General features: G+C 35.9%; 1 protein-coding gene, 2 long non-coding RNA genes and 1 other non-coding gene across 8 annotated transcripts in view; 1 reads left to right on the top strand and 3 right to left on the bottom strand.

Annotated features, from left to right (window-relative positions):
- The window catches only part of LOC140991017 (uncharacterized), a 12934-nt gene extending 9656 nt beyond the window's left edge, over nt 1-3278 (bottom strand). Inside the window, exon 1 of the long non-coding RNA XR_012177762.1 lies at nt 2903-3278. This is a non-coding gene — a long non-coding RNA (uncharacterized lncRNA). The remainder of the gene's footprint in view (nt 1-2902) is intronic.
- LOC140991018 (uncharacterized) lies at nt 262-2505 on the bottom strand. The gene is made up of 2 exons (XR_012177763.1): nt 979-2505; nt 262-436 (listed from the first exon to the last, which is right to left on the bottom strand). It is a non-coding gene; the product is annotated as an uncharacterized lncRNA (long non-coding RNA).
- Nucleotides 3279-17942: 14664 nt separating the features above from the next.
- Nucleotides 17943-38895, bottom strand: LOC140991590 (uncharacterized). 5 transcript variants are annotated; one of them, XM_073461632.1, is made up of 8 exons: nt 38727-38895; nt 38200-38610; nt 38046-38121; nt 37816-37946; nt 37643-37713; nt 37462-37543; nt 26596-26643; nt 17943-18558 (listed from the first exon to the last, which is right to left on the bottom strand). In XM_073461632.1, exons 2-7 carry the CDS (start codon nt 38608-38610, stop codon nt 26623-26625), a joined length of 792 nt encoding a protein of 263 aa, XP_073317733.1. In that variant the 5' UTR covers nt 38727-38895; the 3' UTR covers nt 17943-18558; nt 26596-26622. The 5 variants fall into 5 exon arrangements, with proteins under 5 accessions (XP_073317733.1, XP_073317735.1, XP_073317734.1 ...); XM_073461634.1 differs by having other exon boundaries at nt 17943-18196; XM_073461633.1 differs by having other exon boundaries at nt 17943-18467; nt 26597-26643.
- A 22370-nt stretch (nt 38896-61265) lies between these two features.
- On the top strand, nt 61266-61376 carry LOC140956426 (small nucleolar RNA R71). Its single transcript, XR_012171465.1, has one exon. It is a non-coding gene; the product is annotated as a small nucleolar RNA R71 (small nucleolar RNA).
- Nucleotides 61377-72089: the final 10713 nt, after the last annotated feature.

Raw genomic sequence — 72089 nt, 5'->3', positions numbered from 1 at the left:
ATTAAAATAAAGATTGCTTATACATAGAGTTTCATTGTGAACACTCGGCCAACACTTGGCTCGACGTGCACCTACTCTAACAACAGTAATGATATATGTTCCTAACAGTGAAGGTTCAAAGACATGGGAAAAGGATATGTGTAACGTACCGTACTTTTTACTAATTTGCAGAAAAATTAAAAATTTTCTTAAATAAGTCGTGAACCTTCAAAATTCGATAAAATAAATTGTACGTCCCAAAAGTAGTTGCAACAACAGATCTAAAAATAATGTTTGCCAAAAATATTTGTTTAAAATCTCACAACCAGTAACATAAATCAGAGTAATTAGAACATTCATAAAAACTTAAAACATGGCGGTCCTCGGGTTTAGCCTCCCGTTCAGTCCAAGCCAGCTCACTGACCCCCACCTCTCGTCTCCTCCAATTCATCCTCACCTACAACGATCAAGTCTAGTGAGTCTAAAGACTCAAAATGTATAAACTAAAAGTAACAAGTAATACGTAATAAAATCACATGCAACTTTAAAATAGAGGGTACATACTTTAAACTTTAACATGCGTATAAAAACTTGAACTTACATACATAACATAGACGTGCCATCAACATAAAACTTTTCTTAAACATGCTTGCATACTAGTACATACATAAACTTCATCATTTTGCGTAGAGGCATGTTTCAAAGCAAGTGACTCATACATAAATGCGCCTGATCAGACTAAACCGCAGTACTGGGCTGACAGGGAAGATCCATTGCCACATACATGAGATCTCCGTTCATAATTTAACGTGTGGATTAGTCTCTGGTCATACTTTACCGCTTTCAAATCCTGATCTAAACCCGTTCACAATTTAACGAGATGGATTGGTCCCTGGTCATACTTTACCGCTTTCCAATCCCATACATAATTTGGTCACAAGACATTTAGCATATCTCAAAAACTTAAAAGTACTTTCTTTGCACGTCGAACATACTTACTTGGTGATGAGGGATACGTCGGATCTCTCTTGGGGCCACTGCTGCACATATTAACATGATTCATGCACTTAATATTTCATAGACTAGACGTATTTGTTGTGCTCACCACCCGATTGACAATTTCTTATGACAATCTAAAATCACTCGGGACTTGACCTCGTTTAATCAATGTTCTAAACTATGACATCGACCCCCTGAACAAATCCTAATATGATGTTTGAACGTTTCCCAAACAATAAAGGACATGGACTCACTATTAAAACCTACAACTAAATGAAAACCCAACATTCCTCCAGTTGACCCCGCGCTCGAGCGGTAATATCTTACCGCTCGAGCGCCAGGTCTTCTGGAACTCTACCCTCGAACAGAAAGAGTGGCGCTCGGACGGTAAGAAATTACCGCACGGGCGCCGAGCGTACTGGCCTACGCGGCTTAATACTCCTATCTAAATAATATGAATCGTGAACAAATCCATCTAGACTCATCCTAGGACGCTATGACACTGACTCGATTCCATGAAATGCCACAAACATTTCCAAAGAAACGACGCACCACACGCAATGCAATAAAACCCATAAACTCAAATTTTGACACCAAATGCTTCCTACGATTTCCAATGCAACCAGCGACTAACGACACAAAGCGAAGCATCAAAAATCCTCCCAACATCATTCTTGACATACTTAAACGCATCAGTGAACACCCGTCGATTCCCAACGAAGCCTGCAACAATAAAATTTCAAGAATACATCAATAACATAATTTTCATAAAACGCAATTTGAGCAGTCCCACAAAAAACACCATAACTCACTCAATTTTTATCCAAATATTTTGAATTTTATATCAAATCGAAGGTATCAAAAAGTTCTACGATTTATATGTTAAAAGTTATCCCAAAAACACGACCTAAAAATCGCAGTACTCAAATATACAGCAAAAACGAAATTTCAGATCTAAAAATTGTTTCAAAACTGATCCAACGAATTTTTCGCTCAAACTTGCACATCATATATGGATTTTTACGCACAATAAACAACACAACGCATAATATGACGAGATCGATGCATAAATGAAAGAATATACATGCCTTTAAATCTTTAACGTTACCGAACGACGACACCGAACCGGTGAAAGATGAAAGGTTGATCCGGGATGAATGTGGCACTATTTTCTTGAAATAAAATCAACAAAATTTTGCTTGAAAGATTCAGAGGAAAGGGCGGCTGCTCTATGGTAGAAGAACCCTAGGTTTTTTTCTTTTAAAAATGAAATTTTGAATTGTAATTTGTGTGTGTGTATATACGTAAATGTGGGTGTGTGTGCGTGTGTTTAGTGTAGATAATTAGGGTAATTAGAGCTAATTAGGTTATTTAAATAAATAATAACAAATCACAAAATAATTAAAATGCTAATACCCCAAAAGTGAAATAATGCACACAAGTGTTAAACTATAAAAGTTTTAAAATTCTAAAATCACTTAAATAAATAATTTAAACTTTTAAAATACTAAAACTTAATAAATCATTTAAAATATCTCATCCTCAACTGAAAATACAATACCACGTTTTAAAATTGCCAAACTCGTCGCTTCCTCGATCTTGCATCGAATAATCTCCTGAAACATGAAACTCAAGAAAATATTTTAACGTACATCATGTGAACATAAATAATTTAAAATAGTGCAAATTTATAAAACATGCTTCGCTAAAAATCATTTTAAAAATTAAATAAATGATTTAACAATTAAATAAATGTATGGGATTTACGTGTACTGATTTTAAGCTCTACAATATGAGATTCTGCAATATAGTTAGCCGCGATCTCCTGAAATATACAGAGGTTTAATACAATGAAAAACCCAAAAAATCGAAGCACAACATCAACTAAACACAAAACACCCAAGAAATCGAAGCACAAACTCACCTAAAATATGTTGGAATCGCACGCACTGCAACAACCGAGCGAAGAGGGCTCGCGCTTGCTAGATCCGGGCTTGTTTTCCTTCTGTTAAAGTTGCTTCAGGTTGGTGACGTCTTCTTCTAGCTGAGGCGGTGGTCGGGGCTACGATTACAGGAGGCGCCGCAATGAGATGGCGAGCGAGATGAACGACGAGGGAATGAAGAAATTAGGTTTTTCTTTTTCTTCGTTGAACACATCAGCTGTAGGTTTATATTAACACTAATAATTGAGTTTAATTAAGTCTCTCTTTTAATCCAATCTTGATAATTTAAAAACATAATATTATTTAAATTTCAAATGTATTTGATACCATTTTAATATTTGATATTATAAAAAACACATTTTAATATATTTTTAAATTTTTTAGATATAAATAATTATTTTAATCTACCATATCAATAATAATTTTAAAATCACAAAATTAACAGATAATTAATTACAATTACATGTAGAGCTATCAGACGGGCCAATCCAAGACGAGGTGGGTCAGCCCGCAAAAAACCAATCATTCAGCGAGGTAGGGTGGGTCGGCCCACAATCCCGACCGGATGAAAATCTTCAACCCAACCCAACTCAAGGTGAATTGTGGGTCAGATGAGACAACTAGCAGATCAGACTAAAAAAAATAAAACAAAAAAATAAAATAATAAATCATTATAATATATCTAAATTTTCATTTCATAAATAAACATTTATGGAAAACAATATCAATAAAATTTTTAATTATTGATTTCATACTCGTATATTTTATACAAAGTAATTAATACAAAAATATTCAAAATTTCATTAAAAATTACTTATATTATCATATATAAAAAAAAATTAATTTTTCCAGGTCAACGGAATGTTTGGGTCGGCCCGCCTAGTCCCTTGCGGTTGACCGGCCTAGGCCCGCCATTTTTTGGATTGAAAAAATTTTAACCCAACTTACTTAAATTATGTGGCGTTGATTTCATACTTGTATATTTTATACAAAGTAATTAATAAAAAAATATTCAAAATTTCATTAAAAAATACTTATATTATCATATATAAAAAAATATAAAAAAAATTTATTTTTTCCAGGTCAACGGACTACTTGGGTCGGCCCGCCTAGTCCCTCGCGGTTGACCAGCCTAGGCCCGCCTTTTTTTGGGTTGAAAAATTTTTAACCCAACTTACTTAAATTATGTGGCGGAGTGGGCTGACTCCACGAGCACAATCAAAATTGACGGTTCTAACTAAATATGTATTTAATAATATATATTTTAACAAAATTCTAAATCGCTAATCAACAACAGTTATATAACATTGTTGTCTTTTTCCAAAAAAACATGCTAATTAACAACGGTTCGCTAAAAACGTTGTTGTTTCTCCAAAAAAACACACTAATCAACAATAGTTAGCTAAAAATGTTGTTGTTTTCCACTAATCAACAACGGTTTGCTAACATCGTTGTTGTTTTCCAAAAAACAAACAACACGCTAATCAACAACGGTTAGCTAAAACCGTTGTTGTTTGTCCAAAAAACATGCTAATCTACAACGATTTTCTAAAACATTTGTCGTTCGTCCAAAAAAAACACGTTAATAGAAAACGGTTTATAAAACCGTTGTTTTTTAAAAAATAAGACAACGGTTTCTGAAAACCCGTTGTTGTAACTACGAAAAAACACGCAAAACTACAACAATTTCTCACATAAAGTTGTCGTAGCTTTGAAAAAACCGCTAATATACAACGGTTTTTGTTAAAACCGTTGTTAAAATATAAATTACAACGGTTTTCCAATAAACCTGTTGTTGTTTGACAGTTGTTGAATGACAAACTTGTTGTAGTGAAATTATGCACTTACTAAAAAAAATGAGAAAAAAAAGGGGATGTAAGGTGTGGGGTAGCAAAAAAGGAATGAAATTCTTTCCCTGGGCTAAAAAGATGGAGACGTAAGGCGTTGAAGAATGTCGGATGAAAATTCTGACAAGTGCATAATGAAAATGATCAGTGTACTCCCAATCTTTTTGGACCACTTGAGCACATGTTGACATTACCCCCCCTCCCCCCCCCCCTAAATTTCGTTGTGCATTTATGAAATTCTACTACATTGTGTTTACTGGTTGGTCACGAATAGAAACGGAACTCAGGAGAGTGAAAGTTTCGTTGAATTGTTGATTTGGTGACTCACATGATTTGCGAACAAAGCTATATGAAGTACAAGCTAGTAGAACCCACAGCACACAGACGAACACATTTTCTGTCCAAATAAAAATGTTATGTGGTGCTTTAAAAGGGGTGTCAATGGGTATTGTGATTTGACTGATGAGATGTAGTTCAAAAACGCACGGAGGCATGAGACGCCAGTTTCTGTTTTGCCATCGATTTGGTTGTTTCAGTACTCTTATTTTGTGTCTTAGTTGAGGTCTATGAATTATTTTGCTTGTGGGCAAGCAAAAGGTCAGTATGAGGGGGTTGATAGATGGGAGGCTGCAAAATGAAATTCTTGACCGCCCCAGTGCGAGAGGCTGAAAAAATTACAGATGACCTCGCGCTAGGGAGGGAATTCTTGACCGCCCCAGCGCAAGTAAACAAGGAAATTTTTCTTATTGTCTTGTTTCTAATTTGGAAGGTGGGAGGCTGCAAAATGAACCCTAAAGGACGTACATCAAACACTTTTCAGCAGCCACCAAGTTTCGTCACGTCTAGTATTTTTAGTTTATTTTCTCTTGTTTAAATATTGTTTTGCTTAGTTTGATCATTAATTCTAGTAGCTAATTTTCATTTTTTGTTGAGATTTAAGAGGATCCTACTCTGAAACTGAGTTTAGTTAATTCATCTATCGACTTTTAATTTATTCTTGATTGTGTTAATATTTTCATTGCGTTGTTGAAGCGTAACTAACTTTAATAACGATTTCATATTGCGAGTGAGTTCGAGAGAATAGCCCGTGATAAGAACGAGTGGCATAATCCGTGGATTTACAATTTACATAGAAATATGAAGTTGGATACACGTCGATAGTCATAGTCCAGTAGGTCGAAATCTAGAAGATTTCATAGAACAACATGCAATTCACCTTTGATAAAAAAAAAATTTTAAGGAATTAATTAATTCACTAGTTTGAATTAGTTTGGCATAGCTCAAGAGAGCGTGTTCAATTGGATAGGAAATCTCGTCGAAAGCATAGATCATTGTCGAACGAATTAAGTAAATTAGCGAGGGGTAGGTGAACCAAGATTTCCAACAAATTCATTTCTCATTGAATCTTTAATCAATTATTTTAGCGTATTTATCTCATCATTTAATTTGTGAATCATTTTGTTGAGTTTTTATTAAATCATTATAGTAGTAAACAATCATTCCAATTATCGTTGCTAAAGGTTGAATAACTGAGAATAACAATTGCGAAATACAGTCTCTACAGGAACGATGCTCGTACTCTTGTACACTATATTTGTAATGTCCGAAAAACCTACCTACGTAAATCACATGCATGCAAATTATTTGAATTGCTTAATTATTTTATTTAATTGATTGTAAATGCTTGCATGATACATATTAAACGATTAAAGGTATGATTGCATGAATAAATGATTATATGACATGATTTCATGAAATTGAAGGATTTTACCCGAATATTCGATAATAGGCTGGAGAAAAGAGACCGTAGACGAAAGACAAGAATAAATATTTTTCACTAAATATTTTCAAGGCTTCGTAATCTGATTAAAAATGATTATTTTTTTCTAAAAATGGTAGGATTCGAATTATTTTACGAGACGAGCTTGATTTTACCTGGGAAGCCAGTTTTGGACAAACGATGAGTTTTTAAAATATCAAAAATATTATTTTTGGAAACTAATTTTTATAAACTTTTATTTATCAATTAAACAAGAGTTATTGAGCCCAATTTAAATAAATTGAGTAGGCCCAATTGCTCCTGTACTTGAAGACTCAAAACCAAAACCCATTATCATGCAAATTAAAATTTATAAAAATGATTCCTAGGTGTTTTGGAGTACCTATCAGCAGAGATTTACACACACTTGCACACACAAAAATTAGAAATTTGCAAGGGAATAAAAGCTAGGGTTCAAACCATAATATGCATGTTTCAACTATTTTTTCATGAAAAATATTTACATTCGATGGTTTAACGGTATGACGATTATTTTCAAAAGTTTTGAACGTTTTTACGTACATATGAACATATTATGATTCCCAACAAATACGCTGCCAACATAGGATGAATTACGGATAGAACATGAACAAATTTAAGATGAAACGAGGACTGGACAGTGAGCTAAGGGCTGTACGTGAGTTGCTAGAAGAATCCTAGGGTTTTGGAATGGTTCACACATGATTCAAGGGGTGGCTCGGTGCATGGCTGCGCATAGCTCGGCTAGGTGGCTGAGCTGGATGTGATTAGGTCTAGGGAAGAGTCCTAGCCATGGTCGCAGCCTAGGAGGAGTCCCTTGGGGTGAGGACTCTTTGCGCGCGCAAGCTGTGTGCTGCGCACAGCTGCAGGGGCTCGTGGCTGGGGCTGGGCGGTTCAGGGTTGGTCCATTAGGGTCTAGGGAGGATGGTCAGGGGTCGGGTCAGGGGCTGGTGTATGGTGGCTCGACGGTGGCTCGAGCAAAACATGAGAGAACTCGCGCAGCTCTTGTGTCTTGTACGCAGGGCTCGTGTGGCGTGTAGGGGCTGGTTCAAGGGGTCAGGGCTGGTCGGTAGGGTCCTTAGGAGGTCTGGTCAGGTGATGGCTACAGGTGGCTCGACCATGGTCCAAGAAAAATGAGAGTTGGCTCGATTGTACATGAGGGGACTCGCGCGCAAGTGTGCATATGCGCAGGGGCTGGTCTTGTGGCTAGGGGCTGGTTCGCTGGGTTAGGCTAGGTCAGTATGGGTCTAGGAGGCTAGAGTGATTTTCTGGTCCATAATGATCCGGGGCTGGCTCGATGAAATCAAGTCGTGGCTCAATGGGATTAGGATAGGGTTTGAATTGGCTAGGAAAAAAGGAAAAAGGGTTTGAACCATGGTACACGGGGGTCGATTCATGGTTCACAAGGGTAGTTTAGGCAATCAAAGGCTATGTTTAAATTTTGGGAAGAAAATATTAAAGTTTGAATTAATTCGAGAATTTAACGCTCCACGAATTAGTAATGAAGGAATTAAATCAAAAACCTCGAATTTAAGCTAAATAAAAATATCTGAAACTTGATTTAAGCTTAAATAATTATTTGGGATAAGCCCATATCAATAAAAGTAAGAAAAAGTCAAAATCGAGAAATATTACATCTAGGGGCAAAACAGTCATTTTACACTTGGGTAATACGTAAAAAAATTGGCAGCGTCCCGAAGGATCATAATGCATGTTAAATGATTTAATATGATGATTTTGATGAAATATGATATTTTATGATTTATGGTAAAGCTATGCAATTTTTAGTGTTAAAATGTTATTTTTGAAAGTCATGATATTTTATGCTTTAAAAAGAAAAGAAAAAATATTTTGAGGGATGTGAATTGACTGTGACAAAGGATAGATGATATGTGAGGGATCCGTTTTAAGAAGGAACGGTGAACTTACAATTTTATGGGAATGTCGTGAGGGAGAAGACCTAGAGGGAGCCCATTTATGGGAAAAGACCCCAGAGGGAGCCCACGATCGTATTTCCATGATGGTGTCTAGTGCTCGTCCCCATGCTTATGTGGAGCTGGAAACTAACCAGTCTATTAGAGGAAAAAATGCTAGTCACTTTCGAGGGTCAAACTTCACCCAAAATGATAAATGATTGAAAGCTTTACGATTTTATGATTTTACGATTTACGATTTATCTATGCATAAAAGCTATTTTAAATAAAAGTATAATTTTTAAGGCTTGTGATTGCATATGTATTATTTGCTACTCATGTTTAGAACGTGCTGAGTCATTAAACTCACTAGGTTTGAATGTTGCAGGAGTTAATGATTTTGAGGGAGGCGCTGACACTTGAGTGGATCGAGTGCGGCAATGCGCTCACGAGGGACATTTATTTTTCGTATTAGCTTGATAGATAAAGATTTAAAAGATTATTGTTAACGATTTTATTAGAGATTTTTATGTATTATTTTTATTTTAGTTGATCTTTTTAAAGGTCGACGTAAGATTTTTGGTTAAATGACGATTTAGAGATTTTTATGCATTTGATATTCGAATTGTTAAATTAGTTTGATTAATGGAAAGGTTAAGTGGTTTTATTTGTTAATTTTTGAGTTATGATTTATTAAAAAAAAATTTAGTAGTAAACGTTTCAATATTATTACTTGACATCGTGCATTTGCGATTATTTCGAGCTTGAATATTATAAATTTTTGCTGAAGATTTTGCAGTGCAAGTTTTGTTAGATCAATGAGTCGACGTATAAAAATATCCTAAAACACCTTATTTTTGAAAATTACATATTAATTACATCATATATTAAATAATTTAAAATAATTATTTAATAAAAAATTTTCCTTAACAAGTCATCGGTCTTCGTTTCTTGTCTAAACATCAAAAAATGCTAAAAGCCCTATTTAAGCAATCAGATCAAACTTTCTACTTAAACATGTAAACATGCATTTGGACATACATTTAATGCAATAAAAATAATTTAATTAGGTATTTTATTCATTTCCCTATATTTTCATGCAGTTGGATTACGTTATCGCATTTTGGACGTTACATAAACCCTAATTATCTACACAAAATCATGCCTCACACCCAAAACACATACTAACTACACACACTAGCAGCCGTGGGTTTATAATCTTAGAGATTAGGGTTTTGGCCTTCTCTCCTAGCAGTCACCATTACCAAACCTTCACCTTATTTTCCTTGGAAATTTATGTCCCTTTTGAAGTAAGAAAAACACAAAAATCGTTCTCTGAACGACCACCCTCTTCTCCCACGTCAGTACTTGATAATTTGTGCGTTTAAAACGTAAAGGCATGTTTTAAACCCTTCCTTGACGCATCGATTACGTTATATACAGCATTGCGATATGAAATATGCATGAAAATTTTTTGGTTTAATCATATGAATGGTATATCTTTGCTTATATTGTTTTCTATACGAAATATGCATGAACTCCATGTTTTCTTGAGGTTATTGATCGCAGGCTTCGATGGACCTATCCGAAGGCATGTTGCTGTGTGTGGTTCTGTTATGGGGTTATTTTATGTAAAGGCCTAGAAATCCGTATTTGAAAATTTGCGGAAAAATTAAAAATTTTCTTTTAAACTAAATAAAATATCCAGTTCATAAAATAAACTGTTGAATAACGTATCATGTTTAAAAATAGCAGCGGAAGAAATTAATGTTGTAAAAATAACTGTAAAAAAATTTTATCCAACGGTAGATAAAAATGTTTGAGCGATAACAACAATAAATGCTAAAAAGTGAGGTCCTCGGGTCCCACTACTGCCGACTCGAGCTGGCTCACTGATCCCCGCCCTCGGTCCCGACATCATCAGTACCTACAACAATCAAGTCTAGTGAGCCTAAAGACTCAGCATGCATATATCGTAAATAACAAGTAAATAAATAATAAAGTCGCATGCAAGTGAAAATTTCCTGTACTGAGGTGTAACGTAAAATATCATTTCAATGGTAATTATAGTACGTGCATAACTGAACTGAAAATATCATCGTGAAAAGGTTTGCTCCTTGGAGCCCTGTAATGAAATAACTTGTAATAATTTTCTGGTGAGATTATGGTCTACGCAAGTGGTCCCTGAACTGAACTGAACTGAACTGACCGGTAACTGGCGACCGGGCCGGTAACTGGCGACCGGACTTAATAATGTATGTCTGATCAGACTACTGCCACAGTATACTGGGTGAAACAACTGAACTGACCGGTAACTGGCGACCGGGCCGGTAACTGGCGACCGGACTTAAGCATGATAGTAAAGTGACCACAAGCAATATCGCATAAATCTCAAAATGAATATTTTTGCACGTAATATAATTAAATAACATAATTGAATATGGACAATTTCGATTTTCTTGCATTAAAATCATGTACTTGCGATATTTAAAAATACCTATATGGCTTGATTGAAGAGTGAAAGAAGATATAAACATGCCTTGGTTTGTTTTGACAGAAAACAAACGAAATAACGACGCGGCGCGGTGGAGACGGAGTGCCCTTCACGTTCTTACTTTTCTCTCTTAATTCCTTTAAACCAAGCATGCACCATAATTATTATAATGGCATAAAAATCGTAAACGTGATGCATGAACATTTAAAATATTATGATTTGTGCTCAGGGCGCTGCTAGGACTAAAATCTCACCCCGGGTGCAAAATGACCATTTTCCCCCTAGAAGCCCAAAAATTATCGTTTCACCCATGGACCTCTAAAATTGACCCGAAGCTTACCAAACTCCTTAAAATGTCTCAAAACATTTTTAAAAGTATTCCTAGACGTAAATTCGAGCCCATATCATAACTTAACTGAATTGTTTTAAAACTTGTACCGGGGTCCCGGTTTTAACCCGAATCGACTCGAAACTAAACCAAAATTTTCCCACATTTGTTATCAATATTAAAGCACTCATTACAGCCTTTAAATCCTTCACATTAAGCTCCTAATTCTCGGTCAAGCCTACAGCCCTCCATCAATTCTCGGCCACCCCAACTTGCCTCATCATTTATCCAACACATGGCTCCACCCCTTCATTCCTTCGGTCCACTCTTCTACCACCATATGTCAGCCTTTAAAGCTCAACATTAGGACCTTAATTACCCTTCTAAACTAGGCCAAACCTACACTAAAAGCTGGTGCACCAGCACGTGCAGAAACCAGCCGAATAGTCACCTCGCGAAGCATACTCGAACAACTCCCACGTCCAACGCTCAAGCGGCTTCTCGTCTTGTCACAGCTGTGTTCGAACTCCCCCTTGACCGTGGTTCAGACCCCTCATGATCTGTTCCAGGTCTCGAGATGTCCTTGCACAGCCGTGACTACCCCAACAACCGATCTGCCCACAACAAGCTACGGCCGAAACGTAACACTTCAAACCCGATGGCTACCTGCACTCACACTCGGCTCTAGCATCAAGTTCATTAAACCATGACATGATTCAACCTCCTAGCATCAGCAACCCATCGCCCTTTGCACAGAAATTTCAGAAAAACGTGAACAACAATTGGAAGATGCAAGAAAACACATGGGAACCGAAAATATTTCATGGAAATCTTAGATCGAAAATTTTCATAAATGAAACCAAAACAACAGCATATAAACGTGTATGATGCGAAAAAATGATACAAAGCATGCCTTATGGTCTTGGTGCACAAACGCTCGAAGAAACACGGAGGTGGAAAGAACTTGGAGGAAAAAGAAGCACCGAAAATCTTTGCAGCAACAAAGTCACGAGGATGATTGTGAGTGGAAGAGGTGGGCGGCTATTGAGAGGCAATTAGGTTTAGTGGGGAGCTTAGGGAGATAATTAGGTGTTAAGTATAAGGTTTATGATTAAATAAATGGGCCCTAAATGCTAATCAAAAGTATAAAAGAAATACTTAGGCCCAATAACCTTAAAAGTAGGCTCATTTAATCCAAACGCACTTCCGAAAAATATTTTGTGTTGAAAAGTTTTTTTTTTTTTTTTTTAAATATTAGTCGAACCCGTAAAAAGTTCTCTGGTTCGATAAAATTTGCGCACCGTTAAAAATAAAAATTATGCGTGTAAAAATACCCAAAAATTCCCAATTCTTGAAAAATATCTTTAAAACATCTTATAATAATTAATAAAAATTAATCATGTAATAAAATAATTTTCGTGAAAATTCTCCGGTCTCCAATCCTCGTTCAGGCGTGAAATGCACCTAGAAACCTTAATGCATGAACTTATAAAATAACATGCAATAAATTTTAACATGCATGAATTATGCATAAAATGCATAAAAATAATTAAACACAATTTACTGAAATAAACATGCATTTAATGCTTTAAAAATTAATTAAAATGCCAAAGAAATTCAATAACTTGCATGCATGCCAACTTTTTAAATTATATTTACTAACATGCTAAATTACCATTTCTTAAATAAGTCTTTACTAACTTATCTCTATACTCCATCTCCAGTCCGGCCTCACTTATTTAACTGAAAAGTTGACAATTAACTACTATGTAAAATAAATAAATTTAAAGAAAAGAATTTAAATACTCATGCAATAAAATCATTTTAATTTAAATAATAGAAATTATGCATGGCTTATGCGTAGTCTAAGTTACGGGTTCTACATTTTAGATGCTAGTATGTGGTCCGTGATGGGTCGGTAGGCTTCCGGTATAGCAAAAAGCCGTGGGGAGTGGGTTGCGCAACGGACGCGCGCGATGGGGGCCTTCATGGCTTCGGCCGCTTGATTCAGTGGAAAGGATGGACCAGGGCTTGTGGCTGGGGTCTAGGCAGGGCCTTAGGGTCCTGGGGTAAGTATGGTCATGGTTGCTTATTGTCTGGATGGACAACAAGGTTGCTGGAAACGAATCGGGGCAGCTGGGTGTAGGGGGAGTCGCGCAGGGCTAGTCATGGCTAGAATGTGTTTGGGGCTTGAGCGCGAGTCTTGGGCTGAAAAGAGGCAAACCATGGTCCTAAGTGGTGTCTAAGGGTCGAGTCTAGGGCTTGTTCGAGATGGTATTGGCACGGAGCCGTGCAGAGTGCATATGTGTCATAATCTCACTCCTTGGGCAGTTTTCATTTGATAGGTTGATGTGCATGGTTAAGGGGTTCTGTCTTGGTTCGGGGCTGGTTTAGGACCTTGTCCAGTAGGTTAGGATGTTTTTCACATGTGGTTCTAACCCCGAGTCAATTTGTACATCCTAAGTGGTTTTATTTAATTCGGGAGTCGTACAAGTCTGAATGCATCTTTGTGGCTTTTTTGGCTAATTAATTTATGATGTTGTGGCAGCATGTTGGGGGACGACCCAACGAGGTCCACGATGTTCGTAAGTATGTATGACGTACAAAATAATTATTTTTAAGGTATGCGATTTGTCTTGTGGCCAATTATGTTCATGGAATTGGAAGCCGGAGAACGTGTCTGGGGACCTCTCCAATCTCTTCAAGGGAATTATGCTATACATTAGGGAGTTGACATCCAGTCCAAAGGTTGTGGTGATCCTATCGGCCCAGTACTATGATTAGTCTGATCAGACGAATTATGCCAATGGTCACTTGCATTGAACATAACTCCACGCAAAATGATCTACGATTGCGATTATGTATGACGAGCATGAAAATATGGTTTTATGGAAATGTTTATGCAGGAAATTCGAATTATACATAATTATGCTCATATTATACTATGTACGAGCTATGTTTAAATTAATGAATTTTGATTAGGTATTACTTGTTATTCACGATTTTTGCATGCTTAGTCTCTTGACTAACTAGACTTGATCGATGCATATGACTTAGATGAGGAGATAGGGGTGATGACCAGTGAGCAGGCTCGGACCAGTGACAGTGCACACCCGAGGACCTTGCAGTTCATGACATTTTAATTATGCTCTTTGTTAAACTATTTACTTTGATTTTTATTTATTAGTGTTGGTGACAAGCACGTTGAAATTTATTATGTTATGTTAGACTTTTTTCAAATTAAATTACTTGTTATTAACTTTGGATTTTGATGATTGTTGTTGTAAGGTTCAGGAAGTTCGATCTACGAAACCTGAATGCATGCAATCTATGGTTTTATTTTAAAATATGTATTTAATGATTTATGTGCATTTAATGCATGATTATTGCTTGGTTAGGGTTTATTTCTTGATTATTTTAAAGTTTCATGCATTAGGGTTTTAAGTTGTATTTCGCGCTCGAACGAGGAACGGAGACCGGGGATTATCAGGAAAAATATTTTTATTGAATGATTAATTTTAATTAATTAATTTGAAGTGTTTAAAAGCTTTTTTTAAAAAAATTGGGCCTTGATGGGTATTTTTACTCGTCGGGTCATATTTTTAATCGATGCGCAAATTTTGACGATTCAGAGGACTTTTTGAGAGTTCGGGCAATATTTTCAAAAATGTACCTAAACGAAATATTTTTCGAGAGCATTTTTGAGCTTGATGGGTTTTTTTAATACTTAATGGGCTCAAAACCCTTTTTAATCATTTTAAAATTTAGATTAAGCCCATTAGTGCATGTTTTATTTATTTAAATCCTACCCTAGCAAACCCTAACCCTATTATCTCCTAGTGGCCGCCCCATCCCTCCCCATCAGCAGCCTCTCCCTCACGTTTTTGCTGCAGCAACCAGCCCCCATCGATTTTCCTCCATTATTTCTCAAGCAAGTTTCTTCCTCGCTCCTCCGGTGCTTCCCCGACGCGCATTTCTTCGAGTTTGTGAGCATTTACACGATAAGGCACGCCTTGTATCCCCTTTCTCATCATTCACATTATATATGCTAACATGTGTGTATCGTGTGTATTGAATATGTGAGCATTCCACGTTAAACTTTTTGGGACGATCGAGTCCCTCGAACCATGCAAGGGCCGATCGACTTTAGGGTAATTTTGGGGTGTTGGCGGCTTCGGGCAAAGGGGAGAGGATCGAGGGGTGGTGCATGAAGTCGAGGGGTGGTCGGGTGGTTTTTCTTGTATCGAGTGTAGTTGCACGGCCGAACTCAGGGGATGAATGTGCGACTAGGTTGGTCCAACAGGGTGCCTTCTGTCTGTTCTTGGCTTTAACAGACGTTGGTTCAAAGCTTGGTCGGGTTGGCTAGGTCTAGGAGCGAGTTATGGAAAGTTGGACTAGTATTGTCGTTTTTAATCGGTTTTAGTTTGGGGGTCATAAGGGGTCTGGAATTATTGGTTTAGGGGCTGGTCTAGTAGAGTTAAGTCATGGTTTGAGTTGGGAAAAATTTGGTTAAGTATCGGGCTTATTCGAGTTAAAACCGGGACCCTGGTCTAAGTTTTAAAACGAATCGTATAAGTTTTGAATCGGACTCAAGTTTACGTCTAAGAAATGCTTATAAATATGTTTTGGAATGTTTTAAGGAGTTTGGTAAGCTTCGGGTCGAAATTTAGAGGTCCAGAGGTAAAATGGTCAATTTGGGTTTCCATGGGCAAAATGGTTATTTTGCACTCGATTCGAGATTTTTGTCCTGGCAGCGCCCTGAGCATGATTTGTCATGTTTTTAAATACTTATGTATCATGTACATGAGTTTTAAATAAATATGAAAAATACGTTGCATGCTTGATTTCAAGGAAAATTTACATATATGTATGATTTTATTAATTGATGAATATGATGACATGTTTTGAATGATGAGAGTTGGTTGTGACTAATATGATGACACGATGACATGTAAGGCCAAGGTTCAGTGGACAGGTAATGATGTCGCTGATGTCCCCGCCGTCGGGTACCGCGGTTACACGTAGATGGATCCATCGACTGACATGATGATACGAAAGTCACAACTAATGAACGGAATTCAATTAAAAAAAATGAACACGTATATGATGTTATGTTGAGATATGTTTTGACACGTATGTTTTATTATGTTTACGTTTACGCTTTAAAGATCTTGAACTGTATTTTTATTACGGTACTTTTCATTGTTTCTTGTATGTGTATGTACTTGGTATTAACGTTATAAGTGTGTTGAGTATTTAGACTCACTAAGTGTGAATGATGCAGGTGAGCATGTCGATGAGGAGGCTGGAGGTACCGAATTCTGAGAAGACAGGGCTAGATGTGCGCAAATGACCCGAAGGCCATATTTTCCGCATACCACGTTTTATGAGTTTTGAGTAGACTTAAACAGTTTTATTCGCTTGTTATGATAAGTTGACGTTTCCCAGGATTTTAACTTATTTTATTGTTGATGGTCATGTTGGCAAACTTTAAAACTGCAGTATTTTATTTGTCATCTGATTACGATTATGTTTGTTAAAGGCGTATTTTTCAGCAGTCCTACATGACATGCATGCATTTAAATGAGATTTCGTGTATTGGCCTTTAAAAAAAATTAAATAAATAAATAAATAAATAAAAACAATTGTAGCATTTTTTTAGCAGTAGATGTTTCAGTTGTATTCTAATGTTGGAGTTTTATTAATAATTTTTTTTACAATGCATGGTGATCATTATTTTATTTTAAGAGCTATGTCTATAAATTAATTATGTAGTAAGAAAATTTTTATTCTTATGCAAATATTAAAATAGTATTATTTTAAGTAAGGGGTCGTGTGTGTGTGTATATATATATATATATAGAGAGAGAGATTTAATAGTGTTTTTTGCAAAAATTTGCTCTACATACGATCCCTCAAAGATTGCATGGAATCAGAAATTAAAAGAACCTCGAATCTTTAAGCATTCATTTAAATTTTGCAATTTATATATATATATATATATATATATACTATTAGATTAAAAAGGTGTTCATCATATTAACTATTTTAATATACACCAAAATATTTAATTTCATAATTATCCTTTTTACCCCACTAAAAACTTTCTCAAGTCACTTCATATTTTACATAGAAAAAAATATAAACAAAACTTTCCTTTTAAATCGTACCACTCTTGTAAATTGAAAATAATTTCGTGTTAATTATTTAGTATTATTTGATCAAATTATTATTTAACGCATGTACATCTTTTACTAGTGTTAAAAAAGACCAAGCAATGTCTTGACACTAGATGAATCATTTACTTGGAATTAAATATTTGAAATCTCAAAGATTTCTAAATTTTATTATTTAAATTTATTACATTCGTTTAGATGCTGGTAAATTTTGTAAATCTTAAAATCAAATGAGCGACGACTGATGAAGTTTTACCTTAAAATTTATATGCACCCGCGAGAACGAGCAGCAGCCAAAACAGTAACTCGACAAAAGAAAATTTTTACTTAATTCCATTATACCAAGTTTTACTTTCCCAAAATCGGGTAAATATTGGTTGTTTCTAACCAACTTGCCCTCTGAAATTCAATACCACTAAAATTAAATTTCCAAACTAAAATAAACGTAAGCACAGATAATGCATGTGCCAGAAGGACTAATATTTCTCAAATTCTTTCTTGTACCAAAATATTAAACATAAGAGAACACAATGTGTATGCCATATGCCCGACATCTATTGTTTATTATGTACAACCAATATCCATATCTGCAATCAGCTACTTGAAATTTCTATCTCACAGTTCAGGCGCTTAGACCTCAGACTGTCAGCGTCATTCAATGGGGAGAAATTACTCACAATTCCATGCTAAACTTGTATTTCGTGAACACTCTTTGACAGCTGTAAACAAATGAAAGTTCAAAGTAATCATCAGACTATGCTGCGTGTTAGGAGTCATCGAGAGTTAGTTGCGCTGTCAATAATAGCTGAAGGGGAAGGCCTTTCACTAAAAAGAAAATCACATAATTATGCCATCATTTCAACTCCGCGTGAAATGAAGAACTTAATTGTGATTTGTCAACCTAATAACAGTATCTATTTTCAATAGGGTTTACTTCTATTTAACCTTGCGCGGACTTGCTTTCTCCTAGCAAAAACATCTTGTGATAGCCGCAGTAACAGAGAAACCAGCCAGTTCATCTATATTATTAGAGAGATAAAACATTTTGGCTGTAATAACAATCTGTTTCTCATCAATCATGCTGCTTTCACAAAAATAACAGTAACTTAGTTGGGGTATCGAGCAATTGGGTGTTACTGTAAATTTTTAGAACACACGTTGACACCATTCATTAATACATACAATAAGAATATTAAATCCACAAAGCAAATCATAATAGAAGTCTAGTTTGAGTTTTTTTAAAAAATAATAACAGTTCTGTTTGCTCACAGATTTTAAGAATTCTCAACACAAATCAATATCTCTAGAATTTGTAAGGCTTACTTTATCTACTGAAACCTATAAAAGGTAAAGAACAAATTTTTGGTAGTTGCCCTTTATTTAAATAGTGTATGTGAAGACCCAAAATTTTATTTTACTATACAAAGAGACGAAGTACAAAGTTGATTTTAGTTTTTCATTGAAGATGAATTATGTTATGGAGGAAAATAAATTACATGCAACCTTTGGCATGAAGGGGTAAAACCTAAAGTCACATTGGTGATTACATGCCAAAAACCATGCAACCTTTGGCATTTAGGGAGAAGGCCTAAAGTCACATTGGTGCCTATAAATATTGGCAAAGGAATGAGTGAAATAATACAAAGCAACATCAAAAGTTCTCTCCAAAAGTTGCAATTTTCGAGTGACAAAAATTCTGCTCAATTAGGTGCAAACATTTTTGCAAGGTGACTAGTTTTACGGTATTAAACTCCAACTTGTTCATTCTAAGATTTTTGGAACAATCTTTCAAGAAAGTAGGTTTTTGCCATACTTTTATGTACACTTACATTTCATAAGTTTACTATTTGGTATATATATTGACAAACTTATTCTTCGTAAGTGTGTCCACATTTGCACAAAAATAAATTATGTATGTTCTTGAAATTCGATCAGTATGATATATTCGTTTCTATTTGTTATTAAAATCTTTGAACAATTTGTTGTTTATATTAGTTATAATATTTGAAAGCATGTTTGAAATATTTGAAATGCACTGTAATTATTCGAATTAGAAATGGCAAGGAAATTCCGATATTTGATATGTTTTGTTCAGGCCCTGATGCAGTGGGATATAATAACCGTTCATTTGGTCTCACCCTTAGAGAAGTAACATATAGGAGACTGATTAGTAAACCATGAAAATGAGATGATTTTCGGTGCTATGTTAATATTTTGTTCATATTCGATTCAACATTTCTATTATTGAAATTATGATAATGTATTCGTATAATTATAACCTTGATATTTGTTATGCACGATCGACCCTCATTTACTGAGTATTTCCCTCAATACTCACCCCTTACATTCTCACCCCAGATAAAAACGATGAACAAATCGAAGATAAAAAACAAGAATATTTTTTGGAATGGTGATGAAACCAATCCAATTCAAGACCAGTCTCGTTATTCTGTCTTTTAGTTATATTATCGTGTTTTACGCTTCCACATTTTGATTAATCGCATTGTAAAGAAGATTATTCATTTATGTAATAGACTGAATTTTGGTTATTTGATGCACTATGTGGCTTGTTGTTATAAGATTTTAAATTAATAAACGTCGATGGCACGTCTCGATTTCGAGGCGTGACATTTAAGTGGTATCAGAGCCGCCAGGTTCATAATCCGACTGGGAGTTTGATAGACAAAATTTGGCGAAGTCAAATTTTGGCAAAAGCCCATGCCTTCCTATCCAAATCATTCTGGTACATCACACTCATCTCCATTTGTTTAAATCTTCAAGTTCAAGCTATCGCCGTAATTGGATGGCTTATGCTTTTGCATGGAATCTCGAAACTCAATCTCTTTAACTGCTTTCAATCTATGCGAAATTACCCTTCTTTCCACTTTGGGAAATCCCACGAAAATTTTGTTTGATCCAAATACCCTACTTATCTGATAATGTAACTTTGATCCCTTTTTTCATTCGATTTGTCTTGGAAATGGCCATCCCTCGTACTCGTGCTCAAGCCGCCCTTCGCCTACATCAACTTACTATTGAAACCAAACACGAGATATTGCAAAGGCTCAACTCGCTAGAGGAAAACAAGAGAAACAAGAACTCATGGACATTTAGAACCTGCTTCAAACTGATATACAGCGTCTCACCCATCACCTTGATCGAGCAGAGAGCCAGCTCTCCCTAACACTACGTAACCCATCTAATGTGGTACGACTAGTTCTCCTAATCGAAAGTTGACAGTAAGGATTGAAACTAAGAAGGATCTTGCTAATCGCTCTCGTCATCATCATGAAGACCTTGCTAGCAAGCAAGACGTTACATCGCCAAGCTTCATGGCGATATGGATAGACTGCAAGAACAAAATAACTATATGCACCTCGTCGTGGAAAACGTGAAAAAAGAAGAAGTACCCATGGATGTAGTGGAAAAAGAACAGTGACGATGGAGAGATGATAAGGTAGGCTAGACTGAGAAAGAAAGAAGTGTAACATTTCTTTGGGAATATACATAGATAAGTTGAATTATATTTTTGGGAATGTACCTATCAGATATAAGTTGACTTATATTTTTGGGAATACACCTATCTGATATAATTTGATTTTCATTTTTGGGAATTTACATATCGAAGATAAGCTTCCGACTTAAGATGAATTGTTTGACTCGGGGATAATAAATTTTTTATGAAAATATGATATAAGAATTGTATAAGCTTTGATATTGTGTCAAAAAGTAACGATATGTACATTAAATTTGGGATACTAAGTGCTAAATTAAAAAATGTAAGATTTTGTAATATCTTATGAAAGTAAGAAATAATATCTAGTAAGAAATTTATGTTATTATTAGGTCATTTCCTTATGAAAATAAAGCAAGATATTGATGGGCATTGAGGAAGTGTAGTATACATAATAAGTTCTGACTCTTCTTGTAGTATAAAAAGAAAAAAAGAAAAAAAAAAGAAGATTTGAAGAGAAAGACATCCAACGAAACTTGTTTGTATTGAAGCATTCTAGGCTCATAGTCTTAATTAAAGAAAGATTTAGTAAAAGAAGAATTGTTTGATGAATTAGTTTCTTCCGTGCAAGGTTGAAAGAAATTTTAACTAGGTTATAATTATTGGGACTTAAGCCAATAGGCTGATAAAGAGTTATGTTTTAAGATTCTATATTGGTTTTAAGTTTTGAGATAGTAATCGTGATAATTTTAAGATAGAATAAAATAAGTATGGATACGCATATATTCAGTGCCGATTTTATTCAGTGTACTATGAGAATTGATTAGTTGAAAAAGAATCATGTAATGGTAGATTGTCGGGGTAAGAATGTCAAACTCCAATCCAAGAATAAATCATATTTCATGGCAAAAATAAGGAACAAAAATCCTTCTTTTCTGCTTTTCAGACCTAGAAAGCCATGGAGTATGGCTAAGAAGTCTAACTAATAATAATGACAGAAACAAAAGAAGGAATTGAGCTCAAGATATAAAATATTCTCGTGGTACGAGAGTTCCAGAAGCGTTACTTTGAATTATCTCATACCGTGAAGTAGAATTCGAAAGTAGTTTGATAGCTTGTGCTGCACTAACATCAAAGGAACCCTATCAAATGGCTTCAGTTGAATTCAAGGAGCTAAAAGATCGATTCCAAGATTTGTTAGACAAAAACAAATCAGACCAAGTGTCACTCCTTGGGAAGCTTCAATCTTATTGATACAGAAGAATGGTGAAGGTACAAAATAGTATGTCGATCTACAAAGAACTCAATAAGATCGAGAACAAGTGTCATATTTCAAGAATCTTTCAAGAATAGATGACTTTTTCAATCAGTTAAAAGGAGCTAAGATCTTTTCGAAGCCCAATCTAAGGTCAAGCTACCACAACTAAAGGTGAAGACAGAGGATATTCCTAAAACAGCCTTCAAAACACGGTATGGACACTATGAGTTCACGATAATACCTTTTGGTCTGACCAATGCTCTAGCAACATTCATAAACCTCATGAATAAAGTGTTCCAGAAATTCCTCGACAAGTTTGTGGTAGTATTTATTGATTACAATTTTGCATATTCAACAAGTGAGGAAAACCGCAAGGAAGATCTTCGTCTTACTCTGCAGATGCTTAGAGAAAAATAACTATAAATTTAAGAAATGTGAATTTTGACTAAAAAGAGTCACATTCCTGGGTCATATAATATCTGAAATGAGCATATTAGTGGGTCACAAGAAGGTAGAGACAATCATGGTCTGGCCTTGATCGAAAACTAAAATAGAAATTCGAAGCTTTCAGGGATGAGTTGGCTATTGAGAAAATGTGTTGAAGGATTTTCTTCAAGTCACCAAGCTCACTCCGAAGAACTCTAAACTCAATAAAAGTGAAGAATGTGAGAAGAGTTTTAGATCTTGAAAAAAGAAACCCGCTTCTACGCCATTATTAGTACTTCCAGAATAAGGCAGGAATTTCACAATTTACAATGATGCATCAAAAAAAGATTGTGATGTGTTCTCATTCAAGAGAGGAAATTAAAATCATATGAGCAAAATTATCCAACACATGATATTGAATTAGCCACAATTATATTTTTGCCAAAGATCCGAAGAATCAACTTCTTTGGTATCAAATGAGATATTACCCGATCACCAAAACCTCAAACACTGTTCACACAAAAGAAATTAAACATGAGACAAAGACGGTTGATCGAACTATTGAAAGATTATGACATAAGGCTAACAAGAAAGCTAATGCGCTAAGCTAAAAGGACTACATAGTGTTACGACAAGAAGTGATGTCCGAGACACAAGTCAAAATTTTCAGTCCACCCCGACAGTACCAAAATGTACAGAGATTTGAAAAAAAACTTCTGGTGGAGTGGAATAAAAAAGGACGTTGCAATGTTTGTCTCTAAGTGTCACGTGTGCCAACAAGTCAAAGATGAGCACCAAAGACCTGAAAGACTTCTTCAACATTTGGAAATCCCGGAATGGAAATGGGAACATATTTCCATGGACTTTGTAGTCGGTTTACCAAAGTCTAGACAAAGCCATGATGGTATATGGGTAATCGCAGATAGACTCACAAAATCTGCGCATTTCTTATCTGTCTGCATGAACTATAATCTGGACAAACTGACCACCTTATACATGAAGAATATCGTACGATTACATAGAGTTCCAGCTATCATACTATCAGATAGAGACCCTAGGTTTGCTTCACGTTTTTTGAAGAGCTTTCAACAAGCTATGGGGACTAAAGTACCTCTTAGTACGACATATCACCCTAAAACTGATGGCCAAACTGAGAGGACAATACAAACTCTTGAGGACGTGCTGAGAGCATGTGCTTTAGACTTCAATGCTAATTGAAGTGAACATCCGCCCTTAATCGAGTTCGCATACAATAATAGTTATCACAGCAGTATTGGAATGGCACCGTACGAAGCTCTGTATGGACGAAAGTGTCGATCACCACTATATTGAGATGAAGTAAGAGAAAAAGTCATCGTTGGACCCGAGCTGATCCAAGAAGCTATGATCAAAGAGAGACTAAAAACTGCACAAGATCGACAGAAAAGCTGGGCTGACCTTAAAAGAAGACCCGTGGAATTTCAAGTGGGCGAAAAAACATATGTGAAAGTGTTACCCATGAAAGGTGTAATCCGATAAGGCTGGAAAACTGAATCTCAGTTATGTTGGGCCTTTTGAAATTATAGAGAAAGTGAGAACACATGCTTACAGATTAGCACTTTTACCCGATATGTCAAGAATCCACAATGTTTTCCACGTTTCACAACTAAGAAAATATATTTCCAATCCAAGTCATATCCTTGAGGCTGGACCACTTCTGGTTGAGGGCAATCTAAATGAAGAACTAAAGTACGAAGAAATTCCAATTCGAATAGTAGATACCAAAGACCAAATACTTCGGCGACGAACCATTCCATATGTCAAAGTATAATGGTCTAATCATACCGAAAGAGAAGCTACTTGGGAACTTGAAGAAAGAATGCGCAGACATCACCCCTACCTTTTCAAAAACCAAGCTAATTGAGAGAAGGATGTGAAGACTCAAAATTTTACTATACAAAGAGACAAAGTACAAAGTTGAATTTAGTTTTGCATTGAAGATGAATTATGTCATGGAGGCGAATAAATTACATGCAACCTTTGGCATGGAGGGGAAAAGATAAAGTCACATTGGTGATTACATGCCATAAACCATACAACATCTGGCATGGAGGGAGAAGGCCTAAAGTCACATTGATGCCTATAAATAGTGGCAAAGGAATGAGTGAAATCACACCAAAACAACATCAAAAGTTCTCTCCAAAAATTGCAATTTTCGAGTACCAAAAATTCTGCCCAATTTCAGAAAGTTTTGCTCATTGTTTTAAACGTCCAAATCCGATTTCCACCGTTAAGAATACATCTACACGTGTTTTGAGCAACATAGCCAAAATTCAGATCGATCCAACGGTTCAATTAGGTGCAAATATTTTTGCAAGGTGACTGGTTTTTCAGTGTCAAACTCCAACTTGTTCATTCCAAAATTTTTGGAACAACCTTTCAAGTAAGTGGGTTTTTGCCATACTTTTATGTACACTTGCATTTCATAAGTGTACTATTTGATATATATATTGACATACTTGTTCTTCGTAAGTGTGTCCACATTTGCACAAAATAAATTATGTATGTTCTTGAAATTCGATCGTTATGATATATTCGTTTCTATTTGTTATGAAAATCATTGAACAATTTGTTATTGATATTAGTTATAATATTTGAAAGCGTGTTTGAAATATTTGAAATGCACTGTAATGATTCGAATTAGAAATGGCAAGGAAATTCCGATATTTGATATGTTTTGTTCAGGCCCTGATGCGTTGGATATAATAACCGTTCATTTGGCCTCACCCCTTAGAGGAGTAACATATATGGGACTGATCAGTAAACCATGAAAATGAGATGATTTTCAGCGCTATGTTTGTATTTTGTTCATATTCGATTCAACATGCTTATTATTGAAATTATGATAATGTATCAGTATAATTATAACCTTGATATTTGTTATGCACGATCCACCCCCATTTACTGAGTATTTCCCTCAATACTCACCCCTTACATTCTCACCCCAGATAAAAACGAGGAATAAATTGAAGATAAAGAACAAGAATATTTTTGGGGATGTTGATGAAGTCAATCCAATTCAAGACCAGTCTTGTTATTCTGTCTTTAGTTATATTATCGTGTTTTACGCTTCCGCATTTCGATTAATCGCATTTTAAAGAAGATTATTGATTTATATAACAGACTGGCTTTTGGTTATCTGATGTACTACGTGGCTTGTTGTTATATGATTTTAAATTGATAAACAACGTCGATGGCACGTTTCGGTTTCCGGACGTGACAGTGTAAGTCAAACTGTTCAGCGGAGTAATGCCAAAAGCTGCTGCCGGACATCTTTATCATTTACCATTTTCGAAAGCATCAATCATTCTTCAGTTATTTAATCCCAAAAACGTCAGCTCAACATTATCTCCAAATTTTATAAACTGAAAGTGCAAACAGCCAGCAATTTAGCACACAAGTTGAAGGAACTAATCAAGATAGAACAAAAATATTGACTTATATTCAAAAATAAGTTTCATACAATCATTAAACTAATAATTCTCACTTTGAACAAATTATCACAGTTTCGTCTTTCACAAAGTCTAACCAAATCCTGCAAATGCATATATGCAACTTGCATGTGCAGGAAGCACAGCACGAACCAAGGACTTGTAGCTAGTCATTCAGGTTATTAGTTCAACAGAGTTGGGGAATTATGTGAGGAATAAATTTAGTATATCTCAATACACAAACAAAGGTAAGCAACATGCTGATCAAATAATGTCTTTATGTCTATGATTGTTTTCTATTATGTGTGGGCTACCACAAGCACATGCGAAACCAAACATGGGATAGAAATGTTTGATAGCAGATTCAAGTAGTGCAAGTGGCCTCACCAAAAAAAGTAGCTGTTAAGCTGATGCTCATAGACATTGTTTTGGTATTTCATGAGCACATTAATAATCAAAATGAGATCGCAACATCATTAAAAGAAAAATTACATTAATAGCAATCAGTACCTGATATAGCTGTCTTCAGAGAAAGTTCTACTTGAGTCGCCTCAGACCCTATGCAATTTAAATGAAAGGATACAATTACTTAGAATAGAGTTATTTTCATTTCCATTTACCACAAGAAAAATAACATACTGATAGCAAGTTGCAATGGGTAGTAGGATTACTAAGACATCATATTATTATCAAGAAAGTTTTGGAACCCTAGTTTTGGAGTTTGCTCCAACCAAGATTGGGGGATGTTAGATCGTACATAAATAGCATATGTTTTCTTCTTGATCCTTGATATCCGAGCATATTGCATTTCACATGCATCATATCAATTTGTATACTCGTACATTCTCGTATTGGGCGATTGTCGCTCACGTCCTTGTTTTCATCTTGGGCACCCCATTCCACGGAGCAGGTCTTAGGTTGGACGGTTCGGACGGTTAGTGCAGTGGCTGGAGCAGTTGGGTTTTCGGTGGTGATCCAGTGGAGGTTTTATTTGGTTTCTCGTATTCTCGTGCAGGATTATATTATCGATATGGTTGTATTAACGTTTAAGACTGATATTATTGTTCTGTTTTCAGTTGGGTTGTAAGATTAAGTTATTTGGTTTCCGCTATTTAATTTTTGTTATCAATTTTAAATTTTGCATGCTTGTTATTCTGTTTATTAGTGGCTCGGGTAAGAGCGCTACAATTAGTGGTATCAGAGTATGCGAAGATTTTTGGGACATTAATAAATCTGTTTCGAGGATTAAAGGTTGATTTTGGTTTCAGTTCAGATGTCAGGAGATGGAAGCAGTCACGGAAGCGTGGGAAATTGTTGTTATGGCGACGATTAATGACGGAAGGCGTCACCGAGACCATGATTAAAGAAGAAGTTCGAACCACGTCAACAGTATAGAGTTCATGAAGATTGTTCCTCTACCATTGAAAAGAAATGAGAATGCAGATTTTGCTGAAGCTGGGTCGTTATCATAGAACAGTGTTCTCGAGTGCTGCACTATGATGAGGATGAGAAGATGGAGGTAGCCGATTTCATGATCAAAGGAAAAGTATGGAAATGGTGGAAACTTGTTTCTTTCATTCTAGTTCAGCAGCTTGGGCGGATTCGTTGGGAACATTTTCGTCAGGCCTTCATCAATCATCACTTCCGCCAGATCGTCATCAGGCGAAAAATATGGAACTGTTGACGATTAAGCAAGGAAATTCGAGCATTGAGGATTACCAAAAAGGTGTTACGGATCTGTTGTCATACGCTCCTCACATAAGTGTGAATTCTGCTGCAAAATATTCTCATTTTTTGAATGGTTTGAACCAGGAGATATTTTATCGGGTTTCTGTATGTGACGATCCGACTTCGTACGAAGGACTAGTAAATCGTTGTAATCAAGCCGAGATCAGCATTGCTAGGAGGAAGGCTATGCAAGCTAGCAAAAGTTCTAGTTTGTTAAGACCCAGAGGTCAGTCTTTCAAGAAGTCTGTATCTTCTTCTTCTTCCGGTTCCGGTTCTGGAGGGGTGCACAGTTTTGGTAAGAAAAAGCTGCAATGTGGCCACTTCGGAGGCAATCACCAGACGGAGAAATGCCGAAGAGTCACAGGTGCTTGTTTCAATTGTGGTGGTTTTGGTCATATTAATAGAGATTGTCCTAACTTGGAGGATAAGAAAAGAGGCGGAGGTTCTATGGTAGGGTCTTAAAGTGGAAAACAGTATGAGGCCGATGCGCAGCAAAAAGGTTTTCCAGCTTAAGGTTCCAGTCGTGAAGGGATATCGCAAGGATCTCAGTAACGCCCACGGGTCTAGGGGCAAGTGTTTGTCTTAAACCAAGAGCAAGCTGAGGAGCAAAACAAGAGAGTCATTGCAGGTAATTTTATTTTACGTGATATCCCTGCATATGTATTAATTGACACAGGGGCATCGCATTCATCCATAGCATCAATGTTTATTAATTAGTATAAATTACTCTACGTGTCATTAGATGTTTTAATGTCGGTGGCTACACCTATAGGACAAGAGTTTTAGCTACGCGACTTGTAGTAGACTATTTGATAGAGTATGGGGGAAAATACATGTCTGCCAATTTAATGATATTGGTTACAGAAGACTTCGATTGAATTATGGAAATCGACTGGTTGACTAAGAATAGAACGACCATAGCTTGTTATCAATGTCTCATTCAGATTCGTCCAGAAGGAGACAAGAATTGGTTCTTCTTCGGCGAGGGAGTTCGACCTCCAATGCTAGTAGTGTCTACCGTAAAGGCACAACGGGCTTTAGCGAAAGAAGGAGAGGGATACCTAATTTATGTTGTTGACGTATCGAAGGATGTAATTGACGTGAAAAACATTCCAACTGTCGATGAATTTCTTGATGTTTTCCCCGGTGAAATTCCTAGATTTCCTCCGAATAAGAAAGTGGAAGCGGAGATAAAATTGGTACCAGGAACCACACCTATCTCCAGAGCGCCTTATAAATTGGCAGAATCGGAGATGAAATAGTTGAAACAACAATAACAAGATCTTCTTGACAAGGGGTACATTAGATCCAGTGTGTCTCCTTGGAGAGCACCCGTGTTGTACGTTAAAAAAAAGATGGGTCTATGCGGCTCTGCATAGATTATCGACAGTTGAACGTGTAACAGTCAAGAATAAATATCGGTTACCACGAATCGATGATTTGTTTGATCAACTTCAAGGGACTTCAGTTTACTCGAAGATAGATTTACGGTCTGAATATCATCAACTTCGAGTTCATCAATGTGATATACCTAAGACTACATTTCGAACAAGGTATGGGTATTACGAGTTTCTAATGATGTCATTTGGTTTGACGAATGCTCTAGCAATATTTATGGATTTGATGTACCAAGTATTTCAGGAGTATCCTAACATGTTCGTCATTGTCTTTATTGATGACATACTGGTATACTCTCTTACTCTTAAAGTGCATGCGCATCATTTAAGGATTGTGTTACTAACCTTATGCAATCACCAACTGTATACTAAGTTGAAAAAGTGCGAGTTTTGGCTCGACAGAGTTGTCTTCTTGGGACATGTTATAACCAAAGATGGGATATCAGTAAATCCAAGCAAGATCGAAGCAGTGTTGATTTGGGCACAACCGGAATCAGCCCAAGAGATAAGAAGTTTTCTAGGTTTGGCAGATTATTACCGGAGATTCATCTCGGGATTTTCTCAAATTGCCAAGCTATTGACACAGCTGACGTGTAAGAATGTGCAGTTCGAATAGACACATGATTGTGAAAATAGTTTCAACGAACTGCTCAACGTTTGACAACTGCACCAGTTTTAGCTTTGCAATTTGGATCAGGAGGGTACATTGTGTACAATGATGCATCACTTCAAGGACTTCGTGTGTTTTAACTCAGAATGGTAATGTGATTGCATATACATCCAGACAATTAAAAGAACATGAAAAGAATTATCCAGTTCATGATTTGGAATTGACAGCGATTGTGTTTGTTTTGAAGATTTGACGACATTATCTCTATGTAGAGTGATATTTTTACGGATCACAAGAGCTTGAAGTATATCTTCACCCAAACAGAATTAAATATGCGCCAAAGAAGATGGATGGATTTGTTAAAAGATAATGATTGCGAAATCAAGTATCAGTCAGGATCATCGAATCTTACAGTTGATGCTTTTAGTCGCAAGGTGAGATTATATGCACTTTAGACAAGTTTCATCTCAAGTGTAATCCAAGATTATTGTTGTCTGGGATTTCACTTCCGTCATAAGAAAGGAATGGAAAACATTCGAGTAGCGAGCATTTTATCTGAACTGGCGTTGTATGCCAAAATCAGATAAACTCATTTTTCTGACCCGAAGGTAAAAAAGTTAGCAAGGTTAGCTAAAAGAGACAACACATCTGGCTTTGCGTTTCAAACAGATGGAACCTTGTGTCTGTCTCGGAAATCTTAGTTCCAGAATATTCTAATTTAAGAGACGAGATTTTATCACAAGCCTATAGGAATAAGTTGAGTATCCACCCTGAAAGCATGAAAATGTATAAGGATTTCAAAACCAGGTTTTGGTGGAAAGGTTAGAAGAAAAACGTTTACCAGTTTGTAGCCGAGTGTTTGGTTTGTCAGCAAGTGAAAGCTGAATATCGACGACCAGGAGATTACCTCAGAATCTTCCTATCTTTGAATGGAAGTGGGAGCATGTGACGGTAAATTTTGTCACCCACTTGTCGTTGTCTTCTAAGAATTGTGATGTCATTTAGGCAGTTGTACACCGACTGACTAAGTCAGCACGTTTCATTCCGTATAGTCGGTAATATAGTTTCGATCGCATAGCAAGACTATACATCCAAGAGATTATCAAATATCTTTTTTTTTATAGAAAACTAAATTTATTATAATAATTTGATGTTACATCAATTGCGCAGATGATTAAACTGCAACAACGTTACGAGAAGACTAACTAAAAGCACAACTCTTTGACATTATTACACAAATCTCAATAAGCACAATTCTATGACATCATCACACAATATTCATGTGCCAACAATTTCCAATCCCTCACTAAATCCAAAATGCATAAATGATTGTACTCTTGCAGTTTGTTGTCCAAGATGCAACTCTGAATTTTATTTTCTCCCATACTTGATCAACGGACTCCGAAACATCGTCAAATATTCTTCTATTCCTTTCCAACCATATGAACCAAAATGTGTAGTGAAATTATAAAGTACCAGAATTTGTTGAACTTTTCCTGTATGGAACACCCGGAATCCGCATAAAAAAGATGTTTAGCTTGCCTCGGAAAGCCCCGTTGAAATCCCAACTCTTTTTGAACTCTCAACCAAATACCTCTAGAAAATGAGCAATGCAGAAGTATATGATCCTGATTCTCCTCATGGTTTCGAAATAAGCAACACCAGTGCGGGCTCAAAACACAATCCTTCCACCTTCTTTGCACTGAATCACATGTAGGCAACTTCCCCAAGGCCACGATCCACGAGAAAATTTTAATCTTTTGTGGGACTCGTACTTTCCAGATATTATAAGAAAAACCGAATAAAGGGAAATTTGAAAGAGGGAAGAAGGAGTTATAAAAGGAACTAACAGAGAACGATCCTGAAGGATCCCCCAACCAAGTTCTATAATACTCAATACCCATCTGCAATCTTACCCTCTCTAAGACTCCCAGTAGAATAGTGAACTCCCCTGACTCACCCTCAGTAAGATCTCTTCTAAACCTCACATCCCAAATGATAGAAGATCTACTCCCACTATTGACGACTTCTATGAAGTGACTGATAGGTTTGTTAGTAGAAATGCAAATACAAAACAAGGACGGAAATTTGATTTTAAACGAGACGCCTCCCCCCAAACATCTTCCCAAAAACGAATGATATTTCCCTGTTTAGGCACCACCCTAATAAGTTAATGAAAAGCCTGGTAAGACCGAGAAATGAACTTCCAAGGACTTCTGAATGTCGCTTTGTCCGCCAACCCCAAGTCCCACCCGTTGTCCTGTATCCCATAGATGCTTTTGATAACTTTTTTCCACATCGACCCCTTTTCCACCGAACATCTCCACCACCATTTACCAAGAAGAGCTTTTTTCCTGAGACATATATTCCCCAATCCCAAACCTCCTTTATCCTTTGGTTTACACACCTGTTTCCATCCGACCACATGGCAGTGATTCTCGCCATCATCACCATCCCACAAAAAATCCCTCATCAATTTTTCCATTCTTGCAGCCACCCTAATTGGAACTTCGAAAAGGGACATGAAGTAAGAAGGCATCGCACAAAGCACGGCCTTTATTAAAGTAAGACGTCCCCCCTCGAAATGAATGACTTTTTTCCAACTTGCTAGTTTCTTGGACATTTTCGAAAGCACAGGTTCCCAGAATTCCATTTTTGTTGGATTACCTCCCAACGGTACCCCAAGATATTTAATAGGTCATCTATCTTTTTTGCCCCCAAACATTATCGCCATATCATCAACTTCATCTTCCGAACAATTCAATCCCAACACAACACTTTTTCCTAGATTAATTTTCAACCCTGAATTTGTGCCAAACAGTTTGAGTATGTCCACTAATGCCAATACATCCTTTTGAGATTTTGCAAAGAACAGAGTATCATCCGCAAACTGTAAATGCTAGATTTCGATATTTTCTTTCCCTACTTCAAGCCCCCTTACTTCATTAACTGCCCTTGCTTATCCACCATCCTCCCCAACCCATCGACAACTAAATTGAATAGAAACGGTGATAATGGATCCTCTTGTCTTAATCCTCTCTCCCCTTTTATTTTCCCACACGGTCTTCCATTAATAAAGATTGAGAAAGATACATTAGAAACACATCCCCTGATCCACCTCCTCCATCTTTCTCCAAATCTTTTTTTGCGTAACACAAAGTCTAGAAAACGCCAGTCAACGTTGCCATATGCCTTTTCCAAGTCGATTTTGAGCACCCACCCTTTCTTTTTCTTTCGTCTCTTTTTCTTTCGTCGATATTCTTCCACAATCTCATTCGCGATTAAACAACAATCCAGTATATGTCTTCCTTTAATAAAAGCACAATGGTTCTCCGCAATGGTATTACTCACGACTTTTTTCAATCTACTTGTCAACACCTTAGCCAATATCTTATACAAACTCGTAATCAAGCTGATTGGTCTAAAGTCATTGATCTTTCTCGCATTGTTTTTCTTTGGGATAAGGCAAATGTAAGTCTCATTAGTAATTCCATTAACAATCTCATCTTAAAAAAATTCAGCAAACACCTTTAAAAGATCCACTCTCACTGTATCCCAGTTACTTTGAAAGAAAGCCAATGTGAACCCATCTGGCCCTGGAGCTTTCGTACCATCGCTATCAAAACCGCCTTTTTAATCTCCTCCTCGACGAACGGTTTTTCCAATTCCTTTGCATCGACACTCTGTATAGGGCTCCACTCCAAACCATTAAGACCCCTCCCTATGTCATCAAACCTCCCCCCTTCACCGTCCGATTTCCTAAACAAATTCCCATAAAACTTCAAAATTTCCTGTTCTATTTGTTTTTCGTCAGTGACCACACATCCATCCTCTAATTTCACTCTGTCTATCAATGCTCTGTTCCTTCTGTTATTCAGTAAAGAATGAAAGAATTTTGAGTTCTCGTCCCCTTCTTTGAACCATTTAACTTTTGCTTTTTGGCTTTGAATTTGGAAACTTCTAAATGATACATTTTCTAACTCACACCTTATTTACTTCTTTCTTGATTTAGCGATTCCGACCATACTGCCCCGGCCTCAATCCCATCCAACCGCTAAATCTTGTTGCTCAACTCTTTGAATCTGACACGCACATCTCCAAACACTTCTTTGTTCCATAAAGAAACTTCTTTTTTAATCTGTTTCAATTTTTGCATGAATTTGTAACCTTCCCACCCTTGAATTCCCCCGTTGGTCCACCATGTCCTCATTAACTCTTTGAAATTACGATGTGACAACCAAGCATTCTCAAATCTAAAAAGAGTGGGACCCCATCTCAACTTAGTGGTGTCAAGCAAGACAGGGCAATGGTCCGAAGTAATTCTTGATAACACCGTTTGTCTAAAATTTGGAAATAAGTTTCTCCAACCCCCCAAGAAGAGGAACCTGTCAAGAAGACAACAAATCGGCACCGATCTAAAATTTGACCGCATGAACTTGGCATTCAAAAGTGGTGGGTCATGGATCTGCAATTCTTCTATCAATCCATGGAAACAGGACATACTTGTAGTTAAAGAATGACTATTCATTTTTTCTCCCGAATTCCTTACAACATTAAAATCACCTCCTAGACACCAATTATTCCCACAAATCGACTTCAATCCCGCTAATTCATCCCAAAACAATTCTCTCATTCTCGGCTTAACTGGTCCATAAATGGCTTAGAACCACCAAGTTATCCAGTCATTCGAACTAAAATTTCAATTGACACCGAGAATTCCCCAATCAAATTATTATTCACTGTCACCACTCGAGGATCCCACATCACAAGGATTCCCCCAGAACTTGCAACCGATGGCAGACAAACCCAATCAACAAATCTTGACTTCCACATGCTCGCAACGAATTTTTTGTCCACCTTCTCCCGTTTTGTTTCCAAAAGAACCACAACGTCCGGTTTTTCGTGACAAATGATTGTTCTAACCAATTGTCTTCTTCTCACTGCCCCTCCACCTCTTATATTCCAAGAGCAAATTTTCATTTGAACACTCTGGATCCCTTCGAGTTGGAGCCTCTCTCATAATTGATGCCACTTTGTAATCTATACAATTCCTTCTTTAAAGGACCATTCGACATCTTGTCACATTCTCCACCTTTGTCATCCTTACCAACTCTCGGCTCCACCCTAGCGTCACAATTACTTACTTCCACCACACCTCCTGTAGGTATATCTCTCGCATTACCCGGCTTTTCATCAACCCATCCTAACCCACCTCCTAATAGACCACTAGACAGACCCAGGACTGAAAAAGAGGACGGAAGAATAGAATTTAATGTGAAAGAATGATTAAGAATGGAAGATTGAATACCAGTAAGTACATGTCCCACAAAAGGTTTCGAATTTCCTGGTAGAATAGGACTAGAGATGATCTGTCTTCCCTTCGCTGGTGAGAACAGCCCGTCCAATGCTACTGCTTCTTCTTCAGCTGTAACAAAATCTTCATAACTGATTGCACCATTACTTTCAGAGTCCGAGTAATCAAACTCCACATCTAGCACATCATCTTGTGACTCGTCGAGCTCCATCTCCTCTAGGTCTTCCGAGTCAAATGCCTTAGTATTTCTGCAATTCCCCCTGATATGGATGCTTTTTGTTGAATTTCCCCATATCACTTTGCTTCGTTACCCCTCTCACCACCCATTTTTCTTCTTCTGTAGTAAGTTTTCCAAAACTTATTCACTTTTTTGCTGTTCCTTTCGGATTCCACCCTGGTATCTTGGGCATCGCCCTGCTTGCTATTCATGGAATCAATAGAAGAGCTTCTGAATTCTGTTGCGGCTTTTGGATCGATTTTCCTCAGTATCTTAAACGCCTTTCCCCCATGTGGATGATTCGGTGACACGGTCTTCGTTTCTGAATTTTTTGATTGAACATTTGATGTTACGGGCCCGATTTCCTCTACCATCTTATCTCCCAAGCTATCTGGACCACCTCGTACTCTGAAATCTTCCGTGTTTGTTTCTTGAGCATATAGAACCCCCTGTACTGTTTTGCCTTTAACAGGCCTGCTTATAGATTCCTCCTTCCTTGATAGGGTCCTATAAATGTTGTTGCCCCCACCCCGCCAAGATTTTCTTCCCATTCACTACGACTTGAGCGTAAGTCTGCCTTCATACTGCTCATAACCATTAGGATCAAAAGTTTCGACCCTAATTCTAATCTCTGTATTTCTCCCTTCCAGTGGAATATGCATCTTGGTTTGTATAAAGCCTCATTCAGATCTTTTCACCTTAATCTTCGCTACTCCGAGCACTCGGAAATGAAGAGTATCAGCGCTAATGGCCAGCAGGCCCCCGCAATGGTCTCGAAGACATGTTACGTGCTTGTGCTATGGATTTTGGACCAGCATGACATGATGTTGTCGTTTGTGGAGTTTGCATATAACAAGAGCTACCATAGTAGCATCGGCATGGCTTCGTTTGAAGGATTGTATGGTAGATGTTGTCGTACTCCATTGTTTTGGGACGAAGTAGGAAAATGACAAGTGCAAGGACCTGAATTAGTACAACAAGCGATTGACCAAGTAGAACTGTTTAAGATGAGAATTAAAACTGCATAAGATCATCAATCGAGTTACGCGAATACCAAGCCTAGACCCCTACAGTTTCAGTCAAGGGAAAAAGTTTTTTTAAAGTTTCACCATTCCGCAGAGTGATGAGATTTGGACTCAAGGGAAAATTAGCCCAAGATTCATCTGATCTTTCGAGATATTGGAATGTGTTTAAAATTTGGCGCATCGATTGGCTTTACCGCCGTATCTGTCTAGCATCCATAATGTCTTTCGTGTATCGTTGCTACGACGGTATGCAGCAAATAAATCGCACGTTCTTGATCCGACAGATGTTCAACTTGAACAAAACCTGACTTATGCGAGCAGCCGCTCTTAATCCTGGGTAAGAAAGAGAAGAAGCTCAGAAACAAGACCATTCCACTTGTTCTAGAGCAATGGCAACGCCGAGGTACTGCAAAGGCTGCTTGGGAGTTAGAGAGTCGTATGCTCTCAGAGTATATGCATTTGTTTTGAGTTGTATCTTTGCAATTATGAGTTGTATTTTATTCAGTTGTATTTGTACTTCAGTTCTGATTTCGAGGACGAAATCTTTGTAAAGAGGAGAGGATGTATCATTAAGAGATGATTAAAGAGTTGTTAATTAAGTATTATTAAGGAATTGATAATCCGGGATCAACCTATTGAGATCCACCGAATTTAAAATAGACAACCCAATCTATTTCAAATATTATATCGACGAGTCCAACTTGACGAATGTTGACGAATGAGATTATAACACATGCTACAGCTTCTCTGTCTTTCACTAAAATATGTCTTCTTCTACGAAGGCCCAATAACATAAGATCCTTGTCTCTTATTCGAGTGTTTTGGCAACATAGCTCATTGCATCCAGAAAGACATTCCTGATCTATTTTCACAAAAATGATTTTTTCATGATCCAACTCAAACGCCCTTCTCAAGTTCTACATGAATGTCATCTCAAAGCAATATGTTTGAAGCATGTCCCTTTATGCTCATTATTATGTTTTCGTTTGAGGTCAGATTTTACAGCTAATTGATGTCATTCAATTTCCAACAATGGTCTAGCACCGATTCCACATAAAAAGTAGATGTTTGATGTATTTGAATACCTTGGAAACTCTGAACTCATTGACAGCCATTCGCAGAGAGTCGTCAGATAATATCAAACGTGATAAAGCCCCCGTGCTCAACCTGTAACTTGTTAGTCAGAAAGTGTATAAGCACTTGTATTATGCACATGTTTGATTGAACAAGCAATTAAAAATAAGATTTGAAACTTGTGTAATGCACCCTAATTTCTTTGCAGCATCTGAAACTGAGCCCTCGACTGCAAAAATCAGGTCGAGCAAAGCCTGCATTCCCTGTAGATTCAGTAAGGTCGGGCCAAGGCTGTGGTGTAAGAGTTGAATCGCAACATTTCATTCAGTCAACAAAAAATGTCACGGACGGGAATAGAAGCCAACCAAAGAAAATTTGGGATTATTTGGTCCAATCTGAGGACCATTTTCAGATCCTCGCAAAGAGGACTGCGCAGGAAGGATTTGAATGAGTTCCAAAGGAGGTACATATTTATCAAGTTCCACCGAATTCCTCACTGGTCAGAAGAAAAATAGAGTTGTTAAAGTCCTCAACTCAAAAACTAAAATAAAATAATCAGAATAAAACAAAATATATTTCTAAAAGAAATGTACACCTTTAACAGCTAAAATCTTACGCAATCGACCGAGGGCCGACTCTCGATTTTTGTGCTGCGATCTATCTTCAACGGCCTGTCCAATGGAAACATGTAAATGTATATGCACCCAAACAAAATGAGGATACAAGAGTCCAGGATATTGAGCAAAAACCTGAGAAATAATGCCGGTTGGAATATGCTTCAGACGCACAGCAGACTCACGTTTGTTCCGGTGCTGTCCCCCTGGGCCTGATGCTTTAAAAGTATCCATCTCACAATGGCTCATAAGCTGCTCATCGCTCATTAGTAGATACTCTCTGCCTCCACTTGCGTTTAAGCTACTGTCATTACCACTAGAAGAAACAGTGCTGCAGTTAGAGGATAACACCAAATTATATCCTCGTGGACAAGTCCTGATTCCTGGCCACCTTTTTCCATTTGCTTTCCGCAGAAAGAGGGTCCTTGTATAATTTTCATAACCGTTATAACGATTCCACCAAGAACTTGTCGAAATAGGCTTCGTAAAACCACAAATACTACAATTTGGGGATCTCAACAACGATATCAGAATCGAACAAGACATCTGGATTGAGTCGGGCAGGAACAAATCAATCAACAGTCCTTTAATATGAATGTGCAATTAAAATGAAGCAGGACAATTCAATTAAACAAGTAAAATATTCATCATCTACAGCTGACCTCTGAGAAATGCTAAATCCTCAGGCGGCAGCGACAATTGGTGGATTGATAGCTACTCAGGGACGGAGGTGAGGTAGTTCGACCGGAAGGGACGTTTCGGTGGGAAGAGATCTGGACTAATTCCATTGGGTCCACTGAGAAGACCCAATGTTTTTAGAGCCCGACGTTTTGTGGCCCATGATGTTCAATATAAATAAATAAGGTAAAATTAGAATTAAATCTTCAAAATCAAAATTAATTTTATCCTAACTCCTTACACCTACAAAACTTTGCCTAAACTCTCTCATAATGAAAAAATTAACAAAAACACTCCTAGATATTATAATGATTGATTTTCCTGGGAGAAATGGTATCAGAGCTTAGGTAAAATTATTTCAAACATATAAATTTATTATTATGAAGTAATTAAATGTTTGAGGAGGAGAATTTTCTCAATTAACATGAATCTGAACACAGTTCAAGATTAAATATTTACAACATATATTCCAAATCGTTGGAATATTCGAAGCAGGAAGATCTAACTAAAGTTAGATATGAAGAAGGAATTTATCAGAATCCTAAAGTAAACTTATTATTCAAAATAGCATGTTTTAGAAATAATACCGGATTCCTCTAAACTCTCCGGAGATCTTAGAGAAATTCAGAAGACAGTACAGAATTATAGCAATATGTTGTATTATGTTCCACAAAATGTGGAGAAAATCCTTGAAAACCAAAAAGAAATTCTTGGAATATTAAAGGATGTTCAAACAACACTTCAAAACCTAGAACAACAACCAAGTTTTAGTAAAAGGACTTCAGAATGAAGGTCACCACCATCATTTAGTACTGAACTCTTATTAAATCAAAAAGGAAAGGCCAAAGTGATATCAAAACATTTAACTAAAAAAGAAAAGATTATTAATCTAATTAAAACAATCTCAGAAAATAAATTAATTTGATGACAACTTTAGAAAGGATTGGTCTAGAAATTCTCCAAGAGCTTGCAGAATCGTTTGCAAATCTCAAGGTTGTAGATCTAAAGATGAACACAATTGGGGGTGAACAACCTACCATAACCCGGTCATCTTCGTAGGAACCACAAAGATAAAGTGTGGGATCTCAAATATAAATATGAGAGAATCCCAACCAGACTTTTATATTGGTGGAGAATCGCACCCAACGGGAACAAGGACAAGGAAGAATCAAATTTTTTTGCACCAAACACCCTATGGGAAATCTGTTTTAGAACTTATACATATTTATGGGGTTATGCTTAACCTAAATGTATTAAATTTCAAGAATAGAGAAGATCTCATAGATGATTGGACATCTGCTATGAGAATTGCAGAAGGAACACTTGATTTCAACAGAGAGATATTCATTATGAAACGGCCTCTACTTTTTTTTAAATCATAAATAATAAATTAGAAAATACTAATTAAAAATAAACTTAACATTTTAAAAAATAATAATAATTTAAAATTTAAATCTCGACTGCATAAAATAAATCTCTAAATCGTCAACTAACCAAAAATCATACGTCGACCTTTAAAAGATCAATTAACAATTAAAGCATAAAAATATCTCTAATAAAACCATTAACATACATCTTTTATCTATCGAGCTAGTACGGAAACATAAAGGTCAATCGGGAGTGTACTACTGCACTCGATTCACTCAATCGTAAGTGTCTCCCATATATCATCAAATCATGCATCATACAAACCTAATGAGTCTATAGACTCAGCATGTTCTAAACTTGAGTAGCAAATAATACATATAAATTCACATGCATTTAAAAATCATATTTTTATTTAAAATAGTTTTTGAAAATAAATAAACCATTTAAAATCATTTAAGCATAAATAGATCATTTAAAAAGCTTTTAAACATAAATCATATATCATAAATTATTTTAATCGTAAAGCTTTCAATCATTTATCATTTTGGGTGAAGTTTAATCCTCGAAAGTGACTAGAATTTATCATTTGGTAGACTGCAGTCTTAGCTCCACATTGTCCATGGGGGTGGGCACTATGCTCCACCATGAAAATACAATCGTTGGGGTCCCTCTGGGGCCTTTTCTTATACACGGGGTTTCTCTTGGCCTTGGCCCGTAAACAGGGTCCCTCTGGGGCCTTGGCCAAAATATGGGCTCCTTCTGGGCCTTGGCCCTCACGTCATCTCCATAAAATCATATATCATTTATTACAGTCAATTCACATCACTCAAAATACTTTTCATTTTCTTTTAAAATCATAAATCATCACAACTTTCCAAAAATATCATTTTAGACAGTGAAAATTGCACAGTTTTTTTCCATAAATCATAAAATATCCATAAATCCTAAAAAAATCATTTTTCCATCAAAATCATCATTTTAAATCATAGAATATCATTTAACATGCGTTATGATCCTTCGGGACCCTGCCAAGTTTTATGTATTTTCCAAGTGAAAAATTACCGTTTTGCCCCTAGACCTAAAAAGTCTCGATTTTATCTTTTTCTTACTTTTAATGACATGGGCTTATTCCAAAATAATTATTTAAGCTTAAATCTAATTTTTCATAATTCTTAAATTCGGGGTTTTCAATTTAATTCATATTAACTTGTACGTTAGGCGTTTTAATCCCGATTAAATCCAAACTTTGAATATTTTGATCCCAAATTTTTAGCACAATCTTTTTATTACTTAACATACCCTTACGAGCCATGAACCACTCCCGTAGACTCATGGTTCGAATTTTTCTTAATTTTCTTTGGTTTTGACACAATTAAGGAACCGCTGAGCCATCTCTCGATTTACTCAAGCCATGCCCGAGCCACCTTGAGCTAAAACCTAGCCAACATGTTTATATACCCTACTGACCAAGCCCAGCCCGTGAACCAGCCCCCTGGTCCCCGAAACAGCCTGCTGCCCTTCACCCGTTTGCATGTGTGCGTGTGTGTGAGTCTCCTAGCATATCTAGGACTCCTAACCCAAGTAGGACACTTCCAGATGTTTAATCATCGACCCCTCTCGACCCTTACTGACCTTAGACCAGTCCCAGACCCAAGCCACCATCCCTTAGCCCCGTAAATCCTTCATGTCCTATGCCTTCGAACCCACCTAGGCTTCCTAGCACAACAAGGACTCCTAGTTGAACTAGGATGCTTCCTACCCTTTTTCCACCGCACACAACCCTTCCCATACACTACTGGACTCTCTCAGAATCTAGCCTGAGCAACCCCGATCCCTGACTACTGCACAAATCCACGCGAAGAGCCCCAACACGCGAGCTGCAATCCTACGTGCAAGTTTCCCTTCAACAGCTGTGGTTGCTTTCTGCCTCAAGCCACCATGTGCCACCTCCGTCCCTAGCCTACACGACCCTCTCTGGACCACCCTGAACCACCCTTTGGACCGCCTAGCCAGCCCCTTAGCGAGCCGCACCCCCTCCTTCCCTCGGCTGCCAAGTTACGTGCGCATGGGAGAGTCCTAGTTAACTAGGACTCTTCTTTAGCTGTCTCCCTCGACCCTAGCCGCCCTAGGACCGTACCTAGCCTTCGAACCTGACCTTGGCCAAGCCCCCAACCAGCCCTGGCCGAGCCCCTTAGCCTCCATACCCGAACCGCCCCTTGCATGATATATGTGTATGTGTATGTCCCTAGACACCCCAGGATGTTTCTCCTTGATCGTGCGACGTTTCAGCCTGGATTTTATTACTTTTACAACTATTTTCCATCCCGAAAAATATATCCTAATGTCAGCGTGTCTTTAGGAATCATAACGTTTAACGAAAAAGCGTAAAATCAACATATAATCGAAAATATTCATTCTACCGTAAAATATATCGAACGCCTATAATTTTTCATGCATAAATAAATTAAAACACACATATTATTATTTGTATGATGTTTAAAATAGTTTAAAATATGTGCCTTTGCGTTTAAAACGCTCGAATACTCAATCGTCGACGAGGGTGCGAAGTTAGACGACCGGACGACGAAGAACACAAGCTTTTCTTCCTTCCCTTAATTTTGAAATTTGCGGTGTGTGCGAACGTGTATTTCGGCTGATGGAAGGTGGTTTGTGGTGATTAAAAGACCTTGGTTGCTTATTTATAATTTAAATAACAAGCTAATGGGCTTTAGTTTTGGGCTTGCAAGCTTAAGGATAATTGGGCCTACTTTAAATAATTAAATTATGTCCAATAACACTTATTTAATTAAAACATAAAGGTTTGTAAAATTAGTTTCTCAAAAATAATATTTTTGATCTTTTAAAACTCCTTGTTTGCGACTTCCCCGGAAAAATCGATCTCGACTCGTAAAATAATTCGAACTCCAACATTTTTAGAAACATTAAATCATTTTTAATCATATTAGGAAGCCATGAAAATATTTAAAGAAAATTAAATATTCTTGTCTTGGTCGTCCCCGGTCTCCTTTCCCCTGCCTATTATCGAATATTCGGGTAAAATCTTCAATTTCATGAAATCATGTCATATTATCATTTAATCACGCAATCATACATTTAATCATATAATAAATTGTTGGATTTCGGGTTTTCTCGTGTCCAAACGCAACGGAAGTTTTAAAATTTTTAGATCTTGACATTCAAGATATATTTGAGTACTCATATGGTTTTAATAATTAAACATACACAGGATGTTTAGTAATATACCTTTAGTGAATTAATTCACTAAGCTTCAACTAATCCGGTATTGGTGGATATAGCTCTTGTTGAATTCCCTACGAACTTTCTTCAAGAACTCCTTTCTTCAATCATTCTATCAAGTCCACGACTAGAAGATTTGTTCATCTTCCAAATAGCACTAGAATATTTTGAAGAACTTTTAACATTGGAGATTAAAAATCGAGAGACGGCTCAAACCAAAAACACTTTGATGTGGCCGAAAATTTGAGAGGAATTATGGAGAGGTATTTTCGAAAATCATGTCATGTGGATGCTAGGGTTTTCAAAAATTATGAGTGGAATTAATCAACATCAAACCTAATACACATATATATAAGCTTAGGGTCCATTAATTAAATCAAATACTTAATGAGCTTAATCAATTAATTACTCCAGTCCAACTAGTTTAATTAATTAATTATTCTTTTAAAGTCCAATTAAGAACCTTAATAATTTGTATGTTGGTCTTGTACTCCTACAAGTCCATAATACATACACCCATTACATTTAATTTAAATCCATTATAAATTCAGCATTTGAATTTAATATTTAAATTATAAATTCAACTCCTTGAATTTATCACCTCCAAAATTTAATATTTAATAAATTTAACTTTTAAGTTTAATATCAGGGATACAATTAGCCGTGGGTTCACAACTCCTTGTGATTCAGAACATAATCCTTTATTCGGGCTTACTTTAATTTGCTTCATTTTATGTATCAACAATTGATCATGAGAATGTCAGAAATCATATTTCTATTTAAACCCATCGAATCATGGTAAGAGTGTCTAGTAGCATCGTCTCATGATTCCCTAGGTATCACTGATATTGCATGCAAGAACCAGTCGATTATGATTAACGGACAGTACGGTTCCTTCATCACATATATCATGATCGAATCAGCAACCATTGGTTCATTGAGGGTTGCATAATAATTCGATAACTATGTGACAAATATTTGAGAATAAAATTACGTGTACAATTGGAAAACTCATTCTCTAAAGTACATCTCATACTCTGGCCAGAGATTCCATGCACTATTATTTTATCAGATCACATAGGATATCCACACCCATAGGTGAACGGTGAATTCCCGACTACAATTCACTGGCTCCTACATGTGTCGCAACTGTACTCAATCTCGCCATCTGATGACTCTCCTGGAATCCGTAAACGAGTCAAAGTACAGCCCTAGTGTAAGGTCCATGAATTTAATTCACGTAACCTGAATGCGTGCAATCTAGGATTTATTTAAATTATTTGTTTAATTATTTTTTTGGCATTTTATACATAATTCATGCATGAGAGGATTTATTCCAGGAAATTTTAAAAGTTCATGCATTAGGGTTTCTTGATGCATTTCGCGCTCGAACGAGGAACGGAGACCGGAGAATTTTCAGGAAAATTATTTTATTACATGATAAATTTTTATTAGTTAATTTAAAGTTTTTTCTAGTGTGTTTTGCAAAAATGGGCTTTATTGGATATTTTTACCGACATGATTTTATTTTTAACCGGTACATAAATTTTAACGAATCGGAGGACTTTTTGAGGGTTCGGTTAATATTTTCAAAAACTTTCCAGCACGAAATATTTTTCGGGATATGTTTGGACTTAATGGGCCTACTCTTAAGCTTGTTGGGCTTAAAATCATTTTTAAACTTTTTAAGAACAAATTTAGGGCCCATTAGTATTATTGATTATTATTTAACTACCACACTAAGTATCCTTAAACCTGATAAAATTGTACGAGCCGACACCCTATTCCACAACCACTTTTCTTCTCGGTTTCAACGCAATCACCAGCTGAGAGGATTCGGCTGTCACTTGTTCTTGCAACAAATAATTCCCCAACACGCTCGATCTTCGTTATCCTTGCGTGAAACATCATCAAGCATGCTTTGTATCATTTTTACGCATCATACATGTTTTATATGCTGATGAATGTGTTTATGCATGATATTTTTCGATCCAGCCATGAGGAGGGAAAAGTTTTCCATTTTGTTATGTTTCTCTCATTATTGTTTGTGGCTCACGTTTTCTTTGGTGATCTGTGCAAGGGGCTGATGTGATGGGTTATTAAGAGGCTGTTAATGGTGAAATGATGCTGTTTTACGGATTAGAAATCGTGTTGGGGCTATAGGTTGCAGGGTCGAGAGAAACGCCTCTTGGGAGTGGCTCTGTTCATGGGACATCAGCGTGTGGGTGTCTCCTAGCAACGCAGGGACCTAGCCTGGCCTTAGATCAGACCCTGGTGGGTCTGAGACAAGGCTCGGCACGCGTTAGAACCACCTGTGTGAGCAGATCGCATGCGTGGAGGAGAGGGGCTCGCGTGGGGGAGACTTCGGGTTCTTGTGTTCGTTTCCAATGTGTAGGCTGCATGGAGCCGGTGGCATGGTTTCAGTAGGTTCTTTAGGGTCTGGGCTAGGTCCTAGGGGCTTAGTTCGGGGCTGGTGTGAATCGAGGAGTGCTAGTGACCGTGTGTGGCCACAAGGGTTTTGAGAAGGGAAGCAGCGATTTGTCCAGCAACTTGTAGGACTTGGCCGAGTGATTTAATGGTCAATAGTCATGAGGTTTTTAGAGCATTTTAGCTGTTTATTAGGTGTGGAAAAATTGGAAAAAATTGGGTTGAGTTCCGATTCGATTCGGGTTAAAATCGGGACCCCGGTCCAAGTTTTAAAACGAATCGGTTAAGTTGTAAAATGAACTCGAGTTTACATCTAAGAATGATTTTAAAAATGTTTTAGGACATTTTAAGGAGTTTGGTAAGTTTCGGGTCAATTTTAGAGGTCCAGTGGTAAAACGGTAATTTTTGGGTTTCCAGGGGCAAATGATCATTTTGCACCCGGGGTGAGATTTTGAAACTGGCAGCGCCCTAAACACAAATTTATGATATTTTAAATGTTATGAATCATGTATATGATTTTTTTATGAAAATATGATAAATACGTTGAATGGTTGGTTTAAAGGAAAAATTATGTTTATGCATGCTTTTATTTAAGCGGTGAATATGATGAAGTGATTTAGTTGTTACTAACACGATGACACGATGACATGTAAGGCCGGGACTCAGTGGGATGGTAATGCTATCGCTGATGTCCTCGCCGTCAGGTACCACGGTTGCACGTAGATGGATCCATCGACTGATATGATGATACGAAAGTCACAGCTAATGAACGGAATTTAAATCAAGAAAATTAACACGTATATGTTGATATGATGATACATGCTATGATTATTACCATGTTTTGACAGGTCACGATTACGCATACGATTTTTACTGCAGTCATGAAATTTATGTTGATTATGCTATCTTTCACTGTTGTGTGCTACATATATGTACTCGTTATCTCTGGTACATGTGTGTTGAGTCTTTAGACTCAGTAGGCATGTGTTATGCAGGTGAGCTTTTTGATCAGGAGACCGGAGGTGCCGAAGACTGAGTAGGCAGGCGGGATGTGCGCACATGACCCGAGGACCATTATTTTCCGCACATCACGATTTTTGGAGAGATGAGAGGACATGGATATTTTATTCACTGGTTTATTATACTGTTGATTACAAGTATTTTGAATTGTTCATGTTTCGATTTCTTACTTGGGTGAATTTGATTATTTTTAAGATACAGTATTTTTAAACGCCAAATGTTTACGATTATTTTTAAATGAAATTTTTCTTTAGTAGGGTTGCATGCATGCAAAGTGTTTATTTCCCGAAATGCGAGGTTTACAAAAAAAAATATTTCCGCACTTTTAAAATAGACGTTTCACCTAGCATATAGAGCCTCAGTATTGTCTCGGGTCGTAAAGACTAATGATGTACAATCATAACCACAGACTTATCCTCTCGATGAATGATAACCACTTGAAAAGTCCGAGGGAGAGTAGTTCGGTATAATCATCATATGACTACCCATCTGCATGTTTGGACATCTCTATGCCCTTACCAAGAAACGCGGTACACAACATCACAGATGCTAGTCTCAAGATCGAGCGATCTTTATCCACGTTTTAGGCGACTGAATCGACTATGAACGAATTTAGATTACATAGTATTTACAAATGAGTTTCAACATCGAATTACAATTCATTTGTATTAAAGTATAATCAAAGTCTTTATCTATGTTGATCACATGAGTATACAGATAAAGAAATAACAAACCATGAAATAATGAATTATATTAAAATAAAGATTGTTTATTACAACTGAGTTAATAAATTTCCTATCCAACAGTTGGCTTACAGGGCATCTACTCTAACAATCTCCCACTTGCCCTAGAGCCAACTACCCATAAACTTTAATCCCATTGCTTCGCGGTGTTTCTCAAACAATGGTCATGGCAAGGGCTTTATAAGTGGATCAGCAACATTATCTGCAGAGGGGACTCTTTCTACTGATATATCTCCTCTTCCCACAATCTCCCAGATGATGTGGAATTTCCTCATTACATGTTTAGATCGCTGATGAGACCTTGGTTCATTTGCTTGCGCAATGGCACCAGTGTTGTCGCAATACACCGAGACTAGATCAACTCCATTAGGAATGACGCCCAACTCTTGGACAAAATTCCTCATCCAAACTACCTCTTTGGCTGTAGCAGATGCAGCAATGTATTCAGCTTCAATGGTGGAATCCGCAACGGTGTCTTGCTTGAAACTTTTCCAAGCGACAACTGCACCATTTAGCATGAATACAAAACCAGAGGGCGATTTCGAATCATCTACGTCACATTGGAAGCTAGAATCAGTGTAGCATTCCAATTTCAATTCTCCACCCCCACAGACCATGAACAAGTTCTTAGTCCTTCTTAAGTACTTAAGAATATCTTTCACGGCCTTCAAATGAATTGGACCATGGTTCGCCTGATATCTCCTTGTAACACTCATAGCGTAAGCAACATTAGGACGTGTCGATATCATTTGAAGGCCGTGAAAGATATTCTTAAGTACTTAAGAAGGACCTGATATCTCCTTGTAACACTCATAGCGTAAGCAACATTAGGACGTGTCGATATCATACCATACATGATATTACCAATGGCTGACGCATATGGAATACGTGTCATCATCTCTATCTCTTCATCAGTTTTTGGACACATAGCTTTAGATAGAGTAACACGATGACACATTGGTAAGTATCCTCTCTTGGACTCTTCCATAGAGAATCGCTTAATAATGGTATCGATATAGGTGGCTTGGGTGAGCCCCAACATCCTCTTTGATCTATCTCTATAGATTTGTATTCCCCATACATAGGATGCTTCACCCATGTTTTTCATGGAGAATTTACTTGCTAACCATACTTTAGTTGATTGCAGTAATCCTATATCATTCCCAATGAGTAGAATGTCATCAATATAAAGTACTAGGAATGTCACTACACTCCCATTAACTTTCTTGTACACGCATGGTTCCTCATGATTTTTAGCAAAACCAAATTCCTTGATAGTGCTATTAAATATGAGGATCCAACTCGTTGGTGCCTGCTTGAGACCATATATTGATCTCTAAAGTTTGCATACCTTATGCTCACTTCCTACTGATGTGTATCTCTCAGGTTGAGACATATAAAATATCTTATTTGATGTCTCCATTGAGGAATGCAGTCTTTACATCCATTTGCCATATCTTATAGTCATACAATGCTGCTATGACTAGTAGTATTCTAATGGACATAAGCATAGCAACTAGTGAAAAAGTTTCCTCATAGTCAATTTCTTGCCTTTGAGTATAACCTTTTGCAACCAGTCTTGCTTTGAAGGTCAATACCTTCCCATCTGCCCCAAGCTTTCTTTCGTAGATCCATTTGAAACCTATGGGAACGATTCCCTCAGGTGGATCCACCAATGTCAAGACTTGGTTTGAATACATAGAGTCCATTTCAGACTGCATGGCTTCAAGCCATTTGGTTGAATCAGTATCCGATATTGCTTCTTTGAAATTCATTGGATCACATCCAACACAAGCCTCAACATGGCTTTGTTCATGAAGAAGCGTATATCTTGCAGGTGGTCTAATAACCCTATCAAACCTTCTAGGAGCTTGTACTTCAACTACTGGTTGTTGGGGATTGGGTTCAACTTTTATAGTTGAGGGAGTATCTTGAATTTCTTCAAGTTCTATCATCTTGTCTTTTCTTTCTAATAGAAATTCATTTTCAAAAAAGATAGCATTTCTTGAAACAAACACTTTTGCTTCATTGGGGTGATAGAAATAATATCCAATAGAATTATTTGGATATCCTAAAAATTAGCACAAAGTGGATCTACTATCCAATTTATCTCTCACTCTCTGCTTCACGTAAGCAGGACATCCCCATATTCTCAAGTAAGAATATTTGGGAGTTTTTCCCATGCATATCTCATTTGGTGTTTTATCTACTGCTTTAGTATGGACATCATTCAACAAAATTGCTGAAGTTTCAAGCGCAAAGCCCCAAAACGATGTAGGTTATTCAGTGAATCCCATCATAGATCGAACCATGTCCATCAAGGTTCGATTACGATGTTCAAAAACACCATTTCAATTGTGGTGTTGATGGTGGAGTCCACTGTGAGAGAATCTCATTCTCTTTTAGATAACGCAAAATTTCAGCACTTAAGTATTCTCCACCTCGATCAGATCGAAGTGTCTTAATACTCATTTATAGTTGTTTTCTACTTCAGATCCGAATTCTTTGAACCTTTCAAATGCTTCAGATTTGTATTTCATCAAATTAACATACCCATATATCGAATGGTCATCAGTAAGGGTAATGAAGTAGGATTGCCCATATTTTGTGCTAACACTTAGCGAGCCACAAACTTCTGTGTGGATCAAATCCAGTAGACCATGTGCACATTCCACGTTTCCATCGAATGGAGTCTTGGTCATTTTTCCATTTAGACAGAACTTACAAGTAGGTAGAGAATTTATGTCTGACAAGTCAAACATGCATTCTCCCACTAGCTTGTGCATATTTCTTTGGAAAATGTTATATAGTCTGGCGTGCCATATTTGTGCGGGATTTGGATCATCTAACTTTCTTTTGTTTGTTGTCGAAATCTTGTTTACTTGGACATTCACTTATCATTTCCAGAACATTTCTGGCGCATATAATTTCTTATGTCCGGACTTCTTGCAGTGAAATAAATATGTTCTGACTTATCGGGCTTTGTAGGCATTTTAAGTGTCCTTCAAAGTTTGCCTCTTATTGGGTTTGTTTTTCTTGTGAGGGCAGAACATTTCTTTCTTTTACTTTGTGGGCCATTTTTCGTCTAACGAGTGGCCTATTAGAAAAACAACAATTTCCTGTTTTATGGTGATCTCATAAGTCAAAAGCATATTGACTAGCTTTTCAAGGCTATCATCTATCTTATTCAAATTGAAGTTCACCATAACCCCGTCAAATGAGGAAGAGAAATACAACAAATTGATGTAATCAAATAACTGGTTATGAATCACATATTACAGGCCCACCACATTCACAATAAGTCAGTCATATGTACACCACGCTCATGGGACAGAGCCCCATCTTGCATGCGTGTAGTCATGAGCTCCTTCAAAGTGGTGTGCATCATTGTATGAGTTTCATGCACCATGCAACTCTTGCATGTGCATTCGAATGTTAGCAGCATTCAACATTTCCTCAAACTGTCGCTACAGTTCATTTGACATAGAAGCGAGCATGTTACACTTTAGCTTGCATACTATGGTCCTACCATCTCGCATGCTTTGTCAGTTCAGCAGGACTGAAATTAGTGTGAATGCAACTTTCTCCGAATTCAGAACAATTTCCCAACCAGTATTGAAAATTAAATTCGGTTAGCTTGTTTATAACAGAAATGTATTATGTGACGGAATAAAAAATATACTGATATGTAAACAGAATAATGGTTATTGATTATTTTAAAATAATTCTAAGATATAAAATATGGATTTCATTTTATAAATTTTCCACTCACTATTTTGATATTTCCACCACTCTCTGATGAAAAAGAGAAATCATATTTCCTTAGTGGGCACGTAGAGCCCAATTAGACAATTATAATCCTGGATAATATCAGCCAATTATAATTTCTAAAAGATAGAATCCAATTGCATCCATATACAACATCCGCGTGTTTCGCCTCATGTTTAATAAAGACCCAATAATATGACGCCGTTCATTCAAACCGACCCATCAATATTGAATTGTAGTGGACGGTCGTCATGAGTTCCCACAATAATATGAGCCGAAGTCATGGGAGTTCCACTCAATTCACATCATATGTCCGGTGGAAGTCACAGCTTTTCGGCGTCCAGGCCTCCCCAATAATATGAGCCAGACAATTTTCGCGGGTAGCGATCAACATGCAACCACGGTTGATGGAAGGCAAGAATAAATTAAACTCTTTTAATTTTTACTTTTGTGGTTTGATATAAATTTTGAATCTTATTTAAAATGAAGGATTTTAATTTTAAAATTGTCTCATCATTTTAATTTAAAATCGCGTGCCATGCTTGTATGCTTGTCGGATTTATGCAACTATATTATTTAATATTATACTTACATGCATACTACTATATATCACATATATCATAATATGACATTCAACAATAAATAAGGATGATTGATCTCCAACACTATTAGATCCATATGAGCCAGACATGGATCTAGGTCCAAAACCTAGGTGAATGCAGGGATGCAAATGCAACTATTACAAGTGCTTCCAATATTTTACATGTCTTCATCTTGTGCATCGGGCCCACCACCTTCCAGTCTTGATCTCCCACTATTTCTGATAATTACATTTAAATAGCTATGTCACATAAGGGATACATCTCATGGGGTGGGAACGGGCCATAAATTAGGCTCACGTTAATAATATCAAATATTAACAAAATGAATAAAATAGTAAAATATCCTAACATACACCTAATACATTGGTCAAAGCTCTCGATCATCTTTCATGCATTTAATATCAAATATTAACATCAATTTAATTAATTGATAAATCATGTATCTAATAATTTTATACCATAAATAAATAATTGATTTCTTGTAAAACTCATTTATACCATAAATAAATAAAATCATATTATAATTATATATTTTACAGGAAAATTATTAATTCTCTAAAAATTAATTTTTCAAAAGAAAAATTGAACCAATTTTCATAAAATATCAATTTTGTCCAAAGTTTTGAAAAATCAAAAAATCGCATCCTAAGCCCAAACAATTCAAGCCCATTAATCAGCACAGTGCCCGAGACATTCCCGGGCAGCTGCCCGCGCCGCCCGATTGTATCAGGCACCAACGGGCACGCTGTGCGCGTCGGAGTGCCGGATGCCGTGCGCACGCGGTCCTGTGCGCACGGATTGCCCGGAACAGTTCCGGGTAGATTCGATTTTTTTTTTAAAAAAAAAATTCTGGAAAAATAAAATTTTTAAGGCACAACAATTTTCTGAAAAATTTTCTTGTGTGGTTACAAATAAATTATTCAATATGATTTAAAACTATACGATATAGAGAACTTGGCTCTGATACCACTATTGGATCTCGGGTTTTCTCGTGCCCAAATGCAGCGAAAGTTTTAAAATTTTTAGATCTTGACATTCAAGATATATTTGAGCACTCATATGGTTTTAATAATTAAACATATATAGGATGTTTAGTAATATACCTTTAGTGAATTAATTCACTCTGTTCCAACTAATCCGGTATTGACGGATATAGCTCTTGTTGAATTCCCTACGAACTTTTTTCAAGAACTCTTTTCTTCAATCCTTCTATCAAGTCTACGACCAGAAGATTTTTTCCTCTTCCAAATAGCACTAGAATATTTGGAAGAACTTTTAACGTTGGACATTAAAAATCGAGAGGCGGCTCAAACCAAAAACACTTTGATGTGGCCGAAAATTTGAGAGGAATTATGGAGAGGTATTTTCGAAAATCATGTCATGTGGAGGCTAGGGTTTTCAAAAATTATGAGTGGAATTAATCAACCTCAAACCTAATACAAATATATATAAGCTTAGGGTCCCGAAAATTTGAAGGTCCAAGCGAATCACATGCATACGAGTTATTAAATTCCTTGTGTATTTCAATTAATTGTTTTAATTGCATGGATTAATTATGTTGTGCATTTTGACATGTGNAGGACGTAATTTTATTGGTGTCGGTTTTTCAACAAAAATACGAATGTTTTGGCAACCCGGCTAATAAATTCACAAACTTTATTAAACAAAATATTTTAATTAAACATTAAATGGCTAAATGGGCCTAATTAACATTGTTAATGGGCCTAAGCTAGCAATTAGAGTTTGATTAGGATTTTAATTATTATTTAAAGTGCGAAACCTATCCTAACCCAAACTAAATCCCACGCTCACTTTCGCCAAACAATACAAACTCTTTCTTCCAAGCAAAACACACGGCAAACACAATCAAATTGAGAGAAAAACATCGAGTTCTTCAAGTTTTCAAGCCAAGGATTTTCTCGTCGTCGTTCTTCAATCGTCAACGTTAAATCATGCGTTAAATACGCAAAGACACGTCATATTCTTTCCTTCAAACATCTATCGCACCATAGTATTTGTTTAAGCATGTTTTGAATGAAAACTAACCACACATCTTATTATTTTCGTACATGCATCTTATGTGGTTTTTAAAACATGAAATTTGATCCAAAAATCATGAAATTCATGTACCTAAGGGACTGCCATGATTAGGAATTGTTATGGGATGATTGTATACGTTTTTTAAGAGTCCTAGAACACCACAACAGGCTGCACATGTAGAGAAAAACAAGATGGAACGACTTTTGTCAAGGTGAACATAAAGGATCGAGCTATGAGGGTTTGCTGGCTAGGCTTGGTCAGGGCTGGATAGGCTTGTTCAGGGTCAGGGAAGGAGTCCTAGCCAGACTAGGACTCGAGACAAGAGGCTGGGGAGGAGTCCTAGCCACCCGAGAACAAGCAAGGGAGTTACGCAGGATCAGCAGCGTGCAGGAAGAAGGTTGCTCGGCCAGGGGGCTTTGGGCTTGGCTAGGGCGAGTCATTAGGGTCCTAAGAGGGTGCACAAAGGTCTGGACAGGGGCTGGTGTGGCTTGGGTGGCTTCTGGCTCGAGAGGAAACAAGGGAGTGTGAGTTATCATGCTAGTGCGCATGTAAAGGCCTAGAAATCCTTACTTGAAAATTTGCGAAAAAATTAAAAATTTTCTTTTTAAATAATAAAAATTTCTAATTCAAAAGTTAAACTGATAAAAATGTTTGATATTCAAAATAGCAGCGGAAGAAATCTAATGTTTACAAAATACCGACTTAAAAATAATTCAGCAACATAAAAATTTGGTTTCAATTAAAAATAATAAATGCTGAAATGTGAGGTCCTCGGGTCCCACTACTGCCGACTCGAGCTGGCTCACTAATCCCCGCCCTCGGTCCCGACATCATCAGCACCTACAACAATCAAGTCTAGTGAGTCTAAAGACTCAACATGCATATATCGTAAATAACGAGTAAGTAATATAGTAAGATATGCATGGGATACAATATCATGTCATGAGGCATACTGAAAAGAACTTGTTCTGAGCAATTATAATACGTACATAACTGAACTGAAAATCATAGTAAAAATGTTTGCTCCTTGGAGCCCTGTACTGAAATAGCTGTATATAAGTTTCTGGTGAGATTATGGTCTATGCAAGTGGTCCTTGAACTGAACTGATCGGTAACTGGCGACCGGGCCGGTAACCGGCGACCGGACTTAGTCATGATAGTAGAGTGACCACACGCAATATTGCATAAATCTCAAAATTTGTATTTTTGCACGTAATATAATTATTTAACATAATTAAATATCATATCATAATTTTACTGATTGGATTGGATCACTCCCAGGCTTGCTGCAGCCTAAATGTGCCATAAAGAATATGCAATGGTTTTAAAATGCACAACTATGCAATTAAACTTCAAAAATGTGACAATTACGCCTACCGACTTCGTATTTAATCATGACTCCGAACCAACCCGAACCAACACTGAACCTATCATGTAATCATGATTAAAATACGCATAAAATGATAAAATAATGCTCCTAAAATGGTGAGGGCCGAAATCTAGGTGAATGGAGGTCAAAACATGAAACGCTCTTTCGAGAGTCAATTTGGCACATCGCACCGTAAATTCTCGTACGACCTCAAAAATGATCCGAATGACAAACGGTCAAAAACATGACCTTCCCAACTCAATGAGTCACTGTCCAGTTCAAGGCCATAGGCTAAAAGCCAACCAAGAACTCGAACGAGCCTCTGAACCGTCACAGCAAGTTGCTGTCAAATTCCAGCAGCAGCAACTTCGCTTGCATCGCGTCGTTTGCGAGACTTTTGGCCATTGGGGCTTGAACCACCGACCAGAGCCTCTCAACAACATCCCAAGGAATGATTTGAACCATGGCTAAGGGCCCTAGGCCAGCCACAATTCGCAACATTCCAGGAAACATCAGAAAAGTTCACCCGAGAGCACCCTTGCATGCGCGTGAGGTGTTTGGCTTTGATTGCTGTCTTGTGTCGCTCCAGTGGCCAATTGCTTGACCATGTCACGATATAGACATCTAGGGGCATGGTATGAACCGTGGCTAAGGGCAATAGGCCAACCAAGATCCACACCATTCCACCAAACTCGAACCATACATGCTGTAAAATGAGAAGGCCGAAAGTGGGGAGGGGCTGTTCTTGTTTTATTTAAAAACCGATTCACCATGGACCAAGCCACCAAAAGGGCAACTTAGTCACGTCTTAGACATACTAGGGAAGTGATCTAACCATGGCTATAGGCCTTGGGGCAGCCATGATCAGTTTCATTTCTCTTTTGACAGCAACTGAATTTTCGAAACACATTTCTGCACCTATGGGGAGGTTGCTGTCATTTCGACTTCCAGCAAGCGTGGGGGCTGAACTAATGGATCAACATGGTTCTAAACCATTCTATTACATGCCTAGGAGTCGCCTTGGGAGCTTGGAGTCGAACCATAACCTGTAGCAACTGAAACAGCAGCAAACGTGAGAGCACAAGGGAAGAATCCGAAAATCTGCATCATGGTTTCAAAATGTTTTGTCATGTATTTCGGTTTCCCCCTTTCAAATCTGTGTACATGCGATGTTTTGAAATGATAATATGACTTGATTGAAGAGCAATAAAAATATATACATGCCTGGTTTCGTTTGAAAGAAGAACGAAAGAATGAAACGATTCGGCGCGGAGGCGGTGGAGTGATCTTCTTTCCTTTTCTTCTACTAATTTTTCTCTCTAGTTTTCTCAAGTGCTAGCCACGATTTTTCTCTCAAAGTTACTCTGAATTTCGAGACTTAGGGAGGGGGAATGGTGGTTAAGAGGGTGAGGAGAATGGGTGCAAAATATAGGGAGAAAATATCAAGACCAAGTCTACTCTTTTTTTGAAATTTGAATTCTTGTTTGATATCAAATGATTTTTTGGTGCTTGTTGGGGTGAGGTGGCCGATCATAATACCATCTAGACTAGGTGAGGATAAGGTTGATCGTTAATCAAATGGTGCTCCCAAAAATAAAAGAATTACCCTACTAATTAAATACAAAGAAAGGGTCAAAGGTGAGGTGGCAAAGAGATGTTGTCTAGACATAATGGTGGCCGAAACTTTGGTGTAAAAAAAATGAAGGGAAATTGTTGATTATTTACTAAATTTATAACATTAAAAGCCTTACTTATCCTTTAATTAATTTAGTGAACTAACCCCTTAATTATAGAACTTAAATGAATTTATTTTCTACTCACCTCAAGTAACTTAAATAAATCCTCAAACCTCCTTAATAACTTAAATTAACTTACTTGCTAGCTAAATTAAATTCTGGAAATGTTTTCTGAAATCTTAAATTTTATCTCTAAACTCCAACTCCAGTCCGGCCTTACTGAATTAACTGAAAAGAATACAATTAAACTGCTGGCTAAAATAATTAACTTCAAAGAAAAGCATTAAAATATTCATGCAATGAAGTCAATTAAATTTAAAAATAGTAGAATTATGCATGGCTTATACGTAGTCTAATTACGGGTTCTACAGCGCAGGTGGTGTGGCTTCGGGCAGGGCTTCGTGCGTGGCTCAGGGGATCGAGCTGGGGGTCGCTCGGGTCTGGGATTGGTCTAGGGTCAGTAAGGGTCGAGAGGGGTCGATGGTTAACCAGCTAGGAGTGTTCTAGTTGGGTTAGGAGTCCCAAAAGTACATAGAGTTGCTACTACTTAAATTATAATTCACCCAAGTGTAGGTTGTCTGCAAGTAATATATTTCCTAAGTACGAGATCGATCCACAGAGAGGTTATTTTAAGTTTAAATTTATTAATTTATAGATTACCAAATGCAAGAACGAAGTTTAAAAATTATAAATTTTGTCAAGGCTCGAGGATTTATTCTTATCCTGTGAATTCCAATGAGAAGGCATTTTATTTGGCACAATAAAATTTACAATGTTAGCAAACCAGGGCATAATAGTAGCATAAAACAATTGAACATCTGGAAAATTTTCATTTATTGGTATTTCATTATGAGATGATTCAGTCATTATTCTAGATAAATGATCGGCTACGACATTTTCTTTTCTTTTTTTATCTTTAATTATAATATCAAATTCTTTTAACAATAAAATCCACCCTATTAATCTTGGCTTAGCATCTTGTTTATTTGATAAATATTTTACGGAAGAATGATCAGTGTAACAATAGTAGTAGAACCAATTAAATAAGATCGAAACTTATCTATTGCAAATACTACTGAAAGTAATTCTTTTTCAGTAGTTGAATAATTTATTATAGCATAATCACTTGCATAACTAGCATAATATATTTCATACGGTTTTCCTTCTTTTCTTTGTCCTAACACAGCTCCTATAGCATAATCACTTGCATAACACATTAATTCAAACGGTAAAGACCAATCTGGAGGTTGTAAAATATGTGATGTAATTAAAAGATTAATTATTTTTTTAATAGCATTTTCACATTTCTGAGTCTATTCAAATTGTGTATCTTTTGTTAAAAGATTCGAAATTGGTTTAGATATTATGCTGAAATTTTTTATAAACCTTCTACAAAAACCTGCATGACCCAAGAATGATCGAACTTCTTTGACCGTTTTTGGTGATGTTAAATTAGCAATAACATCAACTTTGGCTTTATCAACTTCAATTCCTTTTTAAGATATCACATGACCTAACACAATCCCATATTTAACCATATAATGACATTTTTCCCAATTTAAAACAAGATTTTTTTCTTCACATCGTTTTAATACTTCTTCTAGGTTTTTAAGACAATTTTCAAATGAGTTTCCAAAAAAAGGTTATATCATCCATAAAAACTTCTACAAATTCTTCAATCATATCACTGAAAATACTTAACATGCATCTTTGAAAAGTAGCAGGAGCATTACATAAACCAAATGGCATTCTTTTAAATGCAAAAGTTCCTAAAGGATAAGTGAAAGTAGTTTTTTCTTGATCTTCTAATTATATAGGTATTTGATAATACCCCGAATACGCATAGAGAAAACAGTAATAAGAATTTCCTGCTACTTTTTCTAGAATTTGATCTAAAAATGGTAGTGGGAAATGATATTTTCTAGTTGCATCATTTAATTTTCTATAATCAATACACATACGCCAACTAGATGGAATCCTAGCTTGTAATAACTCTTTCTTTTCATTTTTTATAACAATGATGCCTGACTTTTTAAGTACTACTTGTGTTGGACTTATCCATTTACTATCTGAGATTGGATAGATAATCCCAGCGTCTAATAGTTTTAATACTTCATTCTTAACAACTTCCTTCATATGTGGATTTAACCTTCTTTGTGGTTGTTGATATGTTTTAGAATTTTCTTCCAAATGAATTTTATGTGTGCAAATTAAAGGATTTATACCTTTTATATCTTTCAAAGTCCATCCAATTGCATTTTTATATTTCTTAAGTAATTTAATTAAATCTTCTTCTTGATTTGGTAGAAGAGTGGAAGAAATTACAACAGGAAATGTTTTATTTTCACCAAGAAATACATATTTCAATTCGAATGGTAAAACTTTTAATTCAAGTTTTGTATTATCATCTTTTTTAAAATTATTTTCAGACTCAAAACTTTCTATTGAAAAAACTTCAGATTGTTGATTTAAGTTTTCTTCTTGTATATTTTCTTCCATAATTGTTTCAATTTCATTATCATATTCATTTTCATTAATACTTGGTTGTTTACATAAATTGAACACATTAAGTTCTAGAGTCATATTTCCAAAAGACAATTTCATTATTCCATTTCGACAATTAATTAAAGCATTTGAAGTTGCTAGAAATGGTCGTCCCAATATTACTGGAATTTCATTATGTACTTCTATTGGTTGTGTATCCAAAACAATAAAATCTACAGGATATATGAATTTATCAACTTGAACCAACACATCTTCTACAATACCTCTAGGTATTTTGATTGACCTATCCGCCAGTAAGAGAGTAACAGAAGTGGGTTTTAATTCTCCTAAATTAAGTTTTTCATAAACTGAATAAGGAAGTAAATTCACACTTGCTCCCAAATCTAACAAAGCTTTTTTAATTTTATTTTCTCCAATAATACATGAAATTGTTGGACAACCAGGATCTTTATATTTTAAACTAGAATTATTTTGAAGAATAGAACTTACTTGTTCAGCCAAGAATGCTTTCTTCTTCACATGCAATTTTCTCTTCACAGTACATAAGTCTTTTAAAAATTTTGCATATGAAGGTACTTGTTTAATAGCATCTAATAATGGAATATTTATCTTTACTTGTTTAAAAACTTCATAGATATCAGAATCATTTTTTTGTTTTTTATGATTTGTTAATGCATGAGGAAATGGTGGAGGTTTATTTGATTCATTTACTATTTCAGATGATTTATCATTCAACATATTATTTTTAGAATTTAAGGTATCATCATTCTCAAAAGTATCAGGATTATCATCCTTACTCTTTGATTTTAAATGATCCTTGTTTTCATTACTATATGGATCATTAACTATTTTACCACTTCTAAGGGTAATAACAGATTTTATTTGATCAATTTTTTCATTTTTTAATTCTTGATTTTGATTTTTAGGATTAGGTTGAGGTTGAGATGGAAATTTTCCTTTTTCATGAATATTAAGTGCAGATGCAAATTTTGCAAGAGTTTCTTTCAAATCAGTCATAGATTGACTGTTTTGAATATTGATAGATTCTTGCTTTTGGATAAATGCATGAATTACATCTTCAAAGTTTTTTCTTGGAGGTGTAACATAAGGAATATAACCTTGATGATTTTGGTTATTTTGAAAATATTGTTGTGAGGGTTGTGCATTATTATCATTCCTCCAACTAAAATTAGGATGATTTTTCCATCCAGGATTATATGATGTTGAAAAAGGATCTAGTATTGGTTTTTTATAATTGTTAACATAATTTGCTTGTTCATGGAGACATTCTTTAAATGAAGGTAATGTTGGACAATCTTTTGTAGCATGATCATGTGTATCACATATATGACAAACAATTTCTTGAATACTTTTTAATTGACCACTCTTTTTCATTTCTAATGACTCAATTTTTCTTGCTAAAGATGCAAGTTTAGCTTGAATATCTATATCATCTTTAAGATTATAGATACCACCCCCATTTGTTGAATTATTGATTTTAGTTGTTGGTGGTTCTATTGTGCCTATATTATCCCAATTTTGAGCATTTTCTGCTAATGAATCCAAATACTCCATAGCTTCATTTGGGTTTTTATCTTCAAAAGTTCCATTACACATGAATTCTATCATTTGCCTATCTTTAGGTATTAGACCTTCATAAAAGTGAGAAACTATTCTCCATGTTTCAAAACCATGATGTGGGCATGTATTAAGTAATTCTTTATATCTATCCCAACATTGATAAAATGTTTCTCCTTGTTTTTGAGAAAAAGTAGTAATTTGTCTTTTAAAAGAGTTTGTTCTATGGGAAGGAAAAAACTTTTTGAGAAATTGTTGTTGCATTTCTTCCCATGATCTTATTGAACTTGATCTCAAATTTTGTAGCCATGTTTTAGCTTTATCTTTTAAAGAAAAAGGGAAAAGCTTTAATCGAACTATATCCATGCTACAATTTTGATCATTATAAGTGTTACAAACTTCCTCAAATTCTCTTAGATGTAAATATGGATTTTCAGAATCTAAGCCATGAAAATTTGGTAAAAGTTGAATAATTTGAGGTTTAAAGTTGAAATTAGATGCATCAGGAGGAAAAACTAAACAAGATGGGGCACTAGTTCTAATAGGGTTCATATGGTGCCTAAGTGTTCTTAATTGATCATGTTCTTGATTATTATTATTATTGTTGTTGTTATTATTGTTATCATTATCTTGATTATTTGAATTATCATCCATGTTTAAATTATTTTCAGATACTCGAATAAGTCTACCACTTTTTTTCGACTCCAAATACTCATACGAAAAAAAAGACAACACAATACTTAATAAAACATAATTAACAAATATAAACTTAATTTATACCTCCTCGGCAACGGCGCCAAAAACTTGCTACTACTTAAATTATAATTCACCCAAGTGTAGGTTGTCTGCAAGTAATATATTTCGTAAGTACGAGATCGATCAACAAAGAGGTTATTTTAAGTTTAAATTTATTAATTTATAGATTACCAAATGCAAGAACGGAGTTTACAAATTATAAATTTTGTCAAAGCTCGATGATTTATTCTTGGTTTATGCAATATTGTTTAACTAAAAGTAAAACAAAGGAAACCACCATAAATAATGGTTCCAAGAAAATTAAATATTTAAACACACACCTAATATAATATAGTTCTCACTATAGAAAATACCAAATTCACCGATATTTTATATATGGTACCTATGATCATATATTTCATTTAGGCAATAGCGTTGCTCTGCCGGTTGTTCTAAATGAAATATAATGATTTAATTTAACATTTATTTTATGCAGTTATATATTTATATAGTTATATATATAATCATAGGTACCATATATAAAATATCGGTGAATTCGGTATTTTTTATAGTGGGAACTATATTATATTAGGTGTGTGTTTAAATATTTAANTGAAAAGAAATAAAGAAAGAATATTCAAAATATAAACAATCTTACTTCACCAAGAATTCATCCTCTTCACCTTGACATAATAGATTTAGCTTTCCATGAACTTACTTTTTATCAACACTAAAAACATCAATCATAATTTGGAAAATAAAAATATATTGGAACTTAGAACTTTTATACACACTCACACTATATTTTACAATGAGATAGAATGATTCTCAAACTAGCACAAGGCCTCTATTTATACGCCAAATGGGAGAAAGGGTCAAAATTTTATTAATTCCATGTAGTTGTAATAGTAGTCTTTGTCTCCTCCAACTTTAATTCTATGTCCTTTTTCAATGCTTTGTTCCACAACTTTAATCACCGAATTTGGCTGAGCTCAAAACAGTAAACATGTGGGGAATTATCTGTAGATGAATTTGGTCACTTGGTTCACCTGATTTGGTTAAATATTGAAATAGTTATGATTTTTTTACTATATGCTGGTCATGGTGAAAGTAAATTTGTCCTCCTTTTGACATTTTTACATTTTGATCATCTTAACCAACGTTTTAGGCAATCATGTCTTCTGCAAAGTTGTAGAGAATTTTTCAAGGATTCCAAACATGTTTGAATCACTTCCATTTGAATTTTCTAGCTTGAGTTATCATTATTTTACCAACACGTAGAAAACCTGAGAATAAAACATATTTAGTAAGACATTTAAATATAAACACACAATACTAAAATAAAATAATTTTATAATTTTAATGAATTTTAAATTTTAAAATATAGGTTTTAACATATAATAAATTATTAATTTTAAGTTTCATCAGGAGTCTCACACATACACACATGAAGAACTTGGGTCAAGTTTCAGGAGGGTTTGAGCGAGTTAAGGGCTAGGTCCAGGGGTCAGGGCTAGTCAGGAGGGTTCCTAGGTGGGTTGGCTCGAGGTGGCTTGACCATGTCTCGAGTAAATTGGTAGATGGCTCGGGTGGTTCGATAAGGTGTCAATTTCGAATTATTAGGAAGTAAAATTTGAACCATGGGTCCACGGGTGCGGTTCATGACTCACAAGGGTAGAATAAATAATAAAAATTTTATGTTTAAAATTTGGGATCAAAATAATGAGTTTTGGATTTATCCGGGATTTAATCGCCGCACGAAACGTTAATTAAATAATTAATTGAAAAGCCTAGTTTTAGTCTTTATAAAGTTATGAAAAATTATATTTAAGCTCAAATAATTATTAAAAGTCTAAGTTTTTAATTTAAGAATTTTATATTAAGGTTTGGTTTAATTCGGGATTAAAACGCAGTAATATGCTATATTTAAAGAATAAATTAAAAGTCATCGATTTAAGCTAAATAAAAATACAAGAAAATTCATGTAAGCTTAAATAATTATTTGGGACATGTTAGAGTCAATAGAATTAAGAATATGTCGAAAATGCGAAATTTTACTTCTAAGGGCAAAACAATAATTTTACCCCTGAAAATTAGTAAACGTCATGACAGTGTCCTGAATGCTGTTTTATATGCTAATATGATTATTTAAATGTTTATGGATGTTTTTATGATTTAATATGCCAAATTGTTTATTTTAAAATGTTTATGAATTTTTATATGTCAAATTGTTTATTTTAAATGTCTATGGAATTGTTATGATTTAATATGTCAAAATGTTATTTTAAATGTTTATGATTTATTATGTCAAAAGGTTATTTTAAATTTTTATGATTTATTATGTCAAAATGTTTTTTTAAAAGGTTATGACTTAATATGTTAAAATGTTTATTTTAAATGTTTATGATTTAAATGTTTATTTTAAATGGTTATGATGTTAAAATGCTTATTCTAAATGTTTAAGGATTTTTATACGTTAAAACGTTTATTGAATTTATGATCAAACGATAAATTTAAAAGAAATTTTGCATGCTTGTTTTTAAAAGAAAAATGATATTAAATGCATGATTTTTATAAAGTGATGAAAATGTGAAACATTGGAGGAGGCGAAGTAATTGTGACTATTGAGGATATGAGGATAAGAATTCGGATGTCGTGAGAGAAAAGGCCCCAAAGGGAGCCCGTCTATGAGAGAAGGCCCCAGAGAGAGCCCGTCTATGGGAGAAAGCCCCAGAAGGAGCCTAACGATTGTATTTCCATTTGATGAGGATAGGCCAATGCTCAGTTGACGGGTGAGAGTGTCGCTGATGTCCCATCCGCCCAGTAATGTGGTTACATGTAGATGGATCCATCGAGTTTATGAGGAAAAGAAAAGTCACGATCAACGATCTGAATCCAATAAAAAAGAAAAATGTATATGCGCATGATGAAAGGATATATGATATGAAATGATAAAAAAGAAAAAGTTGAGGTTTAAGTTATGCATGTTCATATGAATATGCTTATGATTATATGAAAATGTTGATGAAAAGTTTATGAAAATATTTATATTAAAGTCGATGCATCATTATGAAAATGTTTTTGTTTAAAGTTTATTCATCATGAAAATGTTTATGAAAATGGTTATGTTTAAAGTTTAGGCATCTTCATGAAAACGATATTTTAAGTACAAGTATTTTCACTGTTGCTTGTGATCTGTATAAGTATTATTTGTTATCAAGATTATCGTGTGTTGAGTCTTTAGACTCACTAGGTGTGATTGATGCAGGTGATTATGAAAATGGAGGTTTTGATGGTTGATTTTGCTGGACTGAAGGTGCACATAACCCGAGGACCGACGCTAGTTTTTCGCACTAGTTATTATTTATGATTTTATGTCATGTTAAAAGATTTTACGACTATTTATTTATGTTTACGAGAGGTTTTTGAGAGGTTATAGTATTGGCTATACTTTTCAAATAATGTTTTTAGGTTTGGTTTTATGTTTAGACTATTTCCTTGATTTTCAAATAATAGTTGGTTGTTTATTTTTAAAGTAGTGCAAAAATATTTTACAAATTAGTATATGGTTTCGGCCGAATGAATGAGGTTTGAAAAAAAAAATTTCTAGTACTTTTAAAGCAAAATGATTAGCAGGCGTTTCAATTTATCACCTCCAAAATTTAATATTTAATAAACTCAACTTTTAAGTTTAATAAATTAAATTCTCAAATTTTATAAATTCAACTCTTTGAATTTATTCTCTCCAAATTTTATAAATTCAACTTCTTGAATTTACTATCTCTTAAATTCAACTCCTTGAATTTATTTTCTCAAAATTTAATTATCATAAATCCAACTCCTTGAATTTATTATATCATAATATAAATTCAACTTCTTGAATTTATTCTCTCAACGGGAACAAATGATCCAGTGCTTGTGTGACCCTCAATGGTTCAGGGATACAGCTAGTCGTTGGTTCACAACACCCTGTGATTTAGGACATAATCTTTTATTCGGGATTACCCTAATTTGCCACATTCTATGTACCAAAAATTGATCCTGAGAATGTCAGCAATCATATTTCTAATTAAACCCATCGAATCATGGTAAAAGCGTCTAGTAGCATCGCCCCATGATTTCCTAGGTATCACTGATAGTGCCTGCAAGAACCAGTCGATTATGATTAACGTACAGTACGGTCCCTTCATCTCATATATCCTGATCGAATCATCAACCACTGGTTCATCGATAGTTGCATAATAATTCGATAACTATGTGACACATATTTGAGAATAAATAGTGGCATCGCATTTACAATTGGAAAACTCGTTCTCTAACGTACATCTCATACTCTGGCCAGAGATTTCATGCACTATTATTTTAATCAGATCACATAGGATATCCACACCCGTAGGTAAGCGGTGAATTCCCGACTACAATGCACTGGCGCCTACATGTGTCGCAAATGTACCCGATATCGCCACCTGATGACTCTCATGGAGTCGTTAAACGAGTCAAAGCACAGCCCTAGCATATAGAGCCTAGTGTTGTCACGGGTCGTAAGGACTAATGGTGTACAATTATAACAACGAACTTATCCTCTCGTTGAATGATAACCACTTGGAAAGTCCGAGAGAGGATAGTTCGGTATAATCATCATATGAATACCTATTTGTATGTTTGGACATCTCTATGCCCTTACCAAGAAACGCAGCACACAACATCAGAGATGCTAGTTTTGAGCTCAAGTGACCTTTATCCACGTTTTAGGCGGATGAATCGACTAGGAACGAATTTAAATTACACATTGTTTACAAATGAGTTTCAACATCGAATTACGATTCATTTATATTAAAGTATAATCAAGGTCTTTATCTATGTTGATCACATGGGTATACAGATAAAGAAATAACAAACTATGAAATAATGAATTATATTAAAATAAAGATTGTTTATTACAACTGAGTCAATAAATTCCCTAGCCAATAGTTGGCTTACAGGGCATCTACTCTAACATAAATATCATGCTAGCATTTAAAATCAATTAAATAAAACAATTAAGCAATTAAAACAATTTGCATGCATGTGGTTTACGTTGGTTGGTTTTTCGGACGTTACAATTCTCCTCTAATTAAATAAAATTTCGTCCTCGAAATTTTTCTTGACTTGATGATTGCAAAGCTTAGATTCCCTCATACACCTCAACTTAACATTTAACTTAAATCTTACTCTTTAATTCGGTTCTCACAATCTTGAGAATTGTACTCCTAAACCAAAAAAATTCTCAATTTATACTCCTAAAGCCAGCTCAGGTAGTGCATGCATCCTACTCTCCTCTAAGTTCTTCATCATCCCTATCAATTTCACTAACCAATTTTTACTATTTCATGCAACATGCGACTAACATTCATATCATGTATCGTAAAAATATTTAAAAGAATTTTCGCATATGAAATATGAAGCAGTAAAAACTCACATATTTGAGGCTTGACTTCTTGAGCTTCTCGGAGTAACAATACACATCCCTTTGGGGAAAACCTTGCTCTGATAGCAACTGAAACGACCTCTATTTTTTTTTTAAAATCATAAATTATAAACTCGAAAATACTAATTAAAAATAAACTTAACATTTTCATAAATAATAATAATTTAACATTTAAATCTTGAGGGCATAAAATAAATATCTAAATCGTCAACTAACCAAAATCCTACATCGACTTTTAAAAGATCAATTAACAATTAAAGCATAAAAATATCTCTAATAAAACCATTAACATAAATCTTTAAATCTTTTATCTATCAAGCTAGTGCGGAAACATAAAGATCCCTCGGGAGTGTACTGCTGCACTCGATCCACTCAATCGTCAGCGCCTCTCATGTATGATCAAATCCTACATCATACAAACCTAGTAAGTGTAAAGACTCAACACGTTCTAAACTTAAGTAGCAAATAATACATATACATTCACATGCATTTAAAAATCATATTTTTATTTAAAATAGCTTTTGAAAATAAATAAACCATTTAAAATCATTTAAAAATCATTTAAGCATAAATAGATCATTTAAAAAGTTTTTAAACATGAATTATATATCATAAATTATTTTAATCGTAAAGCTTTCAATCTTTTATCATTTTGGGTGAAGTTTGATCCTCGAAAGTGACTAGCATCTATCCTTTGGTCGACTACAGTCTTAGCTCCACATGGTCCATGGGGCTAGGCACTAGGCTCCACCATGGAAATATGATCGTCGGGGCTCTCTAGGGCCTTGTGTCGTGGCCCGTATTTCGTATTTGAAAATTTACGGAATTATTTATTTTTTTTCTTTTAAAAGTAAATAATTTGCCTAATTCGTAAAATAAACTGATAAAAAGATTTAATGTTCAAAATAGCAGCGGAAGTAAATATTTGTTTCAAAACCACAACTTAAAATAATTCATCGTGATAAAAATGAGTTTGCACAATAATGATAAATAAACTGAAGCATGAGGTCCTCGATTTCCTACTACTACCGACCCAAGCTAGCTCACTGGTCCCCGCCCTCGGTCTCGACCTCATCATTACTTACATCAATCAAGTCTAGTGAGTCTAAAGACTCAGCATGCATATATCGTGAATAACAAGTACATATATCATAAAATCGCATGCAACGTAAAAATATCATATCGTAAAGCGTAACGTAAAAATCGTGTCATGAGTAATTATAAATACGTGCATAACTGAAAATCGTACTTAAAATGTTTGTTCGATAGAGCCCTGTCATAACATAGCATATCATAATTCTTTTGCAGAGATAATGTTCTACGCAAGTGGCCCATAACGTAACATGAATCGTCTGATCAGACTAAACCACAGTATACTGGCCGGTAGAGATCATCACAACCCTTGGACTGGATATCCGTACCCATACATAAACATAAACCGGTCGTAAGTCACCGGATGAAGCAATAATCCCATAAGCTGAATCCCATAAGCGTGAGGTGGCCACAAGACATATCGCAAATATCTCAAAAATAAACATTTTATATTTTTGTGTACGTAATATCATTAAAATCCTGTTTTATTTTACCACTTGAGTTGGATCGTTCCTAGGCTCGCTGCGACCTAATTCTAACATGAGGAACATGCAAATAAACTTAACTTGACCAACCCTTCAAAAATCGAATAAAAAACGAGACAACTACGCCCAACAAACTTAGTATTCAACCATGGCTTCTTACCAACCCGAACCAACATCGAACCATCGTTCAGCCATGATTAAAATACTCCTAAAATACTATAAAACATAACCATGGGGCTGTAATACACGAAATTAGTGAATGGAGGCCAAAAATCGTGAAACACTTTTTCGAGAGTCACTTTGGCACATTGCACCGTAAATTCTCGTACGACCTCTAAACTTAATCAAATCACAAACGGCCAAAAACATGACCTTTCTAACTCAATAAGGTACTGTCTAGTCCAAGGCCATAGGCTAAAAGCCAACCGAGAACTCAAAACAAGCCTCTGAACCGAAGCCAAAGCTGCTGTCTAGAAAGTGCAACAGCAGATGTTGTGCTTCTGTGTTTAGTTCGTGAAACCAGGGCCATTGGGGCTTGAACCACCGGCCAGGGTCTCTTACCAACATCCTAAGGAGTGGCTTGAACCGTGGCTAAGGCACTAGGCCAACCACAATCCACTCAAACACCTAGGACAACACAAAGCTCAAACCGAGAACACAAAGAAAAATTCTGTACTATGCGATTGTTTGGATCGTTTGCTGTCATGTGTCATTCCAGTGGTCATTTGATTGACCGTGGCTCAATCTAGACATCATGAGGTATTGTGTGAACCATGACTAAGGGCTAAAAGGCCAACCAAGATCCACACAAAACTTCAAAGCCAAAGCTTCACTCGCGCAGGGACAAAAATCGAGGGGGGTACTTGTCTTGTTTTGTTTTAAAACTGATGGGACTATGAACCAAGCCATGAAAAGTCATCTTGGTCACGTTCTAGACATGCTAAGGAGGGATTATAACCATGGATACAGCCCCTAGGGCAGCCAAGATCCGAACCCTCACCTTAGACAATAAACCGTGCAATTCGAGACTCATAAATTGCAACAGAGAGAGTTGCTGTCAAAAATGGTTTTGCTGGGGCAAAAAGGCTCAACCAATGGACTAATCCCTTCATAACACACCCTATAACATGACCATAAGCAGCCTTGAATGCCTGGAACGAGCCAACCCCTGAAATCAAAATAAACAACACCAAACGTGAAGCATGAAGAGAAGCCAAAAATTCTGTGCATGGTTTTCGAAAATTGTGTGACATAATTTCGGTTTTTGCTTCAAGATTCATGAACATAACATGGTTTAAAATACGTATATGACTTGATTGAAGAGCAAAAGATAATATATACATGCCTGGAAATTTGTTTCGAAAGAAACAAATCGATATGACGAATATGGCGTGGCGGAGACGGAATTCCCTTTTCTTGTTCTACTGTTCTCTCTTATTTTTCCTTGATGGCTCACAAATTTTCTACTGAATAAGCTCTGAAATTTCGAGAATGAGGAGAGGGAAATGGCTAGGAGGTGAATGAAGAAGTTGCAAAATAGATGGGAGATTTGAAAGGCAAGATACAACCTTTCTATCCTATATCAGTTTGAGAGATAAGGAAGTTGCTATAATATCAAGGGATTTGAGGGATATTTGATGGTGAATGGCCGATTTCTTCTATCAAATATGGGTAGGGATATTGCTTAATTAATAATTATTGAGGATTTAAAAATGAGGGAATTAACTATGCCATGAAATGATTAAGGAAAGATATCAAAGAAAATGAGTTGTCAAACTTTTTAAATCCTCCAAAGGTGATGGCCGAAAATCTTGATGAATAAATGGGATGAGAATATTGCTTATTTAATAATTTTTTTTTTGGTGATTAAAAGAAGAGATTATCATACCAAGAAAAGAATAAGGAAATGAATCAAAATGGTGAGTTGTCAAATAAGTTTAAATCCTTAAGGTGTGGTGGCCGAATTCTAGCAATTAAATGGAGGTAGGATATTGCTAAATCTTGTATTTTAAATCTTTAAAGTCTTATCTACCCAATAAGTATTTTAGTGAATTAAATAATTAATTTAGGCTAGTAATTATCTTGCATGCATGGCTAATAAATTACTAACATGTTAAATTAAAATTTCTTAAATAAAATAGGTCTAGATTAACTTATTTCAATTGGTCACACATTTTAATTTAGGCTTTTAATTAATTATTGGACATAAAAAATTTATTTACTACTTATCTCTAATTAATTAATTTAATTCTTAAACATTCTTTTACATTAAAATAAATTATCCTTTATCTCGAATAAATTCTAGGAATATTTTCTTATCATTAAATTTTATCTTAATACTCCATCTCTAGTCCGGCCTCACTTACTTAACTGAAAAGATAAAAACTAAAATACTGCGTAAAATAAATAATAATAACTCAACCAATTTTAAAAGAATGAATTTAAATCTTCATGCATAAAAATCATTTTAATTTAAATAATAGTAATTATGCATGGCTCATACGTAGTCTGATTTAACGGGTTCTACAACTCTCCCTTCCTTAAAAAAATTTCGTCCTCAAAATTAAAACTCACCGAATAACTCGGGGTAACGACTCCTAATCTCTGGCTCAGACTCCCACGTAGCTTCTTCCTCCTAATGATTAAGCCATTTGAATTTCACTAGCTTAACCAGCTTGTTTCGAAGCTTTTTCTCCTGTCTGTCTAAGATCTGCACTGGTCTTTCTTCATAAGACAGGTTCGTAGTGAGCTGCAACGGCTCAAAGTTCAAGACATGCGAAGGATTTGCCATATACTTCCTCAGCATAGAGACGTGGAACACATTGTGTACTCCAGCCAGATTCGACGGAAGAGCCACACGATAAGCTAACGTCCCAACCCTATCGAGGATCTCAAATGGTCCGGTGAATCTCGGACTAAGCTTTCCTTTCTTCCCAAATCGCATGACACTTTTCATAGGTGCTACCTTCATGAAAACATGGTCGCCGATGGCAAACTCTAGATCTCTCCTCCTCTGATCTGCATAACTCTTCTGTCGACTCTGAGCAGTCCTCATCCTATCACAGATCCTGACTACTACATCGGCAGTCTGCTGAATAATCTCCGAACCCAATTCTGATCTCTCCCTTACTTCATCCCAGTGAGTAGGCGATCT

This window comes from Primulina huaijiensis, chromosome 13 (genome assembly GCF_012295235.1).
Source record: "Primulina huaijiensis isolate GDHJ02 chromosome 13, ASM1229523v2, whole genome shotgun sequence".
In the NCBI taxonomy this organism is placed as follows: domain Eukaryota; kingdom Viridiplantae; phylum Streptophyta; class Magnoliopsida; order Lamiales; family Gesneriaceae; genus Primulina; species Primulina huaijiensis.
This window is presented reverse-complemented; position numbering and strand designations above follow the sequence as displayed.

Coding starts and splice junctions, on each gene's coding strand:
- LOC140991590 (XM_073461632.1), bottom strand. CDS start 38,610: ATGTCTTGTTCGATTCTGATATCGTTGTTGAGATCCCCAAATTGTAGT. Junction 37,947..38,045: donor TAAGATTTTAGCTGTTAAAG/GTGTACATTTCT, acceptor TCTTCTGACCAG/TGAGGAATTCGGTGGAACTT. Junction 37,714..37,815: donor ATAATCCCAAATTTTCTTTG/GTTGGCTTCTAT, acceptor CTGAATCTACAG/GGAATGCAGGCTTTGCTCGA.